This window comes from Martes martes, assembly GCF_963455335.1.
Source record: "Martes martes genome assembly, chromosome: 11".
In the NCBI taxonomy this organism is placed as follows: Eukaryota; Metazoa; Chordata; class Mammalia; order Carnivora; family Mustelidae; genus Martes; species Martes martes.
The window spans coordinates 96,684,763-96,754,174 of NC_137899.1; the positions used below are offsets into that span (position 1 = coordinate 96,684,763).

A 69,412-nucleotide genomic window follows, 5' to 3' on the forward strand; every position below is an offset into this window, starting at 1 on the left:
CACATTTAGATTGGCCTATTGCCTTCGGGAGGTATTACTGGCAAAATAAAATGAAATAAAGACATTAATGATCATTTTCTCTTACTGTATTCAGAGATATATATACAATGTCAGATCTGGAAAGGGAGAATTGCTCTTTCCTGGGGTAATCTGAATCTTCTCTCTAAAATGAAATCCTTCAAGAGATGACCTTTGAAGATTTGAACTCCCCTGTCTACTGTCGTTCTAATTAGTTAATATAACTGATGTGTATAAAATTACTCTCCTTTCTGCAGTTGCCTGGCTCCTAAACTAGAGTATGAGGTCTGTAAGGGCAGGAATCTTTACATCCTGGGGCTTAATGCAAAATAATGCCTGACACATGGCAGTTGCTCAATAACTTTTTTCGGGATCAGCAAATTTTGGTCAATTCCCCGTAATTCTTCAGGCTTCACTTGCCTTTTGGGCTCTCAAGTGTTGCCTGGCATAGGAATACTGTAAAAGGCTTCGCTTTCTTATTTTTGGTGTGTTGAGCTATGTGTCTTCCCTGTCTCTTTTTCCTACTGACTGTATCCCACCCACCTCCAAAATAAAACAGCAACATCCAAAAAAGAGTATGTCTGGGCATAGATAAGGCCTGGGTCAGGAGGTTGGACATGTAGTCCAGGTATGTTGAAAACTGCTAAAATTTAGTAAGTGTTCTTTTTCAATCATATAGAAGAAAATAATCAAATTATCCCAATTTTTAAGTTTTTCCTTTTACAAATCTCTCTTAAATCTTGGATGCCTGCCACAATTTGACTTATGAAATTAATAAGGAGTAAGTAACCTAAAAATACCAAAAGATTTAGAAACTGATCACGTTCGGGGTTTTTAAAAATTTTTTTATTGATACATAGATTTGAGGTGATTTTCATACATCGTGCAGGTAGTAATCATATTATCCATTTATTAACTTCGTTTTCCCATTTATATATAAAACTGATTTGTCAGTATTTAATTACGTATTGTCGTAAAAAGCACTGTGGCTTCCAGGTGTATTGCTAATTGAACAAATAAAGACATGGGATTTTTAGTTCTGATTACAAGGAGTGTTTAATTGGCAATTTCCATCTTGCGCAGAGTGGATGAAGCTGGGCAGGAATGGGAGTAATGATTATTTTTTTTTTAATTCATCAGCCGGAGATTGGAGGCAGCAGCTGCAAATGGCTCTTCCCAGTCAAGGTGACAGGGAACTCTGGCTTGCCTGTGGCAGGCTCAGGAGCCACGGGAGGAAATAACATCTTTGTCCATTCTGTCTGCCTTTGCTACAGATGAAACAGACCGTGGGGTGGACCAGCGAGATGGAAAGAACCACACAGGATCCTCTGAGTGCGAGGAGAGTGACGCCAGCAAAGAGGAGATGCTGAAGACCCGGCTGCCCACGCGCTCAGACATGATCTGTGGCTATGCCTGCCTCAGAGGTATTTGCAGCTCCCAGAGGGAAGTCCCATGCTGCGCTCCCACAGACGTGGACATCTGCCCCCAGGCGCTCTGAGTGGGGAGGGTACAGGATGCCATGGAAGTCCAGTTGGGGACATCCGGCCGTGTAAGCTGTGCTGTGACCTTCACGCTAAGCTTGTTGCAGGGACTGCCGCCATGCGAAACACCAAACGGGGTTCCTGGTATATTGAGGCCCTCACGCAGGTGTTCTCCGAGCGGGCTTGTGACATGCATGTGGCCGACATGCTCGTGAAGGTCAGTCATCTCCGTCCGGCTCTGTCTGCTCAGGTTCTGCCCTCCTGCCTCGCCCTGTCCGTCATCGTCTCTAGCCTGCCCCTCGTGCCGAGAGGCTCAGACAGGGCGACGGTGGGTTTCTGTCTTCGCAGGTGAACGCGCTCATCAAGGAGCGTGAGGGCTACGCCCCTGGCACGGAGTTCCACCGCTGCAAGGAGATGTCCGAGTACTGTAGCACCCTGTGCCGCCACCTCTACCTGTTCCCGGGCCACCCTCCCACGTGACGCCGTGCCCACAGCCCTGCTGCGCGGAGGCCTGATGGGACCTGTCCTCTTCTGGTGCGCGGTGTCTCTTCCCCCTCAGGGATTGGGAATCTCCAGGGCTTGTGGAGCAGGCCGGTCCTCTCCGCCTGGGGGCGCGGGGCGGCGGGCCAGCCCCTCCTGCGGCAGCTCCCCGCCTGTAGAGCGGACTGTGGCCGCACGGGCAGCTGCAGTAGAGGAGCCTGGCCGGTGATATTAAGAGCACAGTGTCTTTACGGGGAGAGGGCATGTGGGTTTCCCCGCGGTTTGTGTTCGCTTCCTGCCCCCAGGTCTTTGGTAGACAGCACTTTGGTAATTGCTTTTATTACACTAGCTGAGACGTTTCAGAAACCATCCCGTCTGTCTTTTTTCTTTCATATTTCCACCCCATTTATCCCAGACTGAGAGTTTGGAAAGTGTTCTGATTCAAAATAGACATTTTTCATTTTGCCTCAAAAGGGCAGACCGGACTGGCGGCGCATTGCTTCCGCGTGTGTGGTCGGGACCTGTGTGGTCGGGACCGCAGGGCCACCCAGTGGAGGGCTGGGGTTCTCCGCTCCACAGTTGGCTCCTTTGGGCTCAAGGAATCCTACTGAGGATCCCTGGTACCTGGAACTCCTTGATCTTTGCTCAGGAAGTTCCAGAGTTTTCTTAATCAGAGATTCTCTCTCTGAGCTTGGTTACTGAGATGAACCTCAGCAGAGAGTGTTAGCAGAGGCAGATAAGGGTGGAATGCTTCCTCATACTCTGTAACCTGTCACCTTATCTTTTGCTTCCTCTGAAATGTCCTTTTCTAAAAAAAGCATCCTGGTTGTTATCTCCCTACTTCCTGTTTCTCCCCTCTTACCTTCTCATCCTGTTTACTGCTGCCACCAAATCTGTCTAATATACTGCTTAATTGGATCATTTGGCTCCTCACAGATATAATGTGGTAGCTTGTTCCTGCTTTCTGTTTCAGTATTAAATCCCCTTTGATTTTATATGGCCCGTTTTCCCTTCTCCCAGGTCTCCATCTTAGAGAGGCTGTTACCGTACGTCCTGTGTCCCCTAGAAACCTTCTTTATCTGTGCCATGTGTCATGCTTTTCCTGTTCTTCCATTCTTGTCCCTCCAGTCTGATCTCTATAGGACAGATTTTGGTTTGGGATTTTTAAATATAAATCTGGTCATGTCACTCCCCTGCTAAGATTTCTGTTATACCTGAAGTAATGTCCAAACTCCTAACCTTGGCCTGTATGGCTCCTGCCTTCCCCCTGAACCTCATTAAAGGCTGATTTCCTTCTAAGTGACCGTCCTGGCACCATCCTCAGTTTCTCAAACATGCTGAGGTCTTTCCCGCCCTGGACCATCACAGACACTTTTCTGGGGTCTACTGGGCTCCATTCCTCACAAATCTTGGCTTAAATGCCACCTTCTTGTGGAGGCCTTCTTGGGTCATTCTGTCTAAATAATCTTCCATGTTTCTTTATTATTGTGTCCTGTTTAATTCCTTCATTGCACTTAGCACAATTTATAATTGCGTTTTTGCTTGCTTCACTTGGTCATTTCTGATTCCCCTACTAGGCTGTAAGCTCCCTGAGGATAGAAACCTTGTCTCTGCTTCTTCTGTTCACCAGTATATACCCAGCACCTGGCACATGGTGGGTCTTCAGTAAATGTTTTTGGGTGAAGGAAGAAAGCAACCCTGGCTAGAATCCTACTTCTGGACAAGATTTCCCTTGAACAATATACACAGTTTAGTATTTATACTCTAGGTTTTTCCATGTGTTTTGTTTTATCCACTGATAGTACTAGCTCGTGAAGACAGACGTCGTCATGTGTCAGACACCATCTTCCGCATCTCCAATGATCTCTGGCACAGTGCTCAGCCTGTAGTAGTTCAGGTGCTCAGTAAATACTTGTTATGTGAGCCGGGGGGGTTGGAGACTTTTGCTGAGTCCTGCTCTTGGATCAGTATCATATGGAAGTATTTAGATGATAGAACCTTTCCATTTCCCACTGCCAGGATTTTATATTGCCTTCAGGTGCCAAATAAATGCTCATATTTATTGCTGATGTGTGCCTGACATCTCTTTTTCCACCGATAACCTTCTGAAGTTCATATATTCTCATTCTCTTGGCCCTTTACAACACTCCTCACCACCTCCCAAGGCAAACAGAGCTAAACACCCTTCCTTTGCTGCCACGATCTTTGTTACAAAAACAGGTGGGGGCCCATCTCAGCTATCGTGGCCATAGGCAACTGCCCAGAATGTAGCTGACACTGGGATTTCTCAGGGTCAGAGGAGACCTAAGAGTTATTAGCAAGCAGTGTTGGTTCTGGATTATGTAGATTATGGGATGGAGGCTGGAGAAAGACATTGGGCTGGAATTACAAAATGGTGAGGATTATAGAATCTCCGTGGCCTCAAGTTGGATTTAAGGTTTTCTAGAGTGGACACGGACTGTGAGAGAGCTCAGGGCAGCAGGAAAGAGATCTAAGCAGTGGGCTCTGTAGGTTGGTAAATTCTTGGGTTGCAATGTGTCCAAAGTGTGTGCGTGGAGAGACGGGTATGTAAGTGCATGTGGGCCATGAAAGGAGATGGGAAATTCTTTAGGAACATCTTGGTAGTAAGCATCAGTGGGACCTGGGGGAAAGTGGTTGGGAGATAGGAGGAGAAGGAAGATCAAAAAGAGATTAAGTTGAGCTGAGGCATATCAGCAAGTGGAGGGAGGAGAATTGGCTGAAGAACACAGGAGGGCATGAAAAGCCTGCTGACACTGCTTGGCTGCACCGCTGATGAAAGCAGGGGCTGTCCTCAGGAGAAGGAGGGTTGCAGAGTCTCGAAGAGGTTAAGAAATTACTGGAGCCATAGGAGTAAGCAGAGTGCCCGTTTCCAGCATAAGCAAACTTTCTGGAAGGGTACGTTTGGGAATTACAGAGCGAGGCGCTGGTTTCTGACTTGGATTGCGTGTCCTTCCCACCCCGCCCTTGAATGAGAGTATCAGGTTGAATTTCATAGCTCTCTTCCCTTCCCCCCTGCTACCTCTGCCAGGGATTCTCTGCTAAAATTATCCCCCTCCCTGAGCTGGGGGCTGCCCTTCTCTGCTGCTCTCCTCCATCCTGCTTCCTGTAAGGGGGAAGAGGAAACATGGGCCAGGAGAGCGGAGCCTCGATTTGAGGGGCGGGCAGGGCAGGCATCTGGTCTGGTCAGAGGAGGAACACAGCAGTGGTGGCCACGCCAAGGGACCACTTTCACCTTTACGGTCTGCCCTCCCTGCAGGCCCACGATCTAGTCATTTTCCCAGTCGGGTTTTTTTTTTTTTTTTTTTTTTTCAGAAGAAGGAAATGAGGCTCAAAGACTTCAAATACACAAAAAAGGAAGAAATGTAGCTTTAAGGCCACGAACTCTAGGCTTAAATAGGTTTTGAAAACTGGCCCAAACCTTTTGAGATACTGGAGACCTTGGCTAAGGTACCTAACCTCACGGAACCTCAGTTTCCCTTAGCTAAGAAGGAGGAAAATTACTTCTCCCTCAAAAGGTCCCTGTGAGGATTAAAAACATGAGGCAAACTCACAACATGGTGTTAGCAGGTGTTAGCGCACTACAAACGCTTGAGGATCTGCCACGGTGAGCTTCAGTTCCGTAACGCATTCATACTCAGTGCTTACTCTGGGGGCAAACACTGGTGAGTTTTCTTTTATTACCGTAACCCTCCAAGTTACTGCCTTTCTGTAGAAACTGAGGTCAGGATGTGAAAATGCTACCTTGAGTGTATGCTTCTTGCTAACAGTATTGTTTGGGGGGCTTCCTAGCATGAGATTTTTTTTTTCCCCTCACTTTTTTGGGGAAGAAAGATTTCTCCCACTGAACTGGGAGAATGAGCCTGAGACCAAAGACTATCCCACCTTTGTGCCAGCTAGGTAGGGAATAGGCAAAAAGTGTATTATGTTTGAAAAACCAGAAGAGGGAGAGAGAGAGACCTGTCCAGGGCTATCAGGAAGGCCTTCTGTAGGCCTTGGAAGGGACCAAGGATTTGTCAAGATCTGTGGGGCAGGGTCCAATGGGGAGTAGAGGAGAAATGACTACCAGTGAGTACATCTAGAGAGAAAGTGTAGGGTGAGGGGGTCACTGTTGCCTAGGTGATACTAGAAAGTAGGTGGTCCTGGGTTTGGTGCCAGGCTTAATGTGCAGAGGGAAAGTGACAGCCAGAAGCCCTTAAAAGAGTAATGGTGTGTCGTCCAGTGGGCTGGGGGGGCCAGATTTGAAGAGGTCTGGAAACAAGGGTGTAACCCAGCAAGTGCATGCTTAAATTGATGGAATGCCAAGGGGCTGGCTCGCTCACACCCACCTATACTCCAACACACACTTTCCCCCCCACATGTGTTCCGTATGGTTATTTTTGACAACCTTCCTTCAAATAGCAATTCCAGAAGCCTCTAGGTTTTATTTGGTATCATGGACCTCAAGAAAATCAAAATATCAGAAGAATACTTACCTTACACAATATACATACCTAATAGAATGCATGCATGCTTACAAGTTTGTTTCCAGATTTTGGAGCTTTTCACAGAACTCCCCAGAAACCCATCTTCCAAATAAGACCCTAAGCACCGGTCCCTGTGAGTTGTTGGGTGGAGGGTAGTCATAGTTTACATTTTATTTTCTTGTTCTCTTAAAGGATGGTAGCCCATGAGATTTTAACTCTTTGTGATGTCAAACTCAAGATAATTACAGATCCTTGCTCTCTAGTGTTAGCTGCTGTACATTTCCTTGACCCTCCCAATTTCGGGATCTGGTCTTCAGAATTGCAGTTGGCATTTCTACTTGGTTTGGTGGAATGAGGATTTTCCTGGTCCCACTGGCCTTCAAATCTTGGAATCTGTAACCAGGTCCTGATTTTCTAAGGAATAGTGAAGAAATAGTAATTGTGCTCTCGGGATTATTGATGTCCTTGTAGAAACTGGCTCCCTTCAGGAGAGCCATGCTCCACAAACAGGTGACAGTCTTTCTGTTTCTGAAACCCCCCAAAGAATCCACCTTCACCTTGGCATTGTAGTATCCTTATTAAGAAATATTCCTTTCATTTTATACCTAATACTTAGATCTCTTACGTTCATTCTGCCTAGAGAGAAGGTGAAAGTCACAGCCTTCAAGTCCCTCAAACTGTCATATGTTTTTAATCATTGCTGGTGGATTATAGGCCTTCAAGCTGTAGGATTTATGTTAGAAAACATGCTTTTATTAAAAAAAAAAGATTTATTTATGTAAGTAATCTCTATACTCAACATGGGGCCCGACTTACACCCCCAAGATCAGGAGTCATATCCTCCATCAGATGAGCCAGCCTGGTGCCCCAGACAACCTACTTTTAACGGCATCTGTCTCACCTGCTTTGGGCAGTTTCAGTTAGCTGAGATCAAGATTTAACTGTAGACCGGATGATTGGTGTCCCTATTCTGCTGTCCCTGAACTTGGAATATTCTGGGGCAGATCCTACTTGGTGACAGATTCTAAACTATACATTGGCTTGTGTTTGTAACTTTTCTTCTAAGGTGAAGAGTTCACAGGGGAAGGAATGTTAGGAAAATCAGTTTTTTAAAAAAGTGACAGTGGGGAGGCGGCTGGGTGGCTCAGTGAGTTAAAGCCTCTGCCTTCAGCTCAGGTCATGATCCCAGGGTCCTGGGATCGAGCCCCACATCAGGCTCTCTGCTCGGCAGGGAGCCTGCTTCCCCCTCTTTCTCTGCCTACTTGTGATCTCTGTCTGTCAAATAAATAAATAAATAAAAATTAAAAAAAAAAAAGTGACAGTGGATCAAGCAGTTTGGCCTTGGCCAAAATCTGTTTATTGATCAGAAAAGGGAAGAAGAGCAGAGTACTTCCCCGTCATCTTTTATGTTTGTGGGACTCATGATGAGATAAACTTACTCCCTGCCCCTGACTCCGGCCTCCTGCTCGCCTCTGGCCCACTTCCCCTTCTCCCCTGTTATCTAACCTGCCCTGATAGACCTAGGCAGGTGCTCCACAGTCTCAGTAGAAGCTCAGTCCCTCCGTGAAGAGTCCAGGCTGCTGGTGTGATGGACATATCTGTCTGGGAAGTGGGAGAAAGGCCAGAATCCATGGCTGTTACCCCTGCTTCCCACACCCAATGGGTAATAAGGGTGGGGTCAAGGGGATGACACCAAAGCATTATTAGCAGCATCTGGCAGATAGAAATAGCAAAGCTGGAGGAGAAAACTGAAAATCGGATGGGTTGGGAGAGCTGGTCCAAGAGATGAGGACTCAGTCTTGGGAAGATACCAGGCTGGGAGCAGCCCAACAGGAAAAGATGGCAGAAAGGCACCAGTTACTCTCTCCGGTGAGTTACCCTCCCATGTTCCCAGACATTAGAATCACTCCAGCGGCCACCCCTCACCTCTCCACGCATGGAAGAGGGTGCAGATCTGCCACTCCCTGGGAGCACACAGGCTGGAGACCATGCTGAGCTGCTCCCTGTCCTGGTCTGAGCAATATTTATAGAGGGCCCAGTGGCTTGGGGCTGGAAGCCTCCTTGTGGCTACGGAGGGGGACCGTGCTGCTGGCCCTGCTGAGGGAATTCCCTGTGGGGCTGTCCCTCAGGTTCTCCTCCCAGCCCCTCCCCCATACTGCTCTCACACCTGCTTCGACCCCAAGCAGATCAGATGTGGCAGTGGGGGGGGGGGGGGGTCATGTGACAGAGAGATGGCTATAAATAGCTGGGGGTGGGCATGCTGCCCCAGACGCCTTGGGGACAGGCAAGAGGACAGGCTTAAGGAGCTGTATTGGGGGGAGGACGGGGTCAAGCAGGCCACGGCCTGGCCCAGGGAGGGAACATGGAGCCAGCTGGGTCCCTGCGGCGTGGGGGCGAACAAAGCTGGTGGGGTAGTGCTCCCCAGTACCAGTATATGCCCTTTGAACACTGCACCAGCTACGGACTGCCCTCTGAGAATGGGGCCCTTCAGCACAGGCTCCGGAGGGATGCAGGCCCCCGTGCCAACACCCGCCCCACACAGGTAAAGTCCTAAGGGGAAGGGGTGGTGGAATCAAGGAGACAGTCGTGTGATGGATTGGGGGAAATTAGGAATTAGGTGAAAAGAGGCAAAAGTGTTAATCTTTTAACTTAAAAAAGTACATGGTAATGTGTTCGAAAGATGAAAATCCTTCAAAGGGCCAAGCTCAGCCAAGCATGCACTTAGAGACCCATGCAGTTTTATATAACCCTGACTAACGGAACACCCGAATCCTGGGGGGACGGCACAGCGACACATGCTGGACTAGCTCGTGCTTACATAACCTGCATGGAGTGATAGGCATGGGAACCCACACCCCTGTGTGTGCAAGCTGTCTCTTACACCCTCACCCCAATGCAGACACCGCCAGAGTTCTCCCTACTGACCCTCAGCAGAACACACACAAACACTTCTGCAGAAGGCAGAAGGAAGGTGCTGAGATAAGTAGAGGAAACTAACTGAATTGCTTGTGAGCGATCAAAGATACACCAGCGTCAACATGAGCAGAAGAAATGCAATCAGTCAACTTTTAGGTGGGAGGGCTTGATCGGATAAGAACCTATTAAGTGGTAGGGGCCTGGGAAGGTAGAGGTGCCTGTTCCCAGGGAGAGGGGATTGGGAGTATCCAGGAATATCCAGGAATAACCTCCCTGCCCAGGAGTGGGGAGTGGTGCATTGCAGACATCTAGAAAGGGGAAATGGGAGGGCACAACCACAGGAAAGCTTCTGAGGTTGCCATGGATGGACATGGGAGTGAGGGTCAGTGAGGAAAGGTGATTGCAGAGTATCACAGGATGGATCCTGTCAGGACCAGGAAGGCAACTTTAAAAGCGTTTCAGCTGAAGATGGGTCCAGGAGCGATTAGGGGGATCTAGACAGGGTGGGGACCTGAGGGGGACTTCACGGGTGATGTCAGCATTGGGGGCCACAAGTCTATAAGATTCACGCTGCAGTCTTAGTCCCCAACATGAGGCAACCCTGGGGAATCGGGGCGGCGGGGGGGATGGGGACCCAAAGTCAGAGGAGGCTGGAATGGTGAGTGGAAGGGAGGGCACTTCCTAGGGAAGCTGGGGCCTGCTCCGGCCTTGGAACACAGGATGGGATTGGACAGAAAGACCCCTGCTCATGGCCTTGGGCTCCTCTCACCTGTGTTCACCAAGCTACCTGGGTGGGAGAGTGAAAAGTAAAAGACGTTTTCTGCTGACAGCGAGGGAACCAGGCAGACTAGCATGGAGCCTCATGCGGGAAAGGAATGGTAGATTAATTTGGGAAGTAGAGTTGGCTTGAAAGCAAAGACAAGGGGTTTGGACTTAAGTTTTCCTCTGTTTAATTTTTATTATGGAAAATTTCAAACTTAAAAATAGACCTGTGTGATGAATCCCCAAGCACCCCTTACCCAGCTTCAACAATTAGCAGTATTTTGTCGACATTGTTTCAGCTGTCCTTCCCACACCCAGCCTCCCCGCTCCACACACTGGTGTTTTTGTCCATGAATCCCAGACGCAGCATCCCCTTCAGACTTGGGTCATCCCTTCCCTCCCCAAACCTGCTTTGATGCTGTGCTCAGCCCTGAACCAGCCGGCTCTGATTTGGCTCTTTTAGGTGTTTCCCAGCCAGGGTTTGGTTTGGAGGACCCCCCCACCCCCACCCCGCCACTCACCTCCACCAGCCTAGGACCAGAGGCAGCCGAGACAGCAGGTGGAGAGGGACATGCCCTAAGCTGCATGGGTAGTGTCTGCCCTCTGGGGCCAGGTGGAACAGGGAGGGACACACTGTCTCCCTCAGTCACTAACCTCATCCCAGAAGACGAAACAGCCGTGAGCCGGGCCGTTAGTGTGCGCCTGTCCAGAACTGGGGCGTAAACGCTGCCGCTCATATTGTGAAATCAGATCTCTCTTACCCAGGCTCTCCCAGAACCAGCAACACGGCCTGGCCTGACCCTGGCCTCGGAGGACAGACCTAGTACAGTGGGGGAAGGACAGACTAAAAGCAGTGAGAGCTCTTGCTCCCCCTGCCCCAAACACACATGCTCTGCACAGCAATGAGAGCAGAGGGCTACCAGGTCAGAGGGGTACCGCTCTGCCCTCCCCACACTTAGTGAGCATCTAGTTATCCTGGTCTGGGGAGTCCCTTACCAGGACTGGCTCCTCTTTGTGCACATGAGCTCAGGGAGGCAAGGTGGACGGGCTTTCTCTGAGCTCGGCAGAGCATCTGAGGGGGCCTCAAGAAAGGCCAGACACACCAAGATGGAAAAACCAAGAGTCACCTTCTTGTCTGTCCTCATGGGTCCGTGTGAGGATTCCTAGGAAGGAAGGGGGTGGCTAGGATGGTAGAGAGACAGAGGCTCAAGCACCGTAAGCTGGAACAAAACACCTAATTGACACGGATGTCCAGTCTTAGCAGAGTTCCCGTGTCTCTACTGCGAGTAGGAATTGGCCTCCTTGAAGGCCTCAGGCGCAGACAGAGGGTGAGGATGGACGAGTAGGTAAGGAGGAGAAGCCTGCAGAGAGCTCAGGGCAGGTTCCGCCACAGAAGGGTCCTATGCTAGGCCCCCAACACCCAGGAGTTTAAAAAGCTGTTTTCCATGCAGGTCTCCACTTCCCTCTTATCTATTTCTTCTACATCCAGCAAAACAGACATTTCCCATTCTCTCTGTGTCCAGATCTATGGCCATTACAAGCAGCAATTCTCAGACAAGGAGCAGGACACAGGGATGCCCAAGAAGACGGGCTCCAGTGAGAGCGTGGACAGCAAGGATGAGGATCACTATTCTAAATGTCAAGGTGATGGGGCCTGCGGGTTAAAGGCATCTGGAATGGAAGGAAGTACAGGGACGAGGAGAATAACTGGGAAGGACCCGCCCTCCCCCCTCCCCACATCCACACGCAAGTCCTCCTCCAAGCAAGGAGGAAAGGCATCCCTCCCTGTCTCCTCTCACTTGGCCTAATTCCCTACTCTCCCACTCGCCCCCCAGGAAACAAGAGTTTTAGAAGGCATTCAAGTATCCCAAGGGGAATTGGACTGGGGTGCCTTTGGAAGGGACAGGGGCACAGCTGGCAGAGAGGTGAATAGAAGCTTGGTGAATGAGCCATACAGCAAGACCCTGGGGGCCCCGCTCTTCCGGTCCAGTCCTCAGTCAGAGCCCACAGTGGTGACTGGACAGCCACCCTCCTTTGCCCTTCCCTCTTCTCAGGCTGTGTCCACCGCCTGGGACATGTGATGAGAAGAAAATTAGGAGAAGACTGGATCTTTCTGGTGCTCCTGGGACTGCTTATGGCTCTGGTTAGCTGGAGCATGGACTATGTCAGTGCCAAAACCCTTCAGGGTAGGTTTACCGTGGCCCTTCAGCCTCTCCCTCACAATGGCTGTTTCTTGAGTTCCTACCTAGGACAGGTTGGGTGTTCAGGGAGGCGGGTGTTGCCCAGAGGAGATCTGGCCCAGGATAAGACCAGACCTGGACCCAGATCCATTTCTCCTGCCCCTTCACCTGCTACCAGCCAAGCTGACGGTGCCCCTCTAATTAGGTGACCAACTCATCCCCATTTTCCCAGGACTTTTTTGGTTTGAGCACTGACCACCCCGAGTTCCAGGCACCCCTCAGTTCTGGGCCAACCGGCACAGTTGCTGACAGTGTGCCTGCTCGAGTGGGGTTGGCAGCATCGTTGGGGCATGAGGACGCTCAGAGCACACCGGTGCGCTGCGGCCGTGGGGGAATGGCGACATCCCCACCACCCTGGGACTGAACCCAGGCTCGTGTCTCTGCAGCCTACAAGTGGAGCTATTACCAGATGCAGCCCAACCTGCCTCTGCAGTACCTGGTCTGGGTCACCTTCCCGCTAACTCTCATCCTCTTCAGTGCCCTCTTCTGCCACCTCATCTCTCCCCAGGCTGTTGGTGAGAACTGACCCCATCCTCCCCGTGTCATGTCGTCAGCACAATCTCATTGGCCTCCAGACCTTTCCAGTCCACTTTCTCCTCCTCCCAGCCCTCCTGACAACGCTTTCCCCTGCTCTGCCGTCGTCCCCCCACCCACCCCCATCGCCAGGTCCACTGTCTGGACGTTCCTCTCCCTTTGAACCTCTTGCTGGAAGCTGCGCATAATCACTCTTTGACCCTTCTAGGCTCTGGAATCCCTGAAATGAAGACAATACTCCGTGGGGTGATCCTGAAGGAATATCTCACCCTCAAGGCCTTTGTGGCCAAGGTTGTGGCCTTGACCGCGGGGCTGGGCAGTGGCATTCCTGTGGGGAAGGAGGTAGGTCCACTGGTACTCCAGCAGAGGGCAGCACTGAGCCCAGAGGGAGCCCCGGGCACAGGAAGAGGCTGTGCTAAGGGGCACTGGGGAAGGAAATCAATACTCAGGAAGTTCCTAGTCCTGACGCAGAATGACAGACCTGTCTGAGCTGGTAGGGACTTAGAGCGGAGCCTCCCAGCCTGGGCACTGTGGACATTTGGGGCTGGATAATTCTTGGTTCTGAGGGGCTGCCCTGTGCACTGTAGGAGGTTAGCAGCACCCCTGGCCTCTACTCCCTAGATGCCAGGAGTACACCCCAGTTTTGACAATCAGAATATCTCCAGACACTGGCAAATGTCCCCGGGTCTGGGGGGAATAGAGAGTCTCCCCCAGTTGAGCACCAATTTCCTTGTTTTAATATGTGGAAGCTGAGACCCAGAAAAAGGCTGTGCTTTTTCCAAGGTTCTGCTGCTGTGCATTCTTGCCCTGCTACAATCGGGGATCCACATGGCAGCCAGAGTCGTCTTTTCAAAAAGCAATCAGTACTGGCTGACGTCTGCTTCGGAACTTCTAATGGCTTCCCAGTCTTCTCACAATAAAACCCCAACTTCTTCCAGGGGCCTAGGAGACCCGTGCTGATCTGGCTTCTCTCTGGTCTCGGGTCCTCTCAAGCTGCCCTTCGTTCACTGTGTTTGGGTGACAAGCTCTTCCCGTCCCTCAACCACACAAGCTGTTCCTGTACCAGGGCTCTGCCCCTGCTGTTCTCTGTTCCTCCTGACATGCATGTGGCTCCCAACCTCATCTCAGTGGAGATACTGCTCAGTTGTGATGGCTGAGTGCCTTCTCTAGTCCCCATTGTACCCTCATCTGTCCTGCCTCCTCCTCCCCTCACCCTCCCTCATCTTCTGTCCCCAGAGCTTCCCTGAGATGCTGGTCCACCCTACCCCTTCCTCTCTGGATTGTAGATCCCGAGGGCACACCCCCTGTCTTGCTCACTACTGTATTTTGGGCACCTTGCTCAGTGCCTGGAGCCACAAATCTCCCATCCGGACCCCCAGCCCCTGACCCGTCCACTCCTTCTCTCTCTCAGGGCCCTTTTGTCCACATCGCCAGCATCTGTGCTGCTGTCCTCAGCAGGTTTATGTCGATGTTCTGTGGAGTCTATGAGGTAAGGTTGAGAAAGTAAAATGAGGGCGGGGCTGTGTGTGTTCAGGGCCTCGGGAGGGCTGTCTGCGCTGGGCTGGCCGCGATGCTGGCGTGGGGCACTGCGCTAACCCACACTCCCTTATCCTCTTTACACACACCCCCACCCGCCTACACCAGCCACATGTTGCCATCCCCAAGACACCCCTCCCTTCTTGATCCACACCCCTGCTCCAGACCTACACCCTGGCCAGTTCCTCTGCTGCCCTCCTGTCTACCCCTGTCCCTTGGTCTCCCTAGCACCCAACCCACCCCTCATGAACACTGCTGCCAGCCCCAGCCCTCTACTCTCCTCGTCCTGCGTGCTTCTCTGTTGCAGACCGTGTCTGGGCAGCTTGATCTCCTGGTGTCGGCCTGTGCAGTGGGCGTGGGATGCTGCTTTGCAGCCCCTATTGGAGGCAAGTCCCACTTCCTCCCTACCCCGTTCCCCGAGCACGACTTGGAAGGGGGTTGGAGTGGCTGCCTAACCTTTGGGGTGGAGAGGGTGCTCGCCAACGGGACTAGTGGGTGGGGGAGTGACCCAGATCGCAGCCCCTGGCTTGCAGGCACCCATACTTCTCTACCAGAGGGCTGTGTGTTCCTTTGTGGCTGGCGGCTGGTTTATGCAGGCTTTATCGGTACTGTTTGTCTGAAGTCCTTTCTGTTTCTCTTGCTACTGACACTTCTTGCCCTGGGCCATCCCCATCTCCCACCCCTCTCTGATGATCACTTATTGCCTGACGTGCCTTCCACATATTTACCTTTTATTTCATTTTCTGTGTTTGGACTTGCGCTATGAGGTCACTTCCTGTTTGCCAAACTAACTGAGTTTCACTTGGCCTGGGAATCACCGGGGAGGAGGGGGCCACTCTGATTCCCTGTGACTTAAGCCTCCCCTTCTGCCTTATTCCCCACCCTTGCTTGTACTCCATTCCTCTCTGGCCCCCTTCCCTGCCCCTCCCATCTGTCTGTCTGTCTGTCTCTCCCCTAGTAGCAGCCATACTATTACACTGACATGCTGACGGTGGGCTGCGCGGTAGGAGTCGGCTGTTGTTTTGGGACGCCACTTGGAGGCAAGTGATTCACCCCCTCCTACATCAGTCTGCTGCCCAGGCTGGCTCTCCAGCCAGGTTTTGTCAGCATCCCCAAGTGCAATGTTGCCAGTTAAAATGAAAGTATGGCAAGAATAGCGAACTTTTACTGAACACTTACTATGTGCTAGTGACATTCTAAACGTCACTCTACATTTACTCCTGCTAAATGAGAGCCACAGTGCAGAGGAGAGGAAGGAAAAACTGATTACAGCGAGGGTAAGAGACTTGAGCGAGTGGGAGAGCCAGGAATGAAAACCCGAGCAGCCTCCCTGTTTCCGTCCTTGTCTTAAATAAAGCCTGTCCGTATTGTCGGACATGTTTGCCTTCCACTTGCAACCATGTCTTCTACCAGGGGACTCTCCGTTTGTTCTCCAAGGAAAAATTTCCATTTGTGCGTGTTATTAGGACACAGGTGTGTAGGTGGGCCTTCCTTAAACTCACGGTCAGCTTTCAGGAGGGCTACAGATGGGAGTTAAACCCCGTAGCTCCCTGAGAGTAGCTTGAACCTGACGTTAGCTCTTTCTGCATGTGGAAGGCGAGGGGTGGCTTTTCGGACTGTCACCTGTGTCCTGGAACACGAACAAATAGGTCCAGACAGGGAGAGCAGCTGCACCTGTTTGTTTACGACTCAGTGTGAGTTGTAATGGGATTAACGCAGGTGGGATTGCATGGATCATTCGTTGGATTCGTTGGTGATAAAAAGGACACCCAGCTGGGGGCACCTGGGTGGCTCAGTGGGTTAAAGCCTCTGCCTTCGGCTCAGGTCATGATCCCAGGGTCCTGGGATCGAGCCCCATATCGGGCTCTCTGCTCGGCGGGGAGCCTGCTTCCCCCTCTCTCTCTGCCTGCTTCTCTGCCTACTTGTGGTCTCTGTCTGTCAGGTAAATGGATAAAATCTTTAAAAAAAAAAAAAAAAAAAGGACACCCAGCTGACAACTGGGGGAACAAAATTGCAGGAAAAGCCTATGCTTCTTCCACACACCTGCTGTGAGAGGTATCTTTTCGATTATGAAAATGTCATCAGTGCCTTCGTAGAGGAGTGTCCAGGTAGCTAACAGGACCTGGCTCAGGAATGACGTAGGGATAAGCGTTCAGAGTGAATGGAAGTGCGTCCTGCTCGCTTATACTGACGCTACACCAGCCCGCACAGCTCAAGGAGATCACATCAGCTAGCATCCCTCTGCACTCCGGCTCTTGCCGTTGAAGTCACTAGTCCCCATGAGTGAGGGGTGTGTCTGAATTTCTGTACAGGTTAGACATTACACACTTACATTTATTCCCACTTTCACCTTTACTTACTCTTTTCGCCTTACAAATCCAGAAGATCTAAACATTTTTAGACAGGCAGACTTTTTAAATTTTTGTTTTTAATCAGCCAGATTCTTTTAAAATGAAGAGAATCTGGTTTGGGGGTTTTTTGTTTTGTTTTGTTTCGTTTGCATAAAACTGGAATTTCTGGGATGAACGAGGAAGGTTCTCTTGGTTCAGTGGAGACTATAGGAAAGATAAGAGAGTTACAGATGAAACATGCCTCTTGATGTGAGGAAAGGCTCAGGACTGAAAAATTGAGGTGCCACTTTCAGGATGTTTATATTGAGTACAAGTAATAAATGTCCTGGCAGGTAGTTTTATTTGATTGTTTTCCTTTTTTTTAATGATCATAGAATAATCCTGAAAGAAAAACAATGAGTAATAAGGTAATTTACATAGCCAACTCTTAATTCCTTACACCACTGCAAAAAGTCTGCTTCAACATTCTGCTAAAACGGCAAACATCCTTTTTCTTCCATCATCTGTCCTCTGGGTACTGTGCTCCCAGGCGCTCACAGCTGAGAGGGTGGCTGGACAGACAGACCGGTTCTCACAGCCCACTCAAAGAGGTGTCTCCAGGGCCTCTTGGGCAAAGTGCAAAGAAGGCTGTGAGGACAGGGTGCTCTGGACAGAAGAAAAGGCATCGCATAGTCTCGATCTGGGGGCTCTAATCACAGGAGATGAGAGGAGCACTAGGGGAGGCAGGGGAACTTATGGGGCTGCATCGGGAGGGTCCTCAGCGGCCACACATGAGAACGTAGGTTCTGTTCTCCAGGCTAGACTTTGTCCAAATGTGTTTTACAGAACATAGTTCTCCACGGTGTTAATAGATGTAACATGTGAAAGGGCGCCAAGGTCAAATAAGTTGGAAGATACTATGTTAAACAGACTGTTTTTTTAAACTGGAGAAGTGATCAGAATGTTGGCTATGCCGGCAGGCATTGTGAATATGCAAACTCTGGCTCAAACACAGCGTTTCCCACAGAATCCCTTTAGCAAGGAACTTCTCAGGAGGCTCCTAGTATCTCACAGATGGACTTTGGGAGATTCGGTCATGGGCGAAGGGGAGCCACAGAAGAATTCTGAACAAGGAAGTGACATGTCAAACTGCACGTTCATCGGATCCCTTTGGCAGAAGTGTGCGGAATAGTACTGGCCCGTGGATTAACAGGATTCATCTGAGATTAACAAGAAGACTATTGTAGCCCTAATGCTAGATGATGAGAGGTTGAACTGGATGGGGGCAGAGGAGAGAGAGAGAGAGAGAAGAGGATGATACATACGTAAAGGTAATAGGCGGTCAGATGGACAGGACCTGGAGGTTGATTTTGTGCAAGGTTATGAAGATGAGAGAGGAAGAGGAATTTGGGCCAGGTCCCAAAGTTCATTTCAAAGAAACCTGGATGGCCAGTGGTGCTAGTAGGCCAAACAAGGAATACAGGAAGTGAAACAGGTCTGGAGGAGTTGATCAATTTTACTTTATTTTTTAAAAAAGAGAGATTTGGGGGCACCTGGGTGGCTCAGTGGGTTAAAGCCTCTGCCTTCAGCTCAGGTCATGATCTCAGGGTCCTGGGATCGAGCCCCGCATCGGGCTCTCTGCTCGGCAGGGAGCCTGCTTCCTCCTCTCTCTCTCTCAGCCTACTTGTGATCTCTATCTGTCAAATAAATAAATAAAAATCTTTAAAAAAAAAAAAAAAGAGAGAGAGATTGAGATTTGTTTATTTATTTTGACGAAGGACAGAGAGGGGAGGCGTGGAGGGGCCGAGGGAGAGAACCTTCAGGCAGACTCCCTGCTGAGCCCTGAGCTCCATCCCTCCACCTGTGAATGAGATCATGACCTGACCCGAGACACTTTACCAACGGAGCCTCCCAGCCGCCCCCCCGCCCCCGTTTTACTGTAGATAGGTTGAGTTTGAAGTTCCTGTGGCAGATCCAAGTGATACCAAATAGGCAGCCAGATGGGTGAGTTTGAAGTTCAGGAACCGAGCTGGAAACGTCCCTCTGCTACCCGGTAGCGTGGAGGCGGCAGTTGAAGCCATGGGCATAAATGGAGCAGAGAGAGTGCGTCTGTGAGTAGCAGGGACGGGACACCAAGGCAAGGAAGGCCCTAGCCTGGGTGGAGGCAAAGGAGCCAGAGCAGGGGCACAGAGAAAAACCAGGGTGGCAGGAGACAGCCAACTCCAGAACCTTAGAGACTAGAGAGTTTCCAAAAGCTGTTTGTGTTTGTAAGGCTTTGTTTGCTTTTAGAAGCACATTTTCTGTTTGGCTCCGACGAATATTAAAATCAGTTCTCATTCCTGAGGATACAGTGAGAGACTGCTAGGGAAAGCATCCCAGAACCACCTCGTAGGAAAGAAAATCTAGCCTAGGGTTTCAAAAAAATGGTTGTAAAATATGCATAAGTTGGATAGCTTACACCGCAGCAAATCAAAGCTGGTTTGGTTTTATTAGTACTCAAGAAAAGGAGAGACTTGCCCCACCTGCTTCCCCACTGTGTCAAATGGTCCTCTTAGCCCGAGGAGACAGATGCCTCACCCCGCGTGATTTGAGGAGCAGGGGCAGAAGGGGTGGCTGGCAGCTCTCTCTGCCCCCAAATTCCGCCGTCCCTCGCTCCGTTTTCTGAAATTTCACCCGTTCTGTTCTCTTTTGTTCTCTTTCCTTCTCATCCTCTCCTCACCTGTTCATACACAGAATAGGCACTAAGGCTTGATAATGTACCGGGAAAGGGATTAGGTGGGGGGTTCCAAGGAATTTTCAATCCTAGGGAGAACTCTGAGATGGAAACAAATCACTCTGTCTGCAAGTGACAAGTGCCCAAAAAGTCCCAAACTCTGAGACAGGAAGGTGATGAGAGGGGCCTTTTCTACTTGATGAGGGGCGCTGGGAATGCCTTCCGGGAGAGGGTGGCATTTGAGCTCACCACTAGGGCCCTTCGGCCAAGTGATGCAGCTACTAGACAAGCGATAATGGTTGGGCCACCACCCCCGCGCTGCAAGTAACTTCCTGTGACTGTGAAATAAAGAGGGGGGACTCTCGAGGAATTTGAGAAATGTTACTTCGAATACAGAACAGGGAGAAAAAATGGCTGGGGTGCGAGATGCTACCTGAAGGGCAAGAGGGGAGCCAGTGGGGGTCTCAGGCAGGCCAGCAACTGTCCACCATGGAGAGAAAGGGGGAGACAAACCTCACCTGGCTCATGGCCTCTCGTGGGGCCAAGTTCTTCTCCATTTATCTGATGATATGCCTGTTTCCCGGTTTCTCCTCCTCATTTCTGATAAAGATGAAGTGTAGCTACATCATTTTGTCATCAATTTTTACTTTGCATCTAATCAAAGTCCACTCCCTTATTCTTAATACATTCAAAGGTTACTTTCTTTGCCATCTCCTGAATTTTGTTTTTATGCCCTCCTTAGCATTCCTTACTTTGTCCCTCCCCATGCCTACTATTGGTCTGTGTATCTACCAACTCATTTTCCAGTCCACCATCTGCTCTAGGAAACAGTAGTGCTTAGGATTTTCGATTAGTTTTCCTCCTACCTCACTCACCTTTTTCTTAAGCAAAATTGTTTTTAACTTCCGGCCTCTTGGTTTTTCTCCTTGTTTGGTTCTTTTAAGTCAGGTTTTTAATGTTTTTTTTGTTGTTGTTTTAAACTCTGGGTGAATCTTCTACTTTCTTTTCTTGGAATATTGAGTATTGTCAGCTCTCATGAAGTTTTGTTTTGTTTTGTTTTCAAAGATTTTATTTATTTATTTGACAGACAGAGATCACAAGTAGGCAGAGAGGCAGGCAGAGAGAGAGGGGAATGCAGGCTCCCCACTGAGCAGAGAGCCCAAAGCGGGGCTCAATCCCAGGACCCTGGGATCATGACCTGAGCCGAAGGCAGAGGGTTTAACCCACTGAGCCACCCAGGCACCCCTCTCATGAAGTCTTTTTTTGTTCATTTTGGTTATTTGTTCCTTATAAACTTACTCTACGGTATATGGCACATGAAAGGAATGTGAAGCCTCCTTGAGAGTCCCTATAAATCCCAAGCTCTGCTTGGCAACTCTGCTGAGCACCTGCTCTGGAAAGGTTCTCTCTCCTGACTTCTCTGCAGAAACTTGCATATCTGTGGACATGTGACAACTGTGAATCCCACCCAACCCTACTTTCTAAGGGAGAGAGAGGGAGGACCACCTGATCTTCCCGGTTTGTGGGTTGAGGACCACCCCTCCTCCCACAACACCCCTACTCCCCCCTTCCTCCCTGTATCTTTGTTGGACCACATCCCCGGCCTGCAAACCACTGCCAGCAGGAGCCAGTGTATGGTTTAGAGCATGAGGTTCCAGGAGACCATCACTTCCCACTACTGCTTCCCTCATGATTCAGGTTTCAGCAAAAGCACCTCAGGCCCGCAGGTGGGAGAGTGTGGGGGAGAGCCTCTCGCATTCCTCCGCACCTGACTACCTCCACGCCCCTGCAGGAGTGCTGTTCAGTATCGAGGTCACCTCTACCTACTTTGCGGTGCGGAACTACTGGCGAGGATTCTTTGCAGCCACGTTCAGCGCCTTTGTTTTCCGCGTACTGGCCGTGTGGAATAAGGATGCAGGTAACAGGGCAGCCTGGGGTGGAGGCTGGAACTGGGGTGGGGAACAAAGCTCCTTGGGGCCGTTTAGAAAAGGAATGGATGCCATTATTTGGGAAGAGGACCCAAGGCCCAAGGATATAGGGCAAAGATCTAGGTCATAGCCTGGGAGGAAGGAAAAAGCTGACCCTGAGCTGATGACTCCAGCCTCCCCACCCCCCCACCCCGCACCGGGTTTCTGCGGTGCTCCCACCGTGATGCCTGGCCTTTCCATCCCACAGTCACCATCACTGCTCTCTTCAGAACCAATTTCCGAATGGATTTCCCCTTTGATCTGCAGGAGCTCCCAGCCTTCGCCATCATCGGGTCAGTGGGGTTGGCTGCTTGGGAGTAGTGAACAGGGCATGGGGTGCGGCTTCAGCCAGCAGGGGCCCCTGCTGGAAGAAGGTGGGGCAGACCTGGATAAGTGTGAATTGCTGAGGGCAAGAGGGCAGAAGGGGAGGGGGGACGCCTGGTATTTGTCTCCCGCTGAGGGCAGGTCTGCGAAGAGGGTTCCATTGCTGTATAACTTACGCCCTCAGGATTTGCTGTGGCTTCCTGGGAGCTGTATTTGTGTACCTGCATCGCCAAGTCATGCTCGGTGTCCGAAAGAACAAGGCCCTCAGCCAGTTTCTGGCGAAGCAGTGAGTCACTGCCCTTCTGTGTCCTACCCATTTCCATTCTGCTTTCTCCATGAGCCCCTCCCTTTTAATCTTTGACAAAGGCCATCCTTGCCTTTAGGTGGCTTGCGATGAAATATAGGAGCCAGATATACCACACAGGGGAGCAAGGGGCGTGGTCTGCCCCTTAAAGGTTGCTTTTTGGTGACAAGAATGTCATGTGTTTAAAGAGCTGAGGCTGTGTGGGCTCCTGGGGCCCAGCTCACTGGCTCAGTGTGGCGTCCCCTGGGGCTAACTTGCAGGGTTCCAATCTGTTTCTTTTTCAGCCGCCTGCTGTATCCCGGAATAGTCACCTTCATCATTGCCTCATTCACCTTTCCGCCAGGAATGGGTCAATTCATGGCTGGAGAGGTCAGCTCCAAGGAGTCTGGGGGGTGGGAGGGGTCAGGTCACTGAGCACATGACCAAACTCAGCCAGGGCAGGGCCACAGCAGACATTCCTCAGGCTTCTGAGCTCTTTTGCTCAAGGGTAGAGCCTCTCCCCCGAGAGCAGAGCAGGAGGGCCCCTTGAACAATGAGACTGGGGGAGTAGTTCTGTACAGAGCGCTAGTACCTGACATCCTTGGAGACCTCCCCCTTTTGCTTCCTCCTCTCACAGCTGATGCCTCGTGAAGCCATCAGTACCCTGTTTGACAACAACACGTGGGTAAAGCATGTGGGTGACCCTGAAAGCCTGGGACGGTCGGCCGTGTGGATCCACCCACAGGTCAATGTGGTCATCATCATCTTCCTCTTCTTTATCATGAAGGTACCCCTCCTTGCACTCCTAATCCCTTAAGCTTCCATCCCTTTTCAACCGGGAACTCACGGTTTGCCTAAGAACTTCATTGGGGCTTTGTCCAACCTAAAGAGAAATAGCTCTGCTCCCATAGCCTAGGTGAGTTGCTCACCTACAGAAGTGAGCCCATATCTGGGTTAATTGCTCCCTTCATGTCAACCTAGCAATGTTGCCATAATTACCATAAGCCTGCTAAAGGTTCCACTTGCTAAATGATCAAGACGTCACAGCAGCCTAATAAATGAGGAAGAGACAGGGTTGAGCAACTTAGATAACTGTGTAAACACCCGACATAAATTAACCAAATCCCCCACATGTTAGATAATTAGGTACTTCATTCTCCTATATCCGATTATCTATCTTTAGATGATTTGCATATCCATTTGTCCCTACCTAGTGGGTAATCTCTTTTCTAGAATTGCCAAAGAGATTAAATATTTAACTCAATTTTTTAGTGACTATAAATAATTTTTAAGACTTTATTTATTTATTTATTTAGAGAGAACATGCTCATGAGCTCAGGGAGGAACAGGGGGAGCAGGAGAGAGAGAATCTTACCCAGACTCCCTGCTGAGCATGGAGCCCAACATGGGACTCAATCCCACAAACCTAGGATCATGACCTGAGGCAAAATCAAGAGTCAGACACTTAACTGACTGAGTCACGCAGGCGCCCTATAAGTAATTTTTATACATGTTGTTATTTCCCCTTTTGCTGGCGAGGCCATGAGGATTTTGCCTCTTGCAAGCTATTTTCTCTTCATTTCAATTAGGAAACCAAAGCTGGCCTCTTCCGTGTCTTCATAGGCTTCTCAGTCACTGCTTTATGCAAAGATACTCCTATTTCCACCCCCAGTTGTAACATCTATTACAATTGCTTCTTTCCCCGTTTTGTTTTCTTTCTCAGTGATTGCCTTATTACAAATCCTATGTCTTGCCTGAATGATCCAACATTTTCCTCTGTACATTAAGGTTCTCATTCAAAAGTTTTTCCACACTAAATGTTCATGCTTTTGAATATTCACTTATTCATGACACATTTTATGAATCTATATTTTCCCAGGATATGAGTCACTAAGTTATATTTACATTATAATAGCTGTCATGGGTTCATTTATTCCATAAATGTTATTACACACCTACCGTGTGCCAAATATATAATATTTGATTGTTGTACTTTGGCAAATCTCATGCTTATGGTTGAAAAAAATGTCTTTGTTTTTGGCTGCTCCTTTAATGTACTTGTCAAGGACCCTGTGATTAAAGACACCAAGTGCTTGACACACCAGGTTCCAACTTTGTGACTTATATTCTCAGGATTTGCTCTGGGTTTCTGGAAACTGTATCTCTGCATGTTCTTTCCCATTCCACTCCATGTGGGTTCAATGGGTCGGCAGCTTCAATATTTTGTACACCTACTTTATTAATTAGGTCTTTTTTATGTCTTCCTTCAAAAGATTTCATATTTTCATCGTAAGTAAGTTCTCAGCCTTGTTAAGGACTTGACTTTAGGATTTTCAATACAGAGTTCCTCTTCTCTAACTTATAAATCCCAGCTTCCTGTAAGTAACCAAATCCAAGTTTGATAGCATCTCAGAATTTATTGTTCAAGGATAATGATTGCGTTTTCCTGATGTTCCTCTAGACTGAACTATATGGTAACTTTGGGATCATACATATTTTTAAAATATCAAGCTCTTGCAAAGTTTTGTAGAAACAAAAATACCATATATTTTTCAATATTTCCCCTGCATCTCACCTCACCTCCCCAGATTCCCAAGTATGTATCCAGATTTGACTTCACAGATTAAAGTTTATTCTGGGAGGCCTACTTGGATTGTACAGTAGGACTCAACTGTATGTCGCTATTATTAATTTCTCACTGAATCACATCCTTGATAATATTTACATCATGCATGTAACAGGGGAAGAAACTCATATACTTCCTGGGCTATATTTCAAGCCTCACAGTTTGCATCAGGCCTATGCCATTCCATAGTATTTAAAAATGTAGGGGCACCTGGGTGGCTCAGTGGGTTAAGGTCTCTGCCTTTGGCTCAGGTCATGATCTCAGGGTCCTGGGATAGAGCCCTGCATTGGGCTCTCTGCTCAGTGGGGAGCCTGATTCCCCCCGCCCCTGCCTGCTTGTGATCTCTGTCTGTCAAATAAATAAATAAAATCTTTTAAAAAAATAAAAATAAAAATGTAACTAACACCACTCCTTGCTATAAATCCATGATATTGTCCAATTATCACTGCTTCCAGCATTTTCACTTTTCTGTTATTGGACACATATGCATCCATCCCTTTATCTATTCCTAAGTGTAGGTGATAGGCTACATAACCAAATTAGAATATGAAAGTGACTGGAACTATTTTTCCACAGTCTGGTTTGAAATTTAGCCTGTGTGGGCTTCCGCCGGTATTCATACAGGCAGATAAGGTTCTTCCCTATTGATGGCGGGAACTTCCATCTTCCCCAGTCTTAAGACACGGAAATATCAGCATGTTGTGAGTTAACAGCTGCTACAATGGGTATGAATAAAATTACAACTTCTCAGTTTCCCTATTTAATAAGTCTTAAGTCATTACCTAGTATCACTGACCAGCATAGCCTGAGGCTCTGTAGAATTCTCCGTGGCACTCCTTCTTGTGAAGGGTTTGAATAAAGTGGAATCTGTCATGGTGGGTCTCTAGCTTCCCAGTTCTCTAGAGGTGGATGTTTAAATTCTTGGGAGTTATTTGTGTTCTACATTATTTACATTGCATTTGGTCTTTCCTTTGGTGTGCTAATAGCTAACCTCGGGTCATTCTTTGTCCTTAGGAGTTGTTCACTTCAGGGCCCTCTGATCCTCATCTGTTCTTACATATATCTTGGGGGATAATCCAAAATTCATCCTCTGAAATCAGACCTATCAGCCACCTATAATCTGTATTACTGGAGCTTTCAGATTAACCTGAGCCTACAAAATCCCATACGGCTTTCATGTGCTTATTCCAAAGAGATGGTACAAAGTAGTTCAAGGTGTCTCCAATTGTTACATGTCAGAATCATTTGCAAAGGTTAAGTAAGCTACAAATACCCAGAACTCCATGTCCACACTGACTGACTTGGTCATCTGCAGGTTCAACAAATTCCTCAACGAGCATTTCTGTTGGGAGTTTCAGCAAATAGTAACTCTGAGAAGCCTTTTCTGTGTTGCATAGATGCTATTTGACCAAGCTCTCTTCTGTCTTTCCTTCCTCCCTCCTTCCCTCCCCAGTGACCTACCTACATGCTACCCGTATTGATGAGCACCCCACCAGGACAGAGAGCAGGCAGAGAAAACAAGACACAAGGTTGCTTTATACTCAAGGCTTTCTCAGTCTATATTATCTTCATCTGTACCTTTGATTTGGCCATTCTCAGCTGTTTTACATGGTCATATTCTGACATGAAGAAATATGCATTTTTGCCTCATCTCAGAGCTTCTGGGATGAAGTCTTCTTAGAGCCTTTGGCATGGCCTCTTGACATCAGCCCTAGCTCAAGGGACTCTTTCTACGGTTCAGAATAGTAAGAAATGTATTTCTCATTAGTTTACAATGCACTTGGTACAGATTTTCAATTACAAATATTTCAATCCTGGCAGTTTGTTCTAATTTAGCTGCTACCACCTTTCACCACATGCGTCTGAGATCCTTTTGTAAGATTGGCTTACTTATTTTGGAAGTAATATGTAAACCTGTTTCTACATTTTCATGGTGTATCTCATATTTTTATTTCTTTTACAGATATTTCAAAGGTTCAACCAACGCTTATTTGTCCACTCTATTTCTCAATCCTTCCACATTCTTTGCCACAGAATGTATGTGTTACTTTTGCTAAAATTGTCCTGGCTTCTTGTGGAATACTACCTGACAAAGTTGGCCTTCGAGATCTTTTCTGTTACACTGGCTAACTTTCTCAATGTGTCCTTCCAGGATGGCTAGGATAGATTTGATCTTTTGAACCTCTGTTTAATGTGGTTTAATATTAAAGGAAATGACTCAGGCAGGACAGTCTTCACACCAGGTTCCCTTGTGAGGTTTGCTATATAAATGGGTTTATAAATAACTATATCATTAAATTAGTCACACAGGAAGTCACTAAGACTAAGATGTCTGCCACTTAGAGCTGAGCTCTTTCTTAGAAACAATCTGACCAGGAAAAGATAACCCTCCTGTTTCAAAAGTTTCAGGCTGTTCTGCTGAGGTGAACTTTTTGGGCTAAGAGCGTATAGTATAGGCTATACTATACCTTCTGGAGCAGTGACAGGAATCCTCAGGGGCTCCGCTCCTTGTTCTAGATTGCCTAAAGGGAAATATAGTCATTCCAAGGGGGAACGATCATCAAGAGGAACTCTTACAATGTTGGCTTTGGTGGTTTTTAGCCTGGGTGAGCACTCCACGTTTTTTGATTCTGGAGAAAAGAGTACAGACAAGATGGCTTCTGGATGAATTAGCTACCCCAAGGTTTCTGTGACTCTTGAGGCAAGAGGGAGGGTTGGAAGTGGGGAGGAAGTGGAATAGGGGTGTGTGTGTGTGTGTGTGTGTGTGTGTGTGTGTGTGTGTTGGGCAGAGTTGAGAGGGTGCCCTGATGCCTCTTTTTACCCCAGTTCTGGATGTCCATCGTGGCCACCACTATGCCCATACCCTGCGGAGGCTTCATGCCTGTGTTTGTGCTAGGTAAGTTCTGATGGGAAACCTGGGATCTTGCTGATGGCTTCAGTCTAGGGTACTGGGAAATGAAGGAAAGGCCTGGAATGCCAGGGGCTTGTATTTGGTCTTAGTGCCCAAGAAGGGATTGGCTCTGAAATATAGAGGATAAGGAACTTGAATCTTTCAACACCTTCCTTCCTTTTGTCTTTCCTCTAGGAGCTGCATTCGGAAGGCTGGTAGGAGAGATCATGGCCATGCTATTCCCTGATGGTATCTTATTTGATGATATCGTCTACAAGATCCTACCCGGGGGCTATGCAGTAATCGGTGAGACACATTCCACCCTCTGGTAACCCCTAACAGCCACACGCAAACTCTCCCAAGACATCTTTATTCCAGACAAACTACATAATGTGGTTTTAATTTTATGCTATTTGATTCAACTTTCATTCAAATAATCAACCCTTGGCTTTGACTCTCATTAGCTCTTACTGAACGTTTTTGAGCCTTAGTTTCTTTATGTAGAAAAGGGATTATGGGAGTTAAATGAGATAAGAATGAAAGCACCTAGGATTGTGTCTGAATGTGTGGTAAGGGTTTTTTCCTTCCTTCCAAAGAATCATAGAAACCGCAGTGCAGGTGACTGGCTTGGATACTCCCAAACTGCAGATGGGCTAATACTGACAGGACTTTAAAGTACCTGACTAAGAGCAAAGAAACATGGTCTCTATTCATCCCTGTCACTTGTCACCTGGATGACAATGGAGCAAGTTCCTACCTTTCTTCACCAGTTTCTTTATTATAAAATGACTTCGGAGGTATCTTACAGCCCTAGCATTCTGAGAATCTGTGATAATCTTTTTCTCATTAAATCCACAATGCCATCCAACCGAAACCCTGTCTAACAAACACAGTGGCCTGTATAATCCTCAAAATTATTATGCCTCCCCCCTCCTGCTCTTCCCCATCAAAACCCCATAACACCTATGGCCGCGCCTCCCTTAAATATAGAAGCATTAGGCAGCTTTCTAGTGCATATGGTGTCCTTACCCCCCATCACAGACCTTTACGAAAAGCCTCTTTCATCGATAAGAGTCCTCTGCTCTTATTCCCCATCTTCATGACTCTCAGGTGTCACCTCATCTTCCCTGGTGGACGTTTCCCAGAATACATATCTCTCGTGACAGTTTATGTTCTGAAGTATGTCATGTGTACCATCTTGCAGAATTAGTCCTCCCAGTATTTCCCTTTTGTGACTTTCCTTAATTTTTTTTTTTTTAAGTAAGCTCCACACCCAACATGGGACCTGAACTCACAACCCTGAGATTGAGAGTCACATGCTTTCTCAATTGCGCCCCTGTCTTTTGTGTCTTTTTCTTGTTCTCTTCTCACGGATACCTTCTAGTTATTATTTCTGTTGATGGGAAAACAATGAAAAATAAGATTCTGTTTTCAAAGAGTTCATAGAATCATAACGTTTTAGATCTGCAAGGGCCTTACAACTTATTCAATGACCTTTTTAACCTTAGAGATGATAGTATGGGATTCTAAAAGGATCAAGTTCTACACACACAGTTGAGAAATCGTAGAATCAGAATCTGACACAGGTGTTATTACTCCAAGTCCACACCATGAGTCCTGGGTTTTGACTCCCTTCACTCATATATTGTTGACATCAAAACCTGAGGTCCAAAAAAAAAAAAAAAAAAAAAACCTGAGGTCCAGTAGAAAATGCTGTCACTGGGTTTTAGAAGGCTCAATTAAGAATGATCCAAACTTTTGGGGTGCCTGGCTGGTTCAGTCAGTAGAATATGTGACTCTTGATCTGAGGGTTGTGAGTTTGAGCCTCATGTTGGATATAGAGAATACTTAAAAAAAAATGATCCAAACTTTCAAAAGCAAGGAATAGATAGGACATCACTATCTTCATCTTACAAATGAAAATTTGGGCACACACAATGATTTTGTAAATTGCCAAAGGACACAGAATGAGATCAAAATGACTCGCTGACAGTTTTCTAGCTCCTACTCTTGACAGATGGTTATGTCAGGAGTGTTGGCACCGACCAGGATCACATCCCGCACGTGGCAGCCCTAACCCACTGGTACATTCCTGTGTCATTCTAGGGGCAGCCGCGCTGACCGGTGCAGTATCCCACACAGTCTCCACAGCTGTGATTTGCTTCGAATTAACGGGTCAGATTGCCCACATCTTACCCATGATGGTGGCTGTCATCTTGGCCAACATGGTAGCTCAGAGCCTGCAACCCTCCCTCTATGACAGCATCATCCAGGTCAAGAAGCTACCCTACTTGCCTGACCTTGGTTGGAACCAGCTCAGGTCAGGGCACCAGCTGGAATTAGTTCAGGCTTGATGGGGTGGAGGTGGGAGCTACTGAGATTAGGATCAACATTTGGGAACACTGCTTTTTACTTACTTTTATGTTCCCATGTACTTAATGAGTATTATGAGTGACATAATGCCTGGTAAACCTCATGGGAGAAATGGAAGGGACAGCAAAGGAACAAGTTTATGGTGGGGCTAACACCCCATGCCTTCTCCCCCCGTAGTAAATTCACCATCTTCGTTGAGGACATCATGGTACGTGATGTGAAGTTTGTTTCAGCCACTTGCACTTACGGGGAATTGCGAACCCTGCTCCAGACCACCACAGTCAAGACTTTACCACTGGTTGATTCAAAAGGTGAGTGGGAAGAAAGGAAGCAGACTTCTGAGCTAGTGACCTGAACCAGGGCTCCACAGAGCTGGAGGAAGCACTGTAGTGCGGGCTTATCTTTAGGGATCACCCAGTCTGCCACAGGATACCCAGCTTGTGTTCCTAGTGAACACGATCATCTTCAAGAAGGAAAAATACTGCCAGAACACAAGCAAAAGAAGATAGTTAAAAATGTAGTCAGAGAGGGGCACCAGGTGGCTCAGTGAGTTGAGCACCCGACTCTTGATTTCGGCTGGGGTTGCACTTTCCGGATCATAATCTGTGGGTCGTGAAATCAAGCCTGAATTGGGCTCCATGCTCAGCGGGGTGTCTGCTTGGGATTCTTTCTCTCCCTCTGCCCCTCCCCCCGTTCTTGCTCTCTCTAAAATAAATGAATCTTAAAAAAAAAAAAAAATTCAATCAGAGAACTACAGCCGATGCTCTTTAGTCACTGTAGCTATGTCCTCTAAAGTCACTGAACACTGAACTAGGGTTACTATACTGAAACACTGCCCTGGAGAAAATACAGGGTTAGGTTCCTCCCGTCTCGTTTTCTTCAACCGATGAATGCATAAACTTATTTTATGTGTGTCTCTCTTTAAAGACACCTTATTTAGTATATACTGTCAATTCATTAACTAGAATTCATGGGCTACACCTCATGCCTGAACAAAGCTTACCTAACAGGTATATTTTCTCCATAAGGCACATCACAGCCTTCTTGTTTGGGTGGTAGGAGGGAGGGGTGGGAAGGATGTCAAACAGCAGAATCACTAACACAAAACCAACAAAAGTGTGAAAATGTGACATTAAATGGGCGATGAAAAGAATGCTTGCTTATAATATGAGGGCTGAGAGAAGAAGCAGAACGTTACTTTTCTAACCTCAGCTGGGAACATGGGCGGGGGGAGGCTCCAGTGCTTTGCTGCACTGTGCAGGTCTGTGAACGATGGTGGCGGCATCTTGAGCCCTAATTTGGAGTTTACAAATACCTGTGCTTTAGCCAGGAGGCAAATTCGCAAACAGGGCATTCACGAATAGCGAGGCTCCGCTGTAAAACCCTAGCCCCTTATGTGGTTCTCTTTGCTACTTAGTTGCATGGTAGCTGTTCTTCAGTGCCCAACTTGAGGGGCAAATGAAACTGTTCCATATGAAAGAGTGAGTGGTTTTACTCCTTTCTAATGTTTTAAAGAATTTATTTATTATTCTTAAAGAAAGAGAGAAACAGAGAGAGAGAGAGAGAGAGTGGGAGGGAGGGGCAGAGGGAAAGGGAGAGAGAGAAATCCAAGCAGATTCTATGCTGAGCCCGGAGCCCAACATGGGTCTTGATCTCATGACACTGAGATCACAAACCAGACTGAAACCAAGAGTTGGACCCTTAGCCAACTGCACCTCCAGGAACCCCTTTTTAAAATTATTCATTTGCTTGTTTGTTTGTTTATGGAATGGCCTTAAAGCAGTTCTTTCATGTCCCTTCCTTCACCATCCTTTTCATCCACCTTTGGCATTTAATCCTACTCTGTATTATGATTTTTTAAAGGGTTTTTTTCGTTTATTTGACAGAGCACAAGCAGGGGGAGCAGTAGGCAGAGGGAGAGGGAGAAGCAGGCCTCCCCACTGAGCAGGGAGCCCTTTGTGGGGCTTAATCCCAGGAACCCGGGATCATGACCTGAGCCAAAGGCAGACGCTTAACCGACTGAACCACCCAGGCGCCTCTATATTATTTCTTATTGGAGTTTATATCTATGTCTCACTAGGCTGAGAATTCTTTGAGGGCAGAGACTCTAACTTCTATCTCCTTCAGACTGCCTCCTTCTAGGTATTTACTAGATATTAAGTAAACACTGCCTAATGTTTGAATTCATGTAATTAAGAAGAATCAGGTAGGGCCATTTGGAGCCATTAAGTTTGTTAGTTCCTGATTTCAGATAATCAGAATGTCCATGTTGTTCAAGTTAGATTCATTTTAATATTTTCCCCAAATCCCAAATACTTTGTAAGTGGTCTCTAAAGCAGTGGCTTTTCACTGGAGCAGGGGTACAGCCAAGGAGGTACAGGGTTTTCATAATAGTGACTAAGACCTACTGGTAAGATTTATCTTAATAACACTGTTGTAATTTTATGGGCTTAAAACAACGAAAATGCTCATTGTGGTAGCAGAATTCCCATATATGAAAGATCTTCCCAGGAAAAGGAGACATTTTGTTTATATCCTAGAAGGACCCACAGTCTTTAAGTGATTAAACCTCAGATATCCTTGTAGACTTCTTTCAAAGTATATTTACATCTCAGTCTATATAAATGGCTTTTGAAGTCTGTCTTTCTTTCTTTCTCTCGAGATAGGATTGATTAGCCATTTTAGTACCAAGTTTACCTATTTACAAACAGCCTGTATAAGGAAGGGCTTGCATCAAAATAAGTATAAATTAACACCAATTAGCATACTATCAATTGGGTCTCTAAGTGCTAAATGAGTGAAATAAAAGGGATTGAATGAGGTCAATCCTGGAAAATGTATGAAATGAATCTTCAGGAAGAGAGGGGAAGAGCTGGAAAAAGAAGCAGGGGTGCTCGGCTTCTGTCCCCGGCTCAGTCCTGCAGAGCGGGGTGGAGGGGGCAGGGAACCGCGCAGGCCCTCAGGCTGAGCTTGGCTCTCCCCCAGATTCAATGATCCTGCTGGGCTCCGTGGAGCGGTCAGAGCTGCAGGCCCTCCTACAGCGTCACCTGTGCCCCGAGCGGAGACTGCGGGCAGCCCAGGACATGGCCAGGAAGCTGTCCGAGCTGCCCTTCGACGGGAAGGCTCTGCTGACCGGCAAGGGACACCAAGGCATCTCCCTTGGGGGCCGGAGGGAGTCCTTTGCCTTTGTGGATGAGGATGAGGATGAGGACCTCTCTGGGAAGCCTGAGGTGACCAGGCAGGGACGGGCTGCGGGAGTAGGATGGATTGGGGCAAAGGGATCGTGGGAGGAGCGAGATGGGATGCTGGTCACTGAGAAAGTCAAAGAGACCAGTGCACCTGGGGGCAGGGACTGAAGGAGATCAGGTTGCAGATGATGGTACCCATGAGAACTGAAAGGAATATAGGAATTCTGAACGGGTGTGAGCGTGAATGGATGTCGATAGAATTCCTAGGACACCAGCCTCTTCCCCAGGACTGAGAATTTTTACTGTTCCTTATAGCTGCCTCCTCTCCCTCCTCCTCATCCCTTTCCTACCGCCCCATTGTCCTCCGAAGAGTCCAACGGGCCCCTGCCCGGCCACAAGCAGCAGCCAGAAGCACCGGGACCTGCAGGTGAAGATTCCCCCAGCACGCACCCGCATCCATGCCTCATGGGCTCTCTCTGGGCCCATGAGGGAGGCGGGAAGGGAGTTGTAATCATTGAATCTCCAGATGACTGTCCCGAGTGGTGGGAGCAAGGGCTGATTCAGGAGGGTGGGATAGAGGGTATCTGTAGAGGTGAGGCATCTGGGAAGAACACACTGTGTGTGGCAAAGTGTCAGGGACCCCTCGCTGCCTCCCATTGCCCGTGGCCCCCGCCCTTTCCTCCCAAGACAGACAGGACTTTGTTTCCATTTCCACCTGCTCGCCACTCCTCTCAGGTCAAAGACCCTCTGTCTTTCGGTCCCCGCTGCGCTGCTTACTGGGCAGACCTTACCCCACAAAGAAGAAAACAACCCAGGTAAGAGCAGATGTGCTGTGGAGGGTGGACAGGGAAAGGACCATGCCTCTGAAGACTGAGAGGACCATGGTCCTTAAATCAAGGGGGAGGAGGTCCCAGCCCAGGGACGCTTCATCAGGGGGCAGGAAGGATGAGCAGGAAAGCAGGCACCTGAGGCCCTGGCCTGGGAGGGTTGCTAATGGCCAGGGGAACTGCAGCTGTCATGGGGAGAAAAGGGAAAGGACTTGGATCTGTGGCTTTCTTCTCTAGGAGTCAACGGATTTCGTGGACAACATGTCACCTGAAGAGGTAAGAGAAAGAGCCACCTGGGGTGGATGGTTCTGTCAGATGAAGGCTTTGCTCACTTGCTTCATTGTGTTGTAACAGTAAGATGCTAGTCTAGGCCAGAAAGCATTCTGAGAGGCAGGGAATGAGAAGTGATTATGGAGAAAGGGATGGGCCCATTGCTCAGAGGTGAGGGAAACATGTGGTGGTCTCAGAGGGATCAGAGGAGAAAGATGCTTCCACGCATAGATGGGACCAACGGTGCTAAGATGAGCCTCAGATCTTTTAGACATTAGGGACGTTCTGGACCAGGAAAAGGCTGTGCAGGAAGGATGAGCTTCACCTGAAGTAAGATGGCCCCAGGCAGCCAGCAGTTACGCGTATCAATGTGGAGGAGCAGCACGGAAACTAAGGTGGTCAGTGCCTGCTTGAGGTTACGATACTGGACTGGACAGGGCTTCGAGACAGTGGACAACTAGGAAATGCCAGGAAGCGAGACTGGAAAGAATGGAAAACGGAGGGCCAGTATGGACAGTGGTGTCTCATTGGGACAAACACCTGTTTCCTGAAAAAGGTAATTATTAAGTACGTGAGAGAGAAAACCCAGCCCTGAATGGGCTTGGTTGTGAGGGGGGGACAGACAAGGAGCAATGATTTGGAGGCAGCAGGGCGGTCCTGATCACAGTCCTGATGGAAAGAGACCCCAGGGTTGCAGAGAAACAACAGAGTCCATTAGCAGCCATTCTGTTTGGTAAAAGAATGCAGGCCCCCTGTGGAGGCTGAACAGCCACAGCTTTAAAAGTATGTAGATGACAAAGAACCATAGCAAGTGTTATTTTAAAATAAACATCTCCTAGGTTGTCCAGACTAGATGTAGGGGGAGGGAGTCATAGGAGAGAAGGAAGTCTTCCCCTTCTCCCCTTGTCACCTCTCAAAACATGCACTTTTCTGATCAATGCTTAATGGAAAGATCGATGAGCACAGAGGAAAAAAATAGCTCTTGCTTCTGCCCCCAAGCAAGAATCAGATGGGTCATAACTATGGTTGAGGAGGGCCTTGCTCAGTGCTAACCCAATAATCATACTCTTCAGAGAAGCACACCAGAGGGAAAGCTGGCCAGCTGACCCAGTGAGGCTATTTAACAATCACTGGAAATAAAGTGCAACGAGGGGTGTAAACAAAGCATACATTTTTGGCTTATGTCTTTCCCAAAGAAGATTTTGGGTATCTAAGCTCCCCTGTCACCCACTGGGATATTCTAGAGGGACAAGATCCCATAGGAGTAAAAATTCAGGATATTTTGAACCTGGTTTTCAGACAAGATCGAGGAGGCACCCTTGGCAATATCCCGATGACACCTGCGGGAAGAGCTCAGTTACATGTCACCAGAAGTGTTTCCTTCTGCTCCCCTGTTTGGAGCACACACAGAGCTCGGGTCTGGTACAGGGGCTGAGCCTTTGCAAGTAGTGGGACATATCAGACCCTGAAGCAGACAAACCCTGCCCCTTGGACACAAGCTGGGGCTTCCTGGAACAGGATCTTCAGCCAAGGTCGGAAGCCCGGCTCCACCTCTGTGTCATCTTGGGCAGACTACTTATGTAACTCCATGCTTCCGTCTCCTCATCCGTAAGACAGAGACAATGAGAGGCTGTTGGAGATGATTCAGTGAGTGAAGACATGTAAAGCAGCTGGAATAATGCAAGGCCCAGAGGAAGTGCTTGGTGCATGGGCACCGGGAAAGGCAGGAAATGGTCACAGAAAGGTCCAGGAAGACAGGACCCACCACACCAGGGTTGGCGAGGGTCCTACAAATTAATCATATCCACAGCACACCCGCCGGATGGTCATCCATCCATCCATCCATGGATCCATGTGCTGTGAGGGCCAGCCAGACCTGGTGTGAGCATTCAGCCAGGGAGGGTGAGGTTTCGAGGAGGTGGGATTGCAGTCCAGAACTGCCGGGAAGGGACAGATGGAGAGCACCCCGCTATGGACTCCACACTGGGCATGAGAACTATGAGGCAGCCTTCGGAGACTGTCTCTGAAGCCTGAGACATGCGGGTTTGGACATTAGGAAAATAGAATAGTACAGAGTTCAGAGGGTACCGACTGGAAAGAGATTTCAAGAAATTTTCGATTCAGTTATGAAAGTGAGAGCTCTCCTGGATTATTTGGAATCTTGGGGATTTCAGCATGTATCTCTAAAATCGAAAAGAGGTTAAGGCCTTCATGCCTTCATGCTTCTGTCATAGACAAAATAAAACAGTTTTGGGGCGCCTTGGTGGCTCAGTGGGTTAAAGCCTCTGCCTTTGGCTCTGGTCATGATCCCAGGGTCCTGGGATCGAGCCCCTCATCGGGCTCTCTGCTCAGCAGGGAGCCTGCTTCCCCCTCTCTCTCTGCCAGCCTCTCTGCCTACTTGTGATCTCTGTCTGTCAAATAAATAAATAAATAAAATCTTAAAAAAAAAAACACACACACACAGTTTTACTCAAGCCAACCAAGTGCCACGTGATCCACGACAGCTCTTCAAACCCAATGGGTAGCTGCCGTGATCTGTAAGAGACAAATGTGCTAGATTCTGCACAGCATTCCGGGGGCAACGCCACAGAACACCCTTAAGAGGTTACACCCTCACCTCTGTCCTGTAGGGTGAGAGAAGACAAACACCAGTAAGAGCCTGAGCACAATCCAGGTCATCTCGGTACAGGAGAGACCAGTGAAGTACGATAGGGATAGAAACAGTGTGCTCCTGGGATCCTCAGGAGAACAGTGTGCAGGCAGGGTGGGGGATAAGGGGAATCCAGAAGAGCGAATGAAGATTCGAGAAGACGTGCCTGGTTTCACTGAGCACTGGGTATTGCAGGAGTGGTGGAAAACAAGACTGGGAAGAAGGGTTGGAAATGGCAAAGTGTTGGGGGCCTCAGGGGGTGGAAGGCGGGAAGACAAGAAGACAGAGCCGTGCTCTAAGTGCCTAAGGGTGAAGGTGATGGGGGGCCTGGTGAGGGAGGAGAGGCCCCTGGGAAGAAGGGAGCAGGTCTAGTGATCCGGAGCATTTGTGAGAGTTCCTTGTGTATTCCAGGGTCTGGGCTGGGGCTGGGAGGGCTCTTTGGGGTCAAGCTGCAGGTCTGAGGCTGAAGGGGGCTCCGTGACACTGAGTGACTGCCCTACTCCGCCGCACAGATCGAAGCCTGGGAGCAGGAGCAGCTGAGCCAGCCCGTCTGCTTTGACTGCTGCTGCATTGACCAGTCCCCCTTCCAGCTGGTGGAGCAGACGTCCCTGCACAAGGCAAGTCCTTGCCCCCTGAGCGTTCAGGGCTGCTGAGGACAGGGGAGGTCTGGGGTGAACGTGCGCTGACGGGCTGCTCTTTCCCTGCAGACCCACACGCTGTTCTCACTCCTTGGCCTCCACCTTGCTTACGTGACCAGCATGGGGAAGCTCAGGGGCGTGTTGGCATTGGAAGAGGTAAAGGGGACAGGGCCCATTTGAGCAGCAGGAGGAAGAGCGGGCACAGGACAAGGGGGTGGGGGTGTGGAGGGCATGGTTTAACTTCTGGGAGGTCCCCCAGATGTCCCTCTCTATTTCTTAGGCAGAGATTGGAGGGGATGGAGGGAGCAAGTGGCAGGTGGAGAGGAATGGCCCTAGGACCTTCCATGGGTTTGGGATGAGGATTCTGGGCATGAGTCACGGATTCATGTGTTTGCTCTGGGGAGGGCCGTGGAAAGAGGGAGGAGATGGGTGTGGCTGAAGGACGCCTGAGGGTCCTTCAGGAAGGGGCCTTGCCAGAGGAGTTGAGATTCGCAGATCCACAGGTGCAACCCCCCCCCCCGCCCCTTCTCGTGCCCCTCCGTGTCTTTCCCCCTCTTCCTCCGTGTGCGAATGCATGCCTGTTTGTCTCACCCTGTCCCATCTTCTTTCTCTTCCCAATTTTATACCCCCTTTCCCCCTCCCCACCAGCTGCAGAAGGCCATTGAGGGGCACACCAAGTCTGGGGTGCAGCTCCGCCCTCCCCTCGCCAGCTTCCGGAACACGACTTCCACCCGGAAGAGCCCTGGGGGCCCGCCCCCTCCCACAGAGGCCTGGATCCTGCCTGAGGGTGGAACGGGGGCTTCGGGGGCAGGGGATGGGACTCCCGCCTCCCCAGAGACCCCTGTGCCCTCCCCCTCCCCAGAGCCCCCTCTGTCCGTGGCTCCAGACAAGGCAGAGGGTGAGCTGGAGGAGCTGGAGCTGGTGGGGAGTCCGGGGCTGGAGGAGCTGGCGGACATCCTGCAGGGCCCCAGTCTGCGATCCACTGACGAGGAGGATGAGGACGAGCTGATCCTGTGACCATCTCCAGGACCTCCTCTTAAAGACTGTCCAGAGCCCCAGGCCAGTGTGTGTGTGGAGGGGGTATGTCCTCAAGCTGGAGAGAGCACACCGACGTCCTGACCCCTCCTGGGAATTTTAAAAGGTGATAGTTTTAGTCTTAGAGGAGGGTCAAAATTTGGGCAGAGAGTAGCCTCAGTCAGCTCTTTAGGCCACGTCCAGACAGGCGGGGGTTCCAAGCCCAGTGGAGGATCTGATATTCCATGGGATTTCCTGAGCCTTCCTGGTACATGGGTGGGAAATCCCCTGCCTCTCTCAGCCTCCCTTCAGTCCCCCGCTGCAGTCCCCGGGGTCTTGACCCAACACCACCCTGGCTTTGTCCCTGTGACTGACAGGCTCTGCAGGGGGAGGCCCACAATGACTGTGGCTTCGGGGGAGAGGGGCACCTCCCGGCCTCACAGAGTGCCAGCCCTGAATACTCTCACCCACACCCCTCTCTCACAGCCCCCCACCCCATCCTCCGGCTTGCGGACCTCCACTCCCTGAAATTTGCCTCCCACTCCATTCTGGCTCTCGCTACCTGTCACCAGGGAGGGGCCATCACTAAGGCAGTGAAAGGCCGGTCCCATTGGCCCCTCTTCATCCCAGGGTGTAAGCAGTACGTTGTGGATAAAGGAGGAGGAGCCCCCAAGAACAAAGGGCTCTGTGCAGGAAGCAAGTGTCTCGTTGCCGAACACTCATGCCTCCTTCAGGCACAGATCCATCCTACCTCGCACCAAGGACAGCTTCCTCACCCTCCAGTTTCCAGGTCACCCTGGCAACTACATCCCCTCTCCACTGTCCTCATTGACCTCTCCTGCCCCAGGGTCCGCTGTGCCCTCCAGCTGCTGCCACTGTGGCTTCTCCTGCCAGGAACCAAGGCTGAGGGCAGCCAGGTCACTGTGTCACTCAGACACCAGCCTTTCTTAGACTGGTTCTTTGTGTTCCTCTTCTAGAGGTGGGGAGATGGGGGTTCGATGTCAAGATGGCAAACCTCTTTGATGTTTCCCATCCCAGGGAAGCCAGAGACTTATCCTTCCCAAAGCAGCAACAGGGTGCCTGTCGTTAGCCTGTCTTTCCTCTGAAATGGTCCTGGGTGTTCTGAGCCCCCAGCAGCCCTGGCTTCCACACCCAAGGCTTTCTTCCCTCCCTCCCTCCTTTTGGTCCCTATCTAGTTCTACAGTTGTACTCCTTTTCTGACATCCTCCTCCTTCCCCTCCCCCTCTCCATCATCCCCCAAAGAAGACACTCATAGTCAGAGGTGCCACCACATTCTGTTTAGTGCCATTGAACACAGCCTGTAGCCCTCTCCAACAGGATGTCCCTTCCACCCCCGCCCCCAGGCCAAGAGAGGGTGCAGCCTGGGCAGGGGGGCTGGCAGTGGGCATTTGAGCCCATGCCCATGTGTATATAATCTATGATATTTATATATATATATTTATATATAATTCTCTCTGTAATATATGTCATAGAATCTCTCTTGGGCCTGGGGTGGGAATGTCACATTAAGAAAACATGCTAAGACTGGCCGTAAAAATGGTTATTTCCCAGACCTGGAAGACAGAGTATGGGATGTAGAGGTGAGGACAAAGAAAAGGTCATACACTCATTCACCAAGAGCCGCCCCCCCACCCCCCCCCCCAGCACAAGGATAAGAAGGGAGGCATTGGGGGAGGTGGGGCAGTGGAAGGGGAGGAATGGGAGATTTGGATTTTTCTTTAATAAAGTGATTTGAAAATGAAAGTGCACCCCCCCCCACCAAAGGAAAATCATTTAGCAAGAGCAGTTTCATTCACAAGAATATAAAAACAGCCCTGTTCCAGGACTGTTGGAAAACGTGCTGCACAGCCTTTAACCCCAAAGGAAAAGCAACCCTCCCCCACCCCACCCCTGACAGCCTCTTCCTGCACATGCCCCTCCCCTCCCCCAGAATAGGCTATAAGCAAACCCCATGCACCCTGCCCCCAGCACCAGAGAGGCAGTTCCTCCCTCCAGAAGAGTCCTAAGAGGGTCCCAGGCCAGCTCCTTGGCTCTTCTCCCTCTTCAGAATGGAAAATGCAGGCCCCCACCTGACCTCTGGTCTGCGAGCCCCCTCCATGAGTAAAGTCTGCTAGATTCCCTCAAGGTTTCAGCCACTGTTGCAGGGACCGTTTGGCTTCCTCTGGGAAGGGAGGGAGGGAGGGAGGAAAGAACAGGGCTTTAGTCCACCTTTCCCAACTCCATAGGCCCTGAGCAAGAACAAACTGTAATGAATGAGCCCACTGGATTGGATGTCCACCGTGGCCTCAGGGCAGAACCGAGGCAAGAGGGCGTGAGACTGAGAGGAAAAAGATGGTGCATTGAGACAGCAGGTGACATGAGTCGAGGAAACAGGGACCAGTGGGAAGAGGGAACCGTGAGCATGCAAAGCCCGGAGGTCCTACGGCAGGAGGGCAGGAGTCTCCGGTGAGGGGCAGCCAGCGAGGGCACGCAGGGCCACCTCCCAGAGCTGCTCTCTGCGCCGTCCTGCTCCCTCCTGTGTCAGGTCCCATCACCAAACACAAGAGAGGTCTTCCGTTGAGACAGCTGTGGATAAGGTGACCCCCTACCCACGCTCACCATGCCCACACCCGGGTCCTCCAAGGACCAACCCCAGGAAAGCCACTGTCCCTCTCCTCTGGAGGACATGGGATCCTGGCCTCAGCTGCATTGCAAGAGCACATGTGAATGACAGTGTGAACTCTGCGGGGTGGGATCGAGTCACAGATGGACAGAAACACCCCGACTTTCAACCTCCTCATTCCAAAGAAATAGAAGTCTGGGGCATGGGGTGGGAGGGCAGTTCTGTCCAGGGTCTGGGAGAGAGTGACGTGCCCCCTTCCTGGCAGAGGGTACAGAGGTGGGACCCCTGACGAAGTGTGGGGAGGACACAAGGCCTTGGAGCTGGAGCCTTAGCCGGGCACGAGGCAGGAGGGAAGGCAACAATGAAGCTCTCAGCGTCTCTCTTCTACCCAGAGTCTCCCTGTGCCCCCGCAGTGGGAAGGGGCAATGTGCCAGCCATCTCCACAGCTGTGGCGTCCTTCTCTCTCCCCCTGGGCCCCTGCTGGCAGGATCTCTCACAGAAGGGCTGCGCAGAAGTCCCCACCACAACGGAAACAGGGAGTGAGAGGACAAGCCCTTTCGGGGCGTACGCCTCACCGTAACCCGTCCTGGAAGGAAGAACACTCCGATTCTCCTCTCTTCCTCCACAGGAGGCCTGGGGAGGGAGGGAGGACATCTGTGAGGCCCTCGTTAGAGTCCTGGGAGGAGCTGAAGAAGGGGCAAAGGAGCCGAGGGCCCACACTGCTCCTCAGCAAACAGCCCGCCCTGGCCGGGGCCTGACAGCACCGGACTCCTCCCTCCAACCCACTCAACCCTGAGTCCCCAAGAAGTTATAAAAATGTAGAAAAGGCAAAGAGAAAAGTGTAAACAGCTCCAGAGAATTAGAGGGTGGATGGAGGGAGACACAGCCCTCATGCTTCCCCATTTGGCCAGGACACCTGCATTCTGTGTCACCCCCTCAGGGCCAGGGCTCCCAGAGCAGGAGACAGAAGAAGGCAAAAAACGGAAGCAAGAGCTGGGGCCAGCCAGCCCGGCTGGGCCCCTTCCCAGATCCTTGGATCCTCCTTCCTGACGGGGGAATAATCAAGATCTCGGAACAGGCGGCCATGTTTGTTCTCGGTCTCATCAACGACTTTCTGGTCTCTGAGCAGGCCCTGATACAGAGAATCGCGTTCGTGTCCCTGTGCATCCCAGCTGCCGCTTCCCCCTCCCCCGTGACTCCTGACCTCAGAAGCCAATTTCTCACTGAGGGCAGACTCTCCACCCTCCGCGGGCACACGACTTTGGGTCGTCGGGCCATACCGAGAGCCCCCGAGGTCTGTTCCTCATAGTGGGGATGAGCTGGGGCCACAGCCAGAGAAAAGAGAGAATCGGGAAAAGCAGGAGTGACACAGAGAAAGGAGGCATTCCCACAGCCACAGTCAGGGCTCCTGGAAGACGAATCAGAGGGTGAAGAACTGAGGTCCAGTCGACGACCTCGAGCTGCTCTGTGCTCTGGTCCTCAGGAGCCACATGGGAGCCGCATCATTACAGACCCAGAAGCCTGCCGCCAAAGCAAAGTTCAGGGCCATCTGGTGGTCTGGGCCTCAGTTCCCGGACCTGTGGTTTCTACAGCATAAGCCTGGGTAAAATCCCATCCGGGCTCTCCATTTTCCCAGCGAGGGCTGGCAACTCCTGGGTAACCTCATGGTCTTCTGCCCGGGTTTCAGCTGTGCCGCTGGGGTAGGGAGGGTTTTGTTGCAGCCATGCCCCTCAAGTGGGAGTGGAAGGCTGGGCGTGGCGTGGGAGGAAGCTAGTTGTTAGCCTCGCCCTCCTCCTCATCGAAGGACTGCACACCTGAGGATGTGACGTCAGACACCTTCCGACTGAGAGCAGTGGACATCTCGGGATCTTCTCGTGGGGACAGTGACTCCAGGTCCCGGCATCCTGCATCCTCTTCCTCCTCAGGGGCCAATGGCCTCTTTTCCTCCTCGGCAGGGCCCCTTGCCAGGTCCACTCCCCCCACCCCCGGAGCCCAGTCCGTGTCTGACCCCAGCAGAGGTGGAGGCTCCTGAGCAGAGTAACCGCAAGCAGGCTGGGAAGGCCCCATTTCATGCAAGCTAGGCTGGGAGTCATCAAATGCAGGGCCAAGATAGGATCCCGTGGCCGGAGAGGCAATGAGGGACTGGTCGCTGGCTTCCCAGGCATCCGATGACCCCAGACAGTACATGCCCTGGGACACATAGGAGTGAGGCCATCCATCCATGGGGCCTTGAGCCAGGGCATCTGTAAAGAGAATCACGGAAGTCAGCAGGGTCACAGAACATTGAAGGCGGCATCAACAGCCCACACTGCTGAGTAGGGAGGGTGACAGCGTAGGGAGGAGAAAAGGAAAGCTGAGACGAACCGGGAGCCTACAGGAATGGAGGGAGCCCGGTGAAGTCCGGGAGTCCTCTCAGACCTCGGAGGGACCATCCCTCACCTTGACTCTCCATCAGCTCCTGGTAGTTGTCACTGTAGTTGCAGCCCAGTGGCTCCTGGGTGGAGTTGACACTCATGTCCTCGCCATCCATGGAAGACCAGGCCATGAGTGTGGCCTCAGAGATGGCAAACTGTTCCATGACACCTGCAAGAAGAAACGGAGTTGGCACGAGATACCTCTGGAACGCTCAGACACACGCGTGGGGTTTGGTGACATGGGGGCAGCACTGTCCTAGAAATACAATGCAAGCCACCTGTGCAATTTAAAATTTTCTCACAGCCATATTAAAGAAAACATAAAAGAAGCAGGTGAAATTAATTTTTATAACATATCTTATTTAGCCCAACATATATCTTGGATTATCTTTCAACATGTCATCCATATAAAATTTATTAACAAGGTATTTTACATTATTTTATTCATACACGTTTTTGAAATCCAGCCGGTCTTTTACACTGACTGTACATCTCCATTCAGATGAACCACATTTCAAGTTCAAGTTCAAGTGGCTACTGTATGGGACAGCACAGACTAACCCCCACACAAGGCAAAACCGTGTGGGACTTCCAGAGGTCAGGTTAAGAATTCTAAGCTGAGAGAGTTGGCGGCGGGGGGGGGGGCGGTATTCTGGTGAGATATCTAAAGGGATTAAAATGAGGAATTTCCAGAAGTTTCTCTTTGGACGGTTTTAAGAATGTTAGCCAGTACTAGGTCATCAAAGACAGGGGAAACTAAATGAGGGGGTTCAATTTCAATAGAAAATCCCCAAGGAAGCACCATGGGCTTGTAGGGCCACAGTGGTATCAAGAGGAAAGTTCCAGCAACTGGGAGAAGGGAAGGAGAACAGACTAGGGAGGCTGGGTAGACCTGTGGGTCCCCATTCTAGTCAAAGCTGTCGGTTGAAGCTTACATTGCCAATTGCCCTAAACAACCCCCTACCAATCCACGTTTGTCTCCCCCCTCCCCGCTGATAGTTCTACCTTCATGCCACCAGCACAGAGAGACCTCCCTTCTCTTCCAGATCTATCCTCCTTCCCAGCTGTCTTACTGTAATCACGCCATATGCCTGTCTAGCAGGGATTCCACTGTCCTGGACCGAAACCTCTTCTGTATACCACCCTCACCCCACCAAGCTTCCTTGATCTAGTGGCTGTCATAAGCAACGAGTCATGTAAGTGAACCCACTACTGCAGTGTGCCGAGGGGCAGAGTCTCGAAGGGACTTGCCACTGCCTTTTCTTCTTTTTCCTCAAGACACATGAGTGGAAGAAAAGTCTTTCAGAGTTGAAGGCCCCTGCCTTTTTGTTCTATACTGACAGTGCTGCCATTTAGGAAAGAAGGAATTTGGAACAGGTGGACCCACAGTCCCGTGTCATTCTCTTTAATTTCTGAGATAATAATAAAAATAAGTTTGAGGGCACTTGCCCGAATCAGTCAAAGTACTTGAAACCAGAGCTGCTGGGGAAATTATGACTATGCTCGTCATATGGATAGAGCCAATCCCGCCATCAGGGATTGGGCTGGAAGGTCAGTCTCATCCCGAAAACATGTCTCTTGAGGGTCCCCAGAATAAGTACCTGCTAGGAAACGCGCCTCCTTCTCGCCATCGCTGAGGTCGGAGTAGGCGTCGGTATCCCTGCGCACCGCCTCGTGGCTGTGTTGCGGCTGAATGGCTGGTGTCTTCCCCCAGCCCTGCCACTCAATCATGTGGGCCACCCGGCCTTGCCCCATGGCTGTGGGCTTCGTCACGTGGTCCTTCATGCTGCGAGAAATCCCTGAGGGGCCAGACATTCTCCACATCCTCCAGAATAGCACACAATACCCATACAAGATCCACCCCACGTCCCCACCCAAGTCCCATGGGACTCCATCCAACGGAGGAGCTCCATATGAGGGGCAGCCTGGACAGGAGGGCTTGACAGAAAGGGCAAATAGGTCACGGGTGAGTCTTCTTTAGGCCTCTAGGAGCAAGGAGACTGAGACCAGGAGCGCATAGGTATTCTCCTGTCTGGATGCATCCCCAGGTCAGGAGTCTCACCTGAGAAGGATGACTTGGCCAGGGCCCCAATGCCATAGGCGTTAGAGTTTCGCTTCAGCTTTGGAAGAATGGAAGTGGTGTCCTCCATGGAGAGCTGGGAGAGGGAACGTGGAGGAGGGGCAGAGAGGAGTTCAGAGCTTCCAGGAGAAACGGTCTGAGTTAGGGCAGGTGACGGGGAAACATTATGCCCAGGAATCCCAAGGACGCTTATCCCACAACTGCCCTTGAAAATATGGGGAATCGTTAGGAAATGTGAGGCTCACGGTGCCTGCTGTGGCAGATCAAGGGAGGGTACAAGGGAGAGGAGCTAGGGTGCACTGGGGGGGGGGGGAGGGCTGGCCGAGGCCGCACTCACATTGATGCCGTCCCAGGAGAAATCCGTCCGGCTTTGCTGTGAGGAGAGAGCAAATGGAGTGGGGATCCCAGGCACTCCCAGGAATGCAAGTAGCCCGCACCCCACCCCCATCCCAGGGACTTCCAGGAGTGTGTGAAGTAGAGAGGTTTTTCCCCAGCTTAATTTAGGGAATATTAGGAGTTCAATGTGGAACATTTGGCCTGTGTTTTGAGGAAAGCAGGAGAAATGTTCCTTAAAAGTATCAGTCTGAAGAAGTATTTGGGCTGTTCTCTTGGAATTTAGGAAGATAATTCAAGGATCAGGCAGCTGGGAGGCTTTGTTCCTGAGGGTTTCTGGGGTCTTTTAAAAGTCTTTTGGTTGGGGCGCCTGGGTGGCTCAGTCAGTTAAGCATCTGTCTTCACCTCGGGTCCTGATCCCAGGGTCCTGGGCTGGAGTCCCACTTTGTGCTCCCTGCTCAGCAAAGAGCCTGCTTCTCCCTCTGCCTCTGTGCCTCTCCCGCTCATTCTCTCTCTCTCTCTCACACAAATAAATAAATAAAATGTAAAAAATATATATATATATATATATATATATATAAATATAAAAAACTCCTTTGGCTAGGGGGCAGCCGGGCATGGGGTCTCACCTCAGTGGACGGCCGGTGGAGACTGCTCCCGTGCAGCGAGCTGGTGCTGTCCATGTGGATCTGGTCGACATCCTTCAGGCCCTTCCAGTCCACTGCAATCACCTCATTCCCTGAAGTAGCCACAGGCTCATTAGTTGCTCCACCTTCAACACCCCCTGCCGATCCCCCCCAAAAGGCCCTTCCAGGGTTGCAGAGTGTTTCCCAGGGGCAGCCCCCCCAGAACCCTCTCTTCCCTCCAGCTCCCACTCCTTCTGAAAGCACATTCCTTTGCGGTCCCTACTCTTCCCCAATTTTTGATAGGACAAACCCTAATGCTGAGCCAGAATATTCCCTTTGAGCTCACCCAAGAATAGCATATTCAGAGAAAGTGTTGTATGGCCTTATTTGTTGTTGTTTAAGTGGAGGAGTCAGCGGTTGGGTTTTACCAGGAAAACCGTTCTTTATTCTGTCCTGAGGCATCTTTGAGGGTTTCTATATGGGAGTATATGGGAGCGGTGCCTTTCATCCATTCTGTTTCCACAAATAAGGGCATAACTTCTTTAGGGGTAAGCTTCTCTATATGTGGGCTTTGTGACTTGTATCTTGGAGTTGGTGAATCTGTCTGGCGGGAAGGAGGTTTGGCGGGGATAGAGGCAGGATTTGGGTGTGTTCACTCAGAAATGGTGAGAGGGGAGAAAGCAAAGACTGAGATGCGATCATCTGCCCTGACTGGTGGGAGACAAGCCGTGGATGGAAGAGGAGCAAAATGGCACAGGGGGAGAAGAGAAGGGGACTTTTAAAAATAGGACCTAAAAGAATAGGCATTCAAGTCAAGGAGAAGACAAAAAATAATGAGGGGGCTGGTGGACAGGATTTGAGGGCGGACTGGAGAGCTGGAGGGCAGAGGAGGCTGGGAATTGTTCAGGTGAGGCCAGAGCTTGTGGCCAAGGCAGATGCTGGCAAGAGGGCAGGGTGGTGCCTCTCCTGAGAGGTTGGGGAAGAACCCCTTGGGCAGTTGGAAAGGAACTCAACCATCAGATGGCTTATTGATCCTCCCTAAATGTAGAGTTTTGGGGGGGGGGGCTTGAGCCTGGAGATGCATTCAGCAGGAATCCACACAGCTAGTGCAAAAGGGATGGTTAACGGGTGGGAAGGAGGTAGTGCCCTCCTAAGTGAGCCCCTCTCCCTTGGAGCTACAGGGGAGTGATGAGATGGGTCAGACCAGGGGCTGTGGCTGTCAGGGAAGAGGAAATAATTGACCCCTAGGGTAGAGAGTAGGAAGGGGGCAGAGAAGAGGAGGGATGAGGAGGGCAGAGAAGGAGAGGGGGGGTGGCCTTTGTAGAGGAGGGAGAGCTGAGTCAGAGCTGTTGGGGGGGGCCCGGGAGGGGAAGAAAGAGAACCCCAGGAAGAGGTGAAAGCAGAGGAGGGGAGTATCCATGGAAATAAATGGGGTCTCAGAGAAATCAGGCTTCCGGAGAGTGAGTTTGTTTGTAATAATAATACGATTTATTCTCTCAGCCTGAGGTCACTGGGTCGTGTAGGCGGGAGAAATTGGGAGTTGGAATGGGAAAAATTGGGGGGTTTGGGAGAGGGTTGGACTAATTCATGGAGCTGTGAGCGTGGAGTGGGTGCGTGGGGCGGGGGATAAGGGGGTGGAAGCAAGGCAAAGGCTGAGAGGAGAGACGACTTAGGAGGCGCCTGTGCCCGCCCCCAGTCCAAGGTAAATAAAGAGGCGGCCCCGCCCCGCCAGCCCCCGCCGACAGGTGCTGGTCCCCGTTCCTCGGGCCGGCCGGCCCCACCCTCCTGGGAGCGGGCTCCCCACCCCGGTCCGCCCCTCTAAATCCCCCAGCCTCCTCCCCGCGCCCCCGGCCCTTTCCTCCAGCCCAGCCCGGCCCCATTTTCTCCGGGCGTGGACCCAGTTCCCCTCCCCGAGGCACCCGGCGCATCCCGCCCCCGCCCCGGAGGGAAGATGCACGTGAACAAAGCGAATCGGGGGAGGCCGAAACGGCAGAAAAAGGCAACAAGACAGAGGGAAAGAGGTGGGAGCAAAACACCCATGGCAGACGGAGGCGGGGGGGCGGGGGCCGAGGCGGGGGCCGGGGGTCCTTGGAAGGGGGCTGCCCCAGAAATGGAAGGGGAGAAAGGCGCGGGGGGAAGGCAGGGTCGAGGCGGATGGCCGAGAGGTGGCGGGCGCGGGGACGCGCGAGTAGCGAGAGGAGGCTGCTGGAGAGATGATGGAGAGGGACCGCGCCGGGGGGGAGGGTGGCGGAAGGAGGTTGGAGGGAGACGAGGGAGCGGAGCAGCCGGGAGGGCGTCCGGCACCGGAGGCGCGAGGGGAGAGCGCGGAGGAGAGCCGAGCACGGGGAAAGTGCGGGAGCCAGGCCGGGGCGGGGGGCGGGGGGCGCCGGGGGGCGGTGGGGGAGGGGGCCGGGGAGCGGCTCGGGCCGAGCCTGCCTCCGCCCGCCCCCGCCCCGCCGCGGTACCCACCCACGGTCCGGGAGCCGATGCAGCCCATGGCTAGGGCGCCTCCGGGGCCGGGCGCTCACCGCCGCGGGGCGGGCGCCGGGGGCAGCACCGGGAGCCGCGCCGCCGCCCCAGCCGCTCTGCAGCGCCGCGGCTGTCTCCGCTCGGCTCCGCTCCCCCCTCCCCTCTCCATCCCTCCCCGCGGCAGCCTCCGTCGCCGCCGCCGCCGCCGCCGCCGCCGCCTGGCTCCCCCGCCCCGGCTCGGCTGGCGGCGGCGGGGAGGGGGCGGCCCGGGGATTGGCTGCGCGCGGCGCCTCCCCGCCCCTGCCCTCGACCCCGCCGCCGCGCTCCCCGCGCACCTCGCGGCGCTCCCCTCCGCCCGCCCTGTCCGTGGCCCGCGCGGGGCTCCTCGCCCGGTCCCGGCCGGGCTGGCGTCTGGGGGTGCTGGAGACCCGGAGAACGTCCCCCTTGGGTCCCCGGTGGGGACCGCTGGGAAGGAACCCAGCGCCCGCCCTCCGGTTCTGGTGGATGGATTTCGAGGGCCGGGTTTGGGGATGCCCAGCGAGAAAGGCGCGGGATTGGGGTGGGGGGGGGAGGCGCGCGGGGGACGTGCAATAAAGCTTGGATGAAGGGCCTTGGCCGCCAAATTCCGCAAACACTTGTTTTCTTCCTGGGGCCTCATCTGGGACACAAACGCGAGCGTGATTGGATACAGCTTCGGTTGCTCTGCGTTTCCTGTGCGCTGTTTTGTCCACCCAAACAGATCGCGGAGTCTTTGCGAGTGGATCGTGTGCTAAGCTTCCCTGTACTGGGCGCTCGCTGGAAACTCGGGGATAAGTATGGGGTTGGTGCAGATCCCTCCAGGCCTGCCTGGGGATGGGAGAGTAGAATGAGATAATTCAGTCCCAGCTAGAGGGGAATAAAAATCAGGATTCAAGACGACTAGACGGCACAGTTTTAAATCCAATTTAACTTTCTGTGCGATGATCTCCTCTGACAAATGACAGCATGGATGTCAGGGAGCAGTCGAGAGAAGGGAGGATTGCCCTCTGGCTGTCCAGAAGGGGTCAGGTAGGTACCAAGGGTGCGGTGGGTAAGAGATTGAGAGAAAGAGGGAGTGATCTATGTGGTAGGGGTCAAGTACTGTAGTATAGCAGGGAGGAAGTGAAGTCCAGAAAAGTCACACAAGAAAGGGACCAGAGGCTCTTGTCTGAGCAGGGCCCACAAACCCAGAGTGGGAGAGAGCTGATGGGGTCAGCACCAATGACAGCAAACGCTGACCCAGGGTTGTGTGTTCCCCACCTGCCTTCGTGTCCCTCCCGGGTTGGGCAGAGAGCAGGACACTGTCCCTGGTGTGGGTGTGTAACAGAACAAAATACCAAGTCTCATAGATGCACCTTTTAACCCTGTACAGTCTGAATGGGGAGCTAAATTTTAGGGTGATAACCACCACATTCTGTGGAGTCCCAGATGAAAGATGGGAGAGAAGGTGATAATAATCTAATTGCAGATCTGGGAGATGGAATTATGGAGAGAGAACTGATCTTTGGTCTCTGTGCATGACAAAAGAAATCCAGTCTGCATCTATAAAAGCATGAGAGAGAAGAGGGAGTCGTCAGTAGGTCTCCTGAGATTTTAATCATCCAGTACAATTTGTGGCAAGATCTGATAGCTTATTTTGACAGTGAGAAGAATTAGCAAGTATTTTTTCCCCATATTTACTATTGTTGGTTATACAAAGGAGCATCATGTGGTTTCTGCCCTTCTGGAATATATTGTCTAGCTGCAAAGGAAAGAACACGGAAAGATGGAGGGAAAAGGAGGAGGAGGAGGAGAGGCAGGAGAGGAAGGGTAAGAAGAGGAAGAAGAAACAGCTTCCGATACTACAGCAGTGCCGCTCAGTCCCTCTTGCTCATGGAGAGAAAGCACTGATGGGAATATCCAGGTCAGGAAGTAACAGACCGAGTGGCCAGCTCTGCTCACACCTTCCCACCTGAAACTGCTCTCCCTTTGGGGTGCTCTCTGATTCCAGTATTCCCACTATTAGTCTGGTCCAAACATGGATACAGACCCCGCTCCTGTTCCCCTTACCACAGCTGTACAAGGCTGGGTTTATCCTAATGATTGAAATCCAGTCAACAAAAGGGTGCCCAGGTTTTAAGGAATCAGTCCTGGTTCCCATTCTGTCTTAAAGGTATTTCCAGCACGAGAGAAACGCAGAATGTCAGAGGCACAACACTGGCCTGCTTTCTTTCTGCTTCTGGTACAGGATCCCCTTACTTCTCCCCATTTAGAAGCATTCTTTCCCAGTCTTTTTGCCATCTTCAGAGCCAAGGTCAAAGATTCCAGTTCTGATATGAACAGGAACAACCTTTCTGGAGGACGATTTGACAGTACTGATCAAAAAACCTTTAAAATATGCATTGCTGTTTTTGCGCATTACTAAATTGTGACACAGCTATTCCATTTATAGAAATATTCTAAGGAAATAAAAATAGAATGTGGACAAAGATTTAATCTACAGCACCCATCAGAACACTATTTACATAATAATGAAAGATTGTACACACCCCACATGCTCAAACCTGGGGATTAATTAAATAAGTTATGTATATGCTTATAACAGAATGCTATGTAGCCACTGATAATATTTGATAATATTTGATAATTGATAATATTTGATAATTGAATTGAAATTGAATTTGACAAATTACTCATGATATGACATTATAAAGAAGCAGGCTGTAATAGAAGAATTAGAATATATCAATGTTTGTTTAAAAATCGCATACACACGTTCTCCTGCCTTTTGTCAGGCTTTCCATCCCAAGTAATTTATGGGATTCCTTGAGGAAAGTCTGTGCTTCACAGATGTCCAGGCTCACTCATCAGGTAAGTTTGGCTCTCAATGAAATCACGATATTAATGAGTCTATTTCCAAACTCTAAAAATAGAGGACTTTGGCCGAATGCCCAAGTATGGCATTGGTACTTCCTAACTGGTCCCTTTTGGAACACGACAGGGTGGAATGATGTTTCCCCCTTCTTTGTGGTTGCTGTTTCATGCCCCTAATCTCCTATGGATAGCACTTGGACAGAAGGAATAGAACCGAGTTCAGAAACAGTACTGTCTAGGGGTGCCTAGGTGGCTCAGTTGGTGAAGTGTCTGATTCTTTAGCCCATGTCTTGATCTCAGGGTTGTGAATTCAAGCCCCACATTGGGCTCCACACTGGGCATGGAGCCTGCTCTAAAAAAAGAAAGAAAGAAATAGCACCATCTAAAACAGGGACTCTAGAGGTGCCTGGGTCGTACAGTGGGTTAAACCTCTGACTCTTGGTTTTGGCTTGGGTCTTGAAATCAAGGCCAGGGTCAAGCTCCACACTCAATGAAGAGTCTGCTCCAGATTCTCTCTCTTCCTCCCTCTGCCACTCCCCTGGCTTGCTCGATCATTCTCTCTCTCAATAAATAAATAAATATTAAATAAAATAAAACAGAAACTTTTTGTAAATATTTTATTTATTTATTTGACAGAGAGAAAGAGCACAGGCATGGGGAGGAGCAGAGGGAGAGGGAGAAGCGGGCTTCTAGCTGAGCAGGGAGCCCACCATGAGCCGAAGGCAGATGCTTAATCAACTGGGCCATCCAGGTGTCCCTAAAACAGGAACTCTTGTCCCAGAATACACGGGCAGCATCCAGAGTGTCTAACTTGAAAGTTAGGAAGCACTTACATCTTTATGTTCCCTGACTTGTAACTGAAATTCTCCATGTCCTTCAGGTATGTGTATAGGCAGCAAAGCACAGTGGTATTAGAGCTGTTGTTCTGTGTCTTTACCGCCCATAGAAATCATAGATGTTTCTATTATACAACGGTTGTTGCAGATTTCTTACACTATCCTTTATGTTCATCGCTACATTGAAATTATTGTGGTAGTAAACCTGCCGGTACATGTTCCTATTAAATGCTTTGATAAAGAAGCAAATATATTACTATATCACCATTTTATAATAATTGTTTTTTTTATATTAGTTGTTCCCTTTTTATATTATTATTTATTATTTAATATTCAGTATTACTCTGACAGGGAAGCCATGGATTTTCTAGATTGCCAAGGGATCCAGGCCAGAAAAACATTTAAGAATCCCTGGCCTCAGGGATGCCTGGCTGGATCAGTCAGCGAAGCTTGTGATTCTTGATCTTGGGGTTGTAAGTTCAAGTCCCACTTTGGGCGTAGAGATTGCTTAAAAATAATTTTTTTAAAAAACTTTAAAAAAAAGAATCTCTGGCTTCTAAATATATTTTTGGTGTTGGCGGTGATGGGGGTGGTCTCTGATTCTGCAGGAGTTTAATAATCCCGTTAATAGTACCGACTTCAATGACCAAGCAAGACAATTGACATCTCATTTTGAAGACTTGGTCCCCAAGCCAGGAACAAAGATAGGTCCCTTTTATCTGCAGGACTAAAAGAGTCACACTCAAGCTTCATGCCCGCCCCCAACAAATCCAGAGGAAACCCTAAAACAACAATGACAACAACAGCTTAATAAAGAATTTCTTTGGTTTTACTGGGAGACACTAAATCACAGTTAAGGGCGGATGAAAAGATCCAGCTGAGAGGGGGAGGTTCAAAGTACTGGAGAGGAAGGTTCCTGAGGCAGAGCGTGAATTCCTAAGACAACCACAAGGGATGCGCACAAGGCTCGGGGAGGGGGCCTGGGCTCAGACCGAGGAGCCCAGCTATTCTTGCAGATGGAAAGATGGAACAGATGCCAGCAGGTCGCACATTTGGTGTTGGGGAGTTGAGGGATTCCAGTCTGATGGTGTCGGTTTTCTCTGAGAAGTGGGAAGCAAGTCATCTACTAAGTCTGGGAATGGGGGAGATAGCATAAAATAATAATAAGTAATGTGCAAATATCACTTAGCAGTTGACAAAGAGTTTTCATTGTCTTCCTACAACAATCCAAGAGGGAAATCATTGTCTTTGTGTTGCAGCTGAGAAATCTGGGCTTAGAGGCCCATTAACTAACTATCTTTCCCCCCAAATTACCCAGCTAGAAAGAGAAGGAGCAGGAGCATAAACTCAGCCCCTCAGGTAGAAAATTCACTCGGGAAGCTATAGGAAAAAGCTTTTATGTGTCTGTTCATCTGTTTTTTAAATAATTAGAGCTACTTTGTTCAGGGTTTTATTTGCTACACCTTCTCTCACTGTTGTCTTTCTTTTATGAAGGTGGGGCCGTAAGCTGAAGAGAGGAACATGTCCATCCACACTCCTAAATTCTGAAATGCCAAGGGAGACTTGCAGCCCCTGGTATAGGTCTCTGGTGCTGTCACGAGGCACAGATGACCAGAGTGTCGGTTCCTAATTACCAATGTCGGTGTTTTGTATCAGAGTCTCTGTCTCAGGGAGACAAGAAAGTGACTCAGGCCACCCCCACATTTAGTCAGCCTTGGGACAGCTCTTAGTGGCTCACAGGAGGCCTCGTTGGCTGAAGGCACCCGAAGTGGGCATGCGGCTACTAGGGAACTTAGGGAACTCGGGGAAAGGGCCGAAGGAGGTTATCTGGTGGTAGCACCTGGAAAGGCAGCGCATCTGCATGGAAGTCAGAACAGCAGTGATGGCGGCAGGGATTCTTTTAAATGGGAGTCATTTACTTAATCCTCTGGGAACAGGAAGACAAAGAAGGGAGCTTGGGGTTGAAGTTGCTGACACCGAGGAACGGGCTCAGAGCTAAGTCATGAGTGGGCGGGGGAGTCAGTGGTGTGCAGATGGAATTCCCACGGAGGAGGAAGTACCCCCAGAATCTTCGGTGGTCTGTGGAGTTCTCTCCCCCACCCCACCCCCACCTTGGGCTGGATTCCCCGAGCAATCAGTTGATGAGGTTCCTGGCCATTGTGGGGGGATGGGGCGTTCTCAGGGCAGAGCAAGTTTGCTGAGGGAGACAGGGCGACTCAGGGCAGCTGATTATACAGGACAATACATTCCATAACAGAAATTCTCCGGTTTCAGTGTGGCTGCTGGGGGCAGAGAGACCTCACTTGACCAATGTCTGATCTGTTGGACGTTGAGGAAGATAAAACCTTTTAGACTGGCATAGGTCATTGCTGGTTTGACTTTTAGAGGAAGTTTGAAACTTTACAGAACATTAGGGATCAAAGTAAGGTGAACTCATGGCCACGTGTACGGAGATAAGGAAACTTGGCAGCGTGGGCAATGGCAGCGAGCTGTCTCTGGTGCAGCGGCTGGAGACACACCTCCACGTGTGAGGCAAAGTCTCCTGCCTGGGCAGCTCACTATCACAGAATCCACATTGTCCAGGGTCCTGCGGTTTCATTCAGCACAGGAGAGTACCTAAACGAATGTTTCCCTGGTGACTCTAATAGACTCTATTCTTTTTATCAAGGGGATGCATTTGCCCTGTCTTCTCTTTGAAAAGCAGCCCTGGGGGAAAGGCTATAAGAGAATTACTGAAGATTTGGGGTTTCCCTCCAAACATTCTGATGAGAAAGGCCAGCGGGTTCTAAGCCAACGGGATCTTACGTCCCTCAGAGAAAGGGAGGCTTTGGTCCAACGGGCCCAAACGATGTCGGTGCTTTACAACCGCTTCCATGGTGGCCCCAAGTATATTTAGGGTTTTGGGGGTACCATCTTCATCATGTCCAGGTCACAGCCAGCAGCAGATCAGGCAGGGTGCCAGGACCAAGGAAGCAGGCCTGAAGTGTAGGCCACCGTGAGGCAACAATTAAAAAGGGGAGTTCATCAATAGCAGGAGAGACGGAGCAGATAGGATCTTCAGAGGTCCAGCAAATTCTCCGCACTCACACATCCCGGAGCCCCGGACAGAGAAGGGAAGAATCAGATGGGGAACGCCGGGCAGCTGCTTCTTGCAGCCTACCTGCCAATGTCATAGTCTTCCGTCTGAGAGAATCAGGGAGAACCCGAAATTGGAAGACTGGGTCCTGAGCATCACTGATAGCTTCCGGGCTAGTATTTACTAACTCGGAGGAGAGGAGCAGCCACAGCACATCACGCCTCTAGAGCCCTCTCACCCCCCCTGCTGGCACCCCTCTGCCCCCACCTTTATGCGCAGCTCCCCCAGGAGAGCCCCTGCCTGTGCTTACAACACACCCTCCCCTGGTCTTGCCTCTGAATCATAGCCTGCTAGCTGAGGCTCCATGACTACCTGCCAGACGTCTCTGTCACCAGCTGACAGTTGACAGCCCCCTTTTCGGATTCCCTGAATTTACCCCCCTTCTGGGTTCCCAGCCCCTTGCCTTCCTTAAATTTTGGGATGTCCTGCAATCTCAGCATGGATCCCTCTTGCAAATGTTTTCTTGGACAACGATATGTTTTTGCTGCAAAGTCTAACTGCCTGGAACCTTTTCTTCTTTCCTGTGACTGGTCCTGATCCCCAATGGTGGGTTTACTGCAGAATGGGTCAGTGTAGCTCCAGCTCTGCCTGTCTCAGTCTGTTATCTTCTCCCATGAGCGAGCCAATCAGGTTCAGAGAGGACGGCAGAGGTGTCTTCCCAACAGTGGAAGAGCAGAGGATTTGCAGGGCATTAAGTAGTGGTCTGTGAGTGTTGGAACTGGACAAGACCTTAGACATCAAGTCTGCTGCTAGCATTTCACAGACACGGAAGATTGGTCTCTCTAGTCTTCACAATCCTACTGCTAAGTGGCTCAGTTATGACCTAAATTCAGTTTTTCCAACTCTCTTCTAACATTCTTTTCCCTATCTATGATGCTACCTTAAATGTATGGTGGGTCATTTTTCTGGTTTATATTATGTCAAATGTGTGTAACACTAAACCCTGTTGAAATACCCTCAGACCCCCTACTCTTTTTGCTCATGTAGATTGATCAGCTCCTTCTGGGAGCTAAAAGGTAAAAACAACATTGTTCTAAGAAGGTGGATTTCATGTTAAGTGTTTTTACCACAATAAAATTAAAAAAAAAAAGAAAAAAAGAAAAGAACATTGTTTTAACTTAGGAGTTCCAGAGGTTTGTTCTTTGTGCTTGAGAATGGGTGTGTAAGGGGGAAAAAAAAAAAAGAATGGGTGTGTAATCTCTGTGTATATGTTCAGGTCATTGTTTGGTTTAGGTGTTTTTCATGGTGATAAGCTGCAGGGGACAAGGCTTTCCTTTCCTGGGTGTCGGGTGGGTGGGTGTTCACTTGAGGGCTGTTCATGCACCAGAGTAATCACGATTGTCCTGCCAATGGGCAGTGGACCCACCCAGATGGGAAAGTCCAAAAGAGACTGGAAATTTTGAGCTCTGAGTGGTGTGTACATGTTTTTCTAAAACAATATATACTCGTTTTAGGGGGAAGAATTTTATTTATTCTTAAGTTGGCTCCACAGCCCCACATGGGGCTTGAACTCATGGTCCTGAGATTAAGAGTCGCATGCCCTATTGACTGAGCCAGCCACATACCCCCCGCAAAAACTCTAAATACACACAAGCAGAAAGAAGGACACCAAAGCCCTCACCTATTTCTTACACTATCAGCATTTTACAGCATTTCCTTTCAAACTGACTCATGCGTCTATACACACTGACGCGGTTGGTGGTAGTGGACACTGGATTTTATCACTGACAGTGGAAAATCATGTTGAGGGAGGAAACAGGAGCAATTTCTGCATTCTAAAGTGGGAGCTGGAATTTGCCACTTGATCTTTCTCTCCCTGTATCTCAAGTTTCCTTCATAGCCCAAGTTCTTGGAGGAGCTGCCAACATCCGTCCTCATTTCCTCACCTCCATTCACTCCTCATCCCACACCAATCTGGTGTCTTCACTTCACTGAAACAGCTTGCATGGTGGTCTCACGTATCCTCCGTGTCAGCAGATGGGGTTCATTTCTAATATTAACTTGACACATCAGGAGCATTCCACAGTTGACCACTCCCTTGTCCCTGAACATCCTTTCCTGGTTTTCCTCCTGTCTTTCTGGCTGCTCCTTCTCTGTCTTCTTTCTTTGCTTGTTCATTCATTCATTCATTCATTCATTCCATATTACAAGTATTTCTTGAGCACCTATATAGCAGAACTATTCCAAGTATTATGGGCCCAAACTCATGCCTTTGCGGGGCTCACAGTTTAGTGAGAAGTAGTTGGGAGGAGATATCAATATAGAAATTAAATAAGTATTATAATTTTTTTTTTTGCTATTGAAGCCCAGGACCTAATAATAGAATATATTTAAGGAGATAAATGCTATGAAGAAAAATGAAAGACAGGAGGATAATAAATAAACGGCATTAGTGTATGTAGTTTTACTTTTTCTTTTTTCTTTCTTTTTTCTTTTTTTAGAGAGAAAGAACATGTGCATGCACGTGCTCATGCGTGCACTGGGGGAGGGGCAGAGGGAGAGAGAGGGAATCTTAAGCAGGCTCCATGCAAGGCTTGATTTCACCTCTCCGAGCTCATGACCTGACACAAAATCAAGAGCTGGATGCTTAACTGACTGAGCCAGCCGGGTGACCCATGTAGTTTTTTAGTATATAGTTTTAAACATATGTAGTTTTAACTTGTGTGGTCAGGGTGACCTCACTGAGAAGGTGGCATTTGAGGAAGAATATGAAGGAGATGTTAGAGTGACCCATGCAGATGTCTGGGGGAAAGCCTTCTAAGCAGAGGAATAGCAGGTGCAAGGCTCTTGGGTGGGAATGTGACTTTCATGTTGGAGGGGAAGCAAGGAGACCAGTGTGTTTGGAGCAGAATGAGTCATAGAATCTGAGCTCAGAGAGTATGTGGGACTCATTTGGGTAGAGCCTTGTACTCTGGCTTTCATTCTGAGTGAAATGAGAAAGGAGAGTTTTGATCAGAGTAACATGATGTGAAATAAGATGAAAGGATAACATTGGCATCTGTATTTTGAGTAGACTGTAGGGAGGCAAGATAGTTTAGTAAATCGGGGGAGATGATGGAGACTCTGACCAAGAGGGTAGTGATAGAGATGGGGAGGAGTGGCCAGATTCTGGAAATGTTTTGAAGGCAGAGTCAACAGGATTCCATGGATTTGGAGTGCCAAAGAAAGAGAGATGTCAGAGATGTCTCCAAAATTTTTAGCTTGAACCAAAGAATGGAGTTTCTATCAGCTGAATGAGGGAAGATTATGGGTAGAACAAGTTTTGGGGGGGAAGAGTAGAAGTTAGGTTTGGGGCATATTTGAAATGTCAACTAGATAATCAAGTGGGAATGAAGTGTAAGAGGTTAGATGTATGTGTTGTTGGGTAATAGGAAAGATCCACATAGAGGTACACATTTGGGGATCATTAGCATAGAGAAGGCATTTGCAGGCTTGAGACTGGGTATGGTCATCAAGAAGAGTGCACAGATGGATGGACTCAGGGTGGACTCAAGATGCAAGAACTCAATCCCAACACTTAGAGGCCGAGCAGAAAAGCTGGAGCCAGAGAAGGAGAATAAGAAGTATGGACCAGCGAGGTTGAGGAAAATAAGCGTACATGGTGCACAGGGAGTGGAGCAACAGATGCTCCATCAAGAAGAGAGTAAACAGCTGAATCAAATATAGCAGATATGTCAAGAAAAGTAGGAACCGAGAGTTGTTCATTGACTGGCAATAAGGAGGTCATCGCTGATCTTGAGAAAGGTAATGTCAGTACAGTGCTGGTGGTCAAAGATGACTAGAGTAAGTTAAGAGAAAATGGGAAAAGGGGAATTAGACATAACACAAATACAGAACCCAGGAAATGAGCAGAGAAATGGAGAGCTAGCTGGGAGGGGGGGTGGGGTTAATTTTTAAGTTGGGGCAAACACTAGCAAATATCTGTATACTGATGAGGATGATCTGGTAGAGAAGGAAACACTGAAATTCAGGGGAGTACATTAATTCCTGGAGCAACATCCTGGAACAGATGAGAAGTTGTAGAATCTAGTGCAAGAGTGGTGGTGGCTTTATGCATCCTTTTATGACACTAAGAGGAAGGAGAGCAGAGGGCAGGAATGCAGAGTCAGGTTGGGGGTGGACACGAGGGGAGCCTGGGCAAGGTCTTTTCCATTTCGTCAGTTTTCTCAGTGCAACAGGAAGCAAGGTCATCAGCTGTGGTGGTGGATGGGGAAGAAGTTGAAGAGAGGGAAGATCTAGAAGTCTTTCAAAAGAGTAAGGAAGTGAACGGACAAGAGAAATTGGGGTGCTTATGGGGAAGTAGAGTTGCTGAGTAGCACCTGAAGGCTTGTTGTCATGAATTTTAAAGTGAGATCAGTCAGAAGGGCTGTGTGTTTGCCTCCGCTCCACAGAGCTGCCTGGCTGCGGCTGTGCGTTTGGTAGAGTTGGGTTGACCCCAGGGTTGGGTTTTGCCCAGTGAGGACCACAAAATGGCTGGCACAAGGAAGTTGAAAGCAGGTGCAAGGGAATACCTCCCATGATTGCCTGAGGCATTTAAGCTGGGTAGGGAGGGCATGATGTAGGGGGAGGTAAAGAGAAAAGCTGACATCAGTTGTAGGTCCCAGTGTGTCCAAGAATTGTTAAGGGTAAGCTAGAAGAGGGGAATAAACTGGAAACATATAAGGAGCTGGTTGGAGAGAGGGTTGCTTAAAATTGTGATTGGGAAGGGGTAGCACAAGGGCTTCTAGAGCTGGGCTGTCCATTACAGTAGTCACTAGTGTCTGAGCACTGAAATGGGCCTCTTCCGAATCCAGATGTGCTGTAACGGTAAAATGCATACCAAATCCCCAAGGCTTAGTACCAAAAATGTAAAATGTTTTATTAATAATTTTAGAATATTGTTTACATGTTGAAATGATAATATTTTGGATATATTATATTAAATGTATTATTGAAGTTACTGTGACCTATTTCTTCTTCTTTTTTAAAAGATTTTATTTATTTATTAGAGAGAGAGAGAGAGAGAGGCAGAGATCACAAATAGGCAGAGAGGCAGGTAGAGAAAGAGGGGAAAGCAGGCTCCCTGCCGAGCAGAGAACCCGATGCAGGGGCTTGATTCCAGGACCCTCAGATCATGACGAGAGCCGAAGGCAGATGCTTAACCCACTGAGCCACCCAGGTGCCCCTCTTCTTTTTTTTTTTTTTTTTTTAAAGATTTTTTATTTATTTATTTGACAGAAATCACAAGCAGGCTGAGAAGCAGGTAGAGAGGGAGAAAGGAGGAAGCAGGCTCGCCGCTGAGCAGAGAGCCTGATGCGGGGCTTGATCCCAGGACCCTGAGATCCGACCTGAGCCGAAGGCAGAGGCTTTAACCCACTGAGCCACCCAGGTGCCCCCCCCTCTTCTTTTTTTAAAAAAAGATTTTATTTACTATTTGACAGAGACAGAGAGAGTGCACAAGTGGGGAAGTGGCAGGCAGAGGGAAAGGGAGAAGCAGGCTCCCCGCTGAGCAGAGAGCCTGACCTGGGCTCAATTCCAGGACACTGGGATCATGACCTGAGCCAAAGGCAGATGCTTAACTGACTGAGCCACCCAGGAGCCCCCCTTTAGATTATTTTTAAATTAAATAATGGTTCATGTCACATTTCTGTTGGTCAGTATTGGGTTAGGGTATTACCATGGGAATAGTGGTTGAGGCAGAGCAAAGACATGGGATGAGAGAAGTGTAAGGAACAGAGAGATGCGGAGGGAAGGAAGGATCGTCTTTGTGATGTTGAAATCACCAAGACTTAATAGCAACTTCTTTTGGAGAAAGTGCTAGTGAGCTAGGACATGACAATGTTTGAGAAACAAGGAGAAGTGACCCATGGCAATAGGTGGCTGTGCCACAGACCGGCAGGAGGTGGTATGGTGTGATGACAAGATAGTCAAAGCTGGGGATTTTAGGGAGGAGGCAAGGAGAATAGTGTGGAAGTAGTAATGAGGATCAAAAGGGAGATCTGTGTCCACATCCAGTGCTACTGGTAAGAAGTCTAGGGGGAAATTTTTTACTGCCACTTGAGCGGGCTGCAGAGGGAGGTGTGTCCTCAGAGGTTATTCAGGTTAGAGCAAGTGGGTAGAGAATGCTGAAGAACAGGCTAGCAGCGGCTATGAGATCCCGAGGGCCCCTGCGATGAGATCCCGAGGGCCGGGCACTGGTTTCTGGTGGGCAGAAGAGCAAGCATGTGGGGTGAGCTGGGCACCTCGGGCTTTTTACAGTGACAGACACATGGGGTTAAGGGACTTAATGCAATGAGCACAGGGAGGCCAGGTGGGGAGGGGAGGAGGAGCAGGGAGGAGGCATGCTTCCATCACTCCTACTGGAGGTGCGCAGGGGCCTGGAGAGGGGCTTCCTTATTCGGAGAGTCACGCCTCCCTATCCACATGTCCCACAAACACTGTAATCCGTCAAAGCCCGTCTTAGGTCCTCTCAACTACTCACAAGGCGGTTTTTTCAGTCAATAGCAGCTTCACGTTACTACCTGGAGCCAGATGACTTGTAAATGTGGATATTCGGGGGAGTTCTCTCTGCTCTGCTCTGGATCAGGACAGCCCACTGCCTACCGTACACCCTCTCATTCTTGGCAAGTCCGGAGGAAAACACACAGTCTTCCTCCCAGACCTGCAGCTCTCAGCCCTGAGCACCACACTCTGGGTAGGTACCAGCCAGACGCTGTGCTGGGTCCACGATGTCTCTTTCTCCTCAACGTCCCCCCGCTCTTCCCCTCCCCTCCCTGCCCAGGCATCAGATTCAAGCCGATTATTTCTTCCCTAAACAGCCCTCAATCTATCCACTTTAGTGCATCTCCACAAACATCCTCCTCCCACATGAGTCTGTCCATATCTGCACCAGACCCTCCTGCTGTTCTCCACCTTGCCCCCAACGTGAGATTTGCAAAATCCCTGTCTTTTCATGCCATTCTTCTCAACCTGAAAGTCCGCAGTGGCGCCCCACGGCTCCCGGGACAAAGTGCGCTCTGCATCTCTGCCCCGCCCCTTCTCTACCTCTCCCGGAGCGCGCTTCCGCTGCACCTTCGGAGGGCCCGGCCACGCCCGCCTTCCCTCCGCTCATCCGGGCAGCGCGTGCCTACAGCCAGCGACGGCTTTGCTCTTGCTCCTGCCTCGGCGTGGGCTGCCTTTTCCCTCCCACTTTGCCTCCTTAACTCTTATCTTTCAGGTCTCAGCGTGGCCATCCCTTCCTTAAGCTGCCGCCCCAGATCGCATCTCCCTTGAGGCATCATATGTCTTTCCCTTGAGGTCCTAGTAACAGCTGCAATTTTGCATTTACGATATTTGATTGATATTTATCTCCCCTAATAGCCTCTCCAAGGGCGTGGCCCTTCGTGCGGGCTTGAGCTCCTTGCTCAATATTGCATCTCCAGCGCCTGACAAAGTCCTGCACACAGTAGGTACTCAATAAATCTTAAAATGGATAAACGAACGATTCAAGATAATTTAAAAGCCCTTAAATACAGACCTTTCTGATCTAGCATGAGATTTCCATGGCTCGGGAACTCACTTTCAGGCTGCAAGTGCACACAGGGGCCCCCGCTCTTTGGCGGGCGCTGTGCTGGGTCTGCTAGGCTCTGCTACTACAGAGATTACGGCAGGCTGGGGGGAATTGGGTGGGTTGCGTGTAGCCTAAGCGTGTCCTCTGCTAGCTTCTCACACTCGGGTACAAAGGCTTGTCTCTTGGCTTCCTGGAGAAGCGAGAGAAGAGAACCTGTGGAGGAAGACGTCTGTGTTCTGGGTGGATCCTCTCTCATCTTTCTAAGACTGGGAGTCCGTTTGCCACGTGGGTGGCATCTCTGGATGGCAGGTAAATAAACGCAGGGGCAGGAAGGCGCCGCAGGAAGCTTGAACAAGCTCTGTGGCTTTGCTGGGAGCGCCCACTCCCTTTGTCGGATTGGTCGGTGGGTTTCTTCATATTAGGCCCATCTTCTTAAAGGGAGTGGAGGTGGCAGGAACCACTAGAGAAACATCAGTACTCCTCATCTCGCAGCTAGGTTATCTCTCTATTGTTAACCCCCCCTACTTCCCGAGGTGTTTACTCTCTAGAGCCACCGAATCTGCAATTTTCCATGATGAACACAGGAGCTTTGAGGCCAGACCGTCTCTGATTTTGGCTTGCCTGGGTTCAGGGAGAAGGAAAGCAGCAGATGTCTCACTAGTGGCCACCTCCCGCCTTCGTCCCCCGTGCCAGGAACCTGCCTGTGCTGCTGTGGGAGGCCTGGGTGTCTTTTCCTGTCTGCCCTTCCCAGCTCCCTGGGCTGCTGACTCTCCGCCATCTGACCATCTGTCTTACTCTGCCCTCCATAACCACCATGCATTTCTGCCTTGCTGATACTTGCAGTGCCTTTGGGTGCCCATCTGGCTCAGACCTGGGGATGTATGGAGCGCTGACTTCTGCTGCTCATCTGACCTCTGTTCCCTGGATGACCTATGCAGGCTCTGCTCACTGCTGCTTGGGACCTGGTGGGATGATCATCATGAGGTTTAAGGGGCCAGAAGGCCACCCAGCTATTGTAAGGAGTGTGACCACACCAAGCAGCACTATGGGGTGGGTGAAAGCTTCTTTCCTAACCTTAACATTTACCCTATTATACTAAAATATCCACGTAAGTGTTTTCTCCTCTTGATGGAGAGTTCCTTGAAGGCAAGAACTGGCTTTATCTTTATATCCAGAGAGCCTAGAATATAGAAGTTATTAGTAAATATTGGTTGAACCAAAGTGAGAGAGGGAAGAGAAAAGTACATTGAGGATGCTGTTTCAATATCAGCCTGTTGGGGCGACTCTGGAAGAAAGGAGGACAAAGGGGGCTTTTGTGGTTGTCAGTGCATCCTTTCCAGGGAGGATGTGTGTGTGGGGGTGTGTGACTCCTGGGTGGGGCAGGACGCTCCTCTTCCTTTTTGTTGGGTACCTCACCAGCCCCTACCCAGCCCCTACCCAGCCCCTGCCTGGTATCTGTCCTTCCAGCTAGAGTTTATTTTGTACCCACAAGAAATGCAAGTGGGACTAGGAGAGGAGTAAATCCTGGAGGAAGGGGGAGAACTGCAGACCATGTGCTCCCGGTACTCAGTGCAAGAGAGCACTCCAGCAGGAGGAAAGAGACCATGGCCTATCATTGCTCCTCTTTCTTTCTTCTCCTTTTTTAAAAAATTATAAAAGTAATGTGTGTTCATGGAGAAAAAGACAATGGTTATAAAAGTCTTCTGATTGTCCCCAGTTCCAAACCATAACACTAATCACTGTTAACAACTCTTTGAGAAGCCTCCTGGAAATGTTCCATTTTATAAAACTATGTATTATACAAAAGTATAATATACAAAAAGGTTTCTTGTAGCCCAAGCAGGTCCTCTGATAGCAGCTCACACTTGGGTATAAAGGCTTGTCTCTTGTATATATATAAGTGCCTATCTATATCTATGTATCTATATCTTTATCTAATTTCACAAATACAAAACACGAGTGTGTATACACACACTTGCAGATGGACAGACAGACAGATAGGCACCAGGGCTTCAATAAGGGATGGAGCTGGAGGCTGACCTGAAGAGGTTGTCGATGCAGCAGGCTGGGGCTCTTGAAGGGAAGAAATGAGGGACTGCAAGAGTGTAAGTGGAGGGCAGGGATGTCTCCAAATAATAAAGTATTTGCATGGGAATTTTTCTCTTTTTTTTGGTGTTACATTTTTTTTCTTCTTTTTTCAGTTTTGGAGGTGAAGAAAATCCATCCAACATCTGGTTGGCTTCAGTTTCCTTACCTGAAAAATGGGATAATAATGTACATTCCTCACAGGTTTATTGTGAGGATAAAATAGGGGTATGTGTTTAAAGTGTTTAGTTTTTTTTTTATTAAAGATTTTATTTATTTATTTGATAGACAGAAATCACAAGTAGTCAGAGAGGCAGGCAGGGAGAAGAGGAGGAAGCAGGCTCCCCACTGAGCAGAGAGCCCGAATGCAGGGCTCGATCCCAGGACCCTGAGACCATGACCTGAGCTGAAGGCAGAGGCTTTAACCCACTGAGCCACCCAGGTGCCCCTAAAGTGTTTAGTTTTGTGCCTAGCCGCACACACTAACCCTTACCTCCGTGTGCTATTATTAGGGGTGGTGGTGATGTTACATGGTGGTAGTGGTTTGGTGGTTGTAGTTCCTGCTGTTGTCTCAGCAGCCAGCACCACACCTGGAGCCCTGTTGCCCCTCTGTCCATCGGCAGCCAGCACACAGAAAGAACTTCGTGATGACATCCGTGATGACATCGCTCTTTTCATTTCTGAATTCATTGCCCGGTTCCCTTCTTCTTCTTCTTTTTTTTTCCTTGACTGCCTCTAACTTCTTATTTATGATGTGTGCCCTTGAAGCAAACTGTCTGAGACCTGGTGAATATAAATCCTCAGAAGTGTGTAGGGATGTTTTCTGTGGCAAAAGGTCACTGCCAGTTTTCTCCTGTCCTCTCACTCACCTGGCCCCAGGCTGTTGGAAATGATTTGGTGGGAACATCTATACACTTGCTGCACTTTACACATATTACCCAAAAAAGCCAATTAGAACTGCTTACTTAAGAAAATACTTAAGAATCTGTAGGGCTTCTCTTATTCATTGTGTACGTTTTGATAGCATTGACCCTGAAGCTGCACTTAAAACATCTTGGCCTAGTGAATGTGTCCTTCTGAGATGCTCTGCAGTGTTTCTACTTGTATTTAGGAAAGCTGGCTTAAAACTCTTGGGTTTAATATTCTGTATCCCAAATGCTCTTAGTTGTCAGTAAAACTAAGCCTGCCTACACACTCTTCTATTCTTGATTTATAAATAGGTTCAGCTGCCTAACAATTAAACGTACTATATTTTGCACATGCATATTCCTTAAGGAGACATTTGGAGGGTAGATGGCTTTTACTCTTGCGATGCTATCTGGAAACCACCTTCCTAACTTTTTTCCCCAAGTGGGCGTATAGTCGACTGTTGAACAACATGGAGGTTAGGGGACCTGACCCCTGTGCAGTCAAAAATCCACCAATAATTTCTGATTCCCCCTGACTTCGCCAACAGACTGCTGTTGTCTGGAAGTAACATAAGCAGACCATGAACACATATTTTATACACTATTTGTATTATGTACTGTATTCTCACAATAAAGGAAACTAGAGAAAAGAAAATGTTAACTAGATCTTAAGGAAGATTAAATACATTTACAGTACTGTATTTCTCAAAAGACAAAACAAAATAACCCTGTGTATAAATAGAACTTCACAGTTCAAACCAATGCCGTTCAAGGGCCAGCTGTCTTTTGAAGGGTTGGCAATGAGACTTTGGGTCCGCAAAGCCCAAGACACAATCTCCGACATGCACGGAAAATCTAGTATCAAATTTCCAGCAGATCTTCATAGGGACAGGCCCAGGACCTGCTCCTACGTGTCAAAGGAGATCTGCACTGCAGGCTTAGTATCATACATGGCCACACATGCTTGTGGCTGCGAGAAATCCCAGTGACGACAGCAGGACGCTAGAGAAAAGAAAAGAAGAGTGGGGTCATAGAAGGAGATGAAAATATAGTCACAGGTAGAATAAGTTCTTGGATAAGGTGGACGAAAGGAGCAGGGTTTTGTGTGTACCAAGGCCCCTGAGAGGTCTGCCTGCCAACCTCCAAGGGGAACTGGTTCTAGGTTAATCCACCAGAAGTTCCCTTCTGGGCAGAACTGGGGCTTGAAAATAATACTGAACAATATATGACACTTTCAGGTATGGAGTTTTATTTATTTTTCTGTAACACTGCAATAAGGTTGGTGGATTGAAGATCACCCCCTCTTTTACAGAGAAAAATGAAGCAGAGAGAATGAAGACAGTTGCCACTTATTTGGGGCGCTCAGGCTGGGTCTCTGAACCCTGACCTCATTCTGCTCTCTTGTATCCAGGGTTGCTTTACCTGATACCAGGGCGCAGGGGAATGAGCTCTCACATTACAGCCCTCAAGATACCTAGTTCTAGTCTAGACCCTGCAGCTTACTGGGTGGGACCTGGCCCCATCTCCTAAGTTCCCAGCCTGTTTTCTTGTGCGAATGTGAGGGCTGAGTCTAGAGGTCTCTAGAGCACAGCCCCGAGGCTCCCTGACTGTGGGGAATGGCCCATTCCTAGGGCCAAGGACTGAAAGAGCACACTGAGTATGGTGCGCACAAGGGCGCCGACTGCCTTAGATGGCAGTGAAGGCTGGCAGCACAGAATGAAAGAAAAGGAAGCACCCGCGGGTGATATATTGGCTCCACAGGCCGAAATGCCATATGTCTCCTACTTTGCAAGTAGTGGTGTGTTGGAATTCAGGCAGCAATTTGGTAAATTTCCACGTTGAATTAAAAACAAAGAGAAAAAGAGCCTAGGTCTGGCCCTTTTTCGTAGCCAGGGGCCGAGTCCCAGGCCGAGGAATCCGGTCGGACCAGTGGGGGGCTCCACCGAACGCAGGCTCCGCTTGTCCCGGGGCGGCCTCGCGGCCCAAAGCCTTTCGGAAGGGTGGGTCACGGTGGGCGCTGTCGAAGCCTTGTTGCGGGGGTCCACCTCCGTCCTCCCCCGCCCCAAGTCCGCCCGCCGCCCTCGCCTCGGGGGCCCCCGACCCCCATTCCCAGTCTCTCTCTCCCTCGAAGCTGCACGGATCCGCAGGCGGGGGCGCGGGTGATGCGAATTCCTAGAAGCCTTAGCCGGCTACCCAAGATTTTAAGTTAGGATCCTCCAAGGACCCTCGAGGTTCATGCTCACACCCCGCCTCGGGGGCACAGAAGGACCCGGGGGACGTGGGCAGGAAGAATCCCCCACTCAACCATCCCCGTCTACCCTGGAGCCCGTTTCCATCCCAGTCCTGCCAGTCTGGGCTGAGCCGGAGGGGACGGGGGACGTGGCTGGCGGTTGGGTAGGAGGTGGAGGAGCAGCCGGACGTGGCGGGGGCAGGTAGCGGCAGGCCGGGAGAGGAGGGGGCTGGGCCCCGGCGGAGGCGCAGTCCGGCTGCTTCGCCACCTCGGGGGCAGCCGCTCGACCTCCGCCGGCTCTGCCGGGAGTGGGGACGGTGAGTCAGATCTCGGGCACCCGCGGGTCGGGCGGGGGCGCTGCTGGTGGTGGTGGTGGTGGTGGTGGTGGCGAGTCAGGAAATGACATCAGAGGCCTGTGCCTGGGGAGGGGAGGTCTCAGCCCAGCCGGGGCGGCGGGGGCGGCGGGACGGGGGCGGGAAGACCTTGGCAGAGCCTCGGGCCCGGGGTCCGGAGCAGGGCCCCTTCCTGGGGGAGTTTCCTGCCGGGTCCGCCCTCCCTGCCTCTCCCCGCCTCTCCCCGCCCCCCTCTCCGGGCCGCTCCTTGTATGGTCTGAGCGCCGCTCTCTTCCCGCCCCCTCCCTCCCTCCCTCTTCCCTGCGTCCCTCCCCGCCCAGGCTGGAGGCTGCTCGGGACCCGGACGCAGAGTCCTGGGACCCGGCTGCGAGGCGGC

The 69,412-nt window shown here is 49.9% G+C and overlaps 4 protein-coding genes across 7 annotated transcripts in view; 3 read left to right on the forward strand and 1 right to left on the reverse strand.

Moving 5' to 3' along the window:
* Nucleotides 1-4,047, forward strand: part of CASP2 (caspase 2) — a 16,599-nt gene extending 12,552 nt beyond the window's left edge. For 2 of the 3 annotated variants that reach the window (XR_013967685.1, XM_080819154.1), the window contains 3 exons: nt 1,293-1,442; nt 1,607-1,716; nt 1,848-4,047. Coding sequence is in view for 2 of the 3 variants with exons in the window: in XM_080819154.1 (XP_080675280.1) it covers nt 1,293-1,442; nt 1,607-1,716; nt 1,848-1,979 (392 nt within the window). In the remaining variant the exon portion in view is untranslated. Of the gene's footprint in view, nt 1-1,281; nt 1,443-1,606; nt 1,717-1,847 lie in introns of all 3 variants that reach the window. The other variant, XM_080819155.1, reaches the window with a different exon arrangement.
* Nucleotides 4,048-8,730: 4,683 nt separating this feature from the next.
* CLCN1 (chloride voltage-gated channel 1) lies at nt 8,731-36,658 on the forward strand. Its single transcript, XM_080818867.1, has 19 exons — nt 8,731-9,005; nt 11,665-11,785; nt 12,196-12,327; nt 12,768-12,896; nt 13,124-13,257; nt 14,327-14,404; nt 15,413-15,491; nt 21,287-21,412; nt 21,670-21,754; nt 21,970-22,071; nt 22,374-22,458; nt 22,706-22,855; nt 27,521-27,590; nt 27,780-27,890; nt 29,691-29,904; nt 30,135-30,268; nt 32,943-33,187; nt 33,461-33,572; nt 33,881-36,658. Exons 1-19 carry the CDS (start codon nt 8,826-8,828, stop codon nt 34,207-34,209), a joined length of 2,616 nt encoding a protein of 871 aa, XP_080674993.1. The 5' UTR covers nt 8,731-8,825; the 3' UTR covers nt 34,210-36,658.
* A 6,279-nt stretch (nt 36,659-42,937) lies between these two features.
* On the reverse strand, nt 42,938-49,232 carry FAM131B (family with sequence similarity 131 member B; the record flags this gene model as incomplete). Of its 2 annotated transcripts, XM_080818966.1 has the most annotated exons (7): nt 42,938-43,410; nt 43,607-43,750; nt 45,183-45,380; nt 45,644-45,737; nt 45,999-46,034; nt 46,624-46,733; nt 49,090-49,232. In XM_080818966.1, 7 exons carry the CDS (start codon nt 49,115-49,117, stop codon nt 42,938-42,940), a joined length of 1,083 nt encoding a protein of 360 aa, XP_080675092.1. The 2 variants fall into 2 exon arrangements, with proteins under 2 accessions (XP_080675092.1, XP_080675091.1); XM_080818965.1 differs by lacking the exon at nt 45,999-46,034 and having other exon boundaries at nt 49,090-49,117.
* A 20,108-nt stretch (nt 49,233-69,340) lies between these two features.
* The window catches only part of ZYX (zyxin), a 9,075-nt gene continuing 9,003 nt past the window's right edge, over nt 69,341-69,412 (forward strand). Inside the window, exon 1 of the mRNA XM_080818337.1 lies at nt 69,341-69,412. This exon is cut by the window's right edge and continues 34 nt beyond it. The gene's annotated coding sequence lies outside the window, so the exon portion shown is untranslated.

What these genes read in the sequence shown, in the direction of transcription:
- CLCN1 (XM_080818867.1), top strand. Translation starts at nt 8,826, where the DNA reads ATGGAGCCAGCTGGGTCCCTGCGGCGTGGGGGCGAACAAAGCTGGTGG. An exon ending in TGTTCTGTGGAGTCTATGAG is followed by an intron (nt 14,405 to 15,412) that starts GTAAGGTTGAGA and finishes CTCCCCTAGTAG; the next exon opens with CAGCCATACTATTACACTGA. An exon ending in CATGCCTGTGTTTGTGCTAG is followed by an intron (nt 27,591 to 27,779) that starts GTAAGTTCTGAT and finishes TCTTTCCTCTAG; the next exon opens with GAGCTGCATTCGGAAGGCTG.